The sequence below is a fragment of the Hylobates moloch genome, unplaced genomic scaffold (genome assembly GCF_009828535.3).
Source record: "Hylobates moloch isolate HMO894 unplaced genomic scaffold, HMol_V3 SCAFFOLD_6, whole genome shotgun sequence".
Classification (NCBI taxonomy): Eukaryota; Metazoa; Chordata; class Mammalia; order Primates; family Hylobatidae; genus Hylobates; species Hylobates moloch.
The window spans coordinates 21,090,287-21,162,375 of record NW_026652281.1 but is presented as its reverse complement, the minus strand read 5'-3'; the positions used below and the strand labels follow the sequence as shown (position 1 = coordinate 21,162,375).

Here is a 72,089-nt window from a genome sequence, read left to right as displayed (position 1 = left end):
TTGATTTTTAAGCTTCTCGTATGACTTTATGAAAATTAACTTATTCAGTGAAGTATACCTATAAAATACAGAATTAAAATCAATGTGGAGTGGAATTAGTGATGGTGCAAAAAGAAAATATAAAAAATTAGATTAATCCAATTGAGAATGAGAAAGAAGGAAAAAGAAGCAAAGAAAACTGGTAGAGATAAAAGCACAAAATAAGATTACAGAAATAAATCTAAAATAAAAAAATAATAAAATGAATTAAACTTTCCAGATAAAAGACAAAGAGTTTTATATTGTATAAAATAACAAAAACCAGCTCTGTGATATTTAAAAGATGTACTTAAAAGGGCCAGGTGCAACGGCTCACGACTGTAATCCCAGCACTTTGGGAGGCTGAGGCGGGCATATCACCTGAGGCCAGGAGTTTGAGACCAGCCTGGCCAACAAGGCGCAACCCTGTCTCTACTAAAAATACAAAAATTGTGTACCTAAAATTTAATAGAAAGGGAAATATAAATACATATGTTAGGAAAAAAAATTGCCTATATAGAGTAAGGATTTAATCTTTACTAAATGCCAGGAGGCAGAGGTTGCCGTGAGCTGAGATAGTGCCACTGCACTCCAGCCTGGGTGACAGAGCAAGACTCCATCAAAAAAAAAAAAAAAAAAAAAAACACATACTTAAAGCATAATGATGCAGAAAAATAGAAATTTCAAAGATGGAAAATCAAACACTAACCAAAAGAAGGTGGTTGTTATTACATTAATTTCAAACAAAATAGACTGTAAGGCAAAAGATTTATTAGGGACAACTGAATTCCAACATGTGGCTAAATAAACAATTTACCCGTAAGCCATAATTCTGAACCCATGTGAACAAGATAGCTTCAAACTATGTAAAGAAAATTTGAAGAATTTCGAGAAAAAGTAGAAGATGTCAAACGTTGGGAAAAGTATACACATTTAAAAAATAGAATTAACCATCTTGGGCTAACACATGTGTGTGTGTGTGTGTGTGTGTGTGTGTGTGTGTACATAGCATAGATATAGGAATAGATATGGATAAGAATGTGGCTATATTTGTTTGTATCCTTATACATGGTATATTGAACTATCAAGCTTGTTGCAAAGTGCAAGGAGAAACTAACTAATCTTTCAACTTTTAAAGACTTTGCTCCTGAATGAAATATTGATAAGTTTTACAGCTCTTCTAATCATTTTCATGTGATAAAATGCAGCATAGTCAAATATAAACCTTACATTCTCATCCAATTTTAGATGATTCTCCTTCCCCAGCTCAGCTCACATGGGTTCAAAAACTTACAAAGAGAAAGCAGGACGTGGTTGGCTTCTTTCCTCTTTCTTGGTACGGCCCCTTCTCACTTCCTGGATGTGCTTTTGGTCAATGGGAAGAGAAGGAAGGATATAAACGGGGCATTAAGGAGAAAACAATTTTTCAAGGCTCACAGGGTCACAATCTGATATGAAGCTTTGCTTTGTATTCTACACGCAGTGCTCTTTCTTTTAAAGGCAGTTTTGTAAAAAACTGTGAAAGATCCCGTAGTCTTGCTTATGCATACAGCTTACAAATCCTAAGCTTAGCTACTAGCTTCTAGCAGATCACCCTACTGTTGTGGCTACCTATTTTTCTAAGTAATACTCTTAGGCAGTATATTCCTCCCCAGTAGCCGTAAAATCTTGAGAGAAATGTACATTCACTTTTGCCCTAACAGACTATGAAAGTGCAGTCCATTTCTAGGCAGATCACTTTGGCTTTCACCTTTAGAATATATTTACTCATGAACCCCATACCAATTACTGTGTCCTCAGATTCTAGGCAGCATCTGTCTTGCTCTTTGATTGTTTCTGTCAATGTATGTCCCTGGCTGTGATTAAAATGAGAGTAGCATTAGCGCCACATCTAGATAGAGACGAGAAACATCATGATTCTCCAATTTTCTCTTTAAAGAAATACTGTACTTCTTTTCTTCATCTTTATCATCCCATAACCAACTCTCTAGCCTGGTTTCATACAGCATTTGAAGTGAAGGATGATTTAAGTTTTGTAAACCCAGTCTCACATTATCTTAGAATGCCCAGCAAACATGCACATTGACAAGCTGAGACTTTAGCTGAAACATCAAGATAACAAAAAAGTCACAGCTAAAATCTTGTCTCTTTCTCTCACACATGCGCGCACACACACACACACACACACACAAACCTACCTGCACCCAAAATTTGAACCTTAAAAAAAAACCCAACATAATGTAGACCCATTCTTGTATCTCAATGTAACAAAATTAGAAATCAAAAAATAAAGATAAAATCCTCAGACAATTGGAAAGTTTAAAACACAGTTTTAAATAAGTCATAAATCAAAGAAGATAATGAAAATTAAAAAATAATTAGAAGAGAATTACCAAAAAAATACCTATGGATCAAAAGTTGTGTACCTAAAATTTAATTTAAAGGAAAATATAAATACATGGGGGAAAATTGCCTATATAGAGTAAGGATTTAACCTTTACTAAATGCCAGTAAGATGTTGCTTATAGATTTTGTTGTATTAGATCATGTATATTCTTTGTGTCTTTTTAGAAAGCAATCCATTCCTTTCAAAAAATTTTAATTTATGAGGATCTCTAAAGTAATTTCTTATTCTTTGCATGGTTAAAATGAAAACAAACTATTCTCTAAATACTGCGATACTGCAATGACATGTTTATATTATTTAAGTAATTCATTAAAAGCAATTTATTCTCTTTTTATTCTCAGGTAGACACATTAGGGTAAATCTCTTGCATTTCAAATGATCTTTAAAGAAAATGAGGAAAATTCAGGGTCTTAAGAATAAAGTGCTAGCAATGACAAGTGCTGAAAGCAGAGAATGAAAAAAACATATATATTATTTTAAAAGCTTTGAGCTCCCTCTAATGGCCTCTGGTAAAATTCCCAGAAGCAATAAGACAACTTCACTTAAGTAATAAATCTCCAATAAAGATGTTTTAAGAACATCTTCAAAATGCTCAGATTGCTGTTTTAATTTAAGTAGAGCATTCATCGTGGGGAAAAACTGAGCATATCCAAATGTTGCTGTGGGAATGTCCTTTCCTGTCTACCTGTTATCCTGTTACTGATGAGAGACACATTTTCTCTCCCCCTAGTGGATGTTTACAAAAATGACACAAAGACACTTTCAAACTAAGAGATTAAATTATTGCAATCAGAGAATTTAGATAGCACTAGGTGAGGCTCTTGACATGATTCAGCCTAACCTGTCATTTTGTGCTAGAGGAAATACAACAAACTTATGATTGTGTCACGGTCCAGGGGCACAGGCTCATTAAAATACTGAAGCAAATTTTAGGACTGTGAACAATTTCCTTGACTCTACACCTTACCTGCTCCTTAATAGGGTTCCTGTACAACAACAGGAATTACAGTGGAAAGAACTGCAAACCTCAGGAATGATTTAAGAAGTGTCCAGGGAAATCCAAAGACAACAGAGGAGACAAAAACAAGGACGCCAGAGGAAACTTTAGCCTCTGACAGAGCTACTGCAAAGAGGAAACACAGTCAAACTCCTAGTCAAATAAAACCTCACACTAAAGACATAAAACTAAAGACATAAAACCTCACACTAAAGACATAAAATATATAAACCATAAAACCTCACACTAAGGACATGTTTATCTCAGTTTTTTTTTTACCCAGTACTTCATATTTAGCTTTCATCAAAAAATTACAAGGCATGAAAAAAGGTGAAACCAACAGTGTGAAGAGACAGAGCAGGCCTCACAGCCAGACTCATATATGGCAGAAATTTTAGAATTATCAGACTTGGAATTTGAAAGAATTGTGAGTGATATACTAAGGATTCTAATGGAAAAAGTGGACAACATGCAAGAATTGATAGGTAGTGTAAATACAAATATGAAAACTCTATGAAAAGACTCAAAAGTAAACACTATTACGCAAATTAAAAATCGCAATAGAAGGGAGGAATGCCTTCGATTACTTATCAGTAGACTGGACATGGCTGAGAAAAGAATCAGTGAAATTAAAAATATATCAGTAAAAACATCTCAAACTGAAAAGCAAAGAGAAAACAGAATGAATAAAAACAGAATAGAATACCCCAAAATTGTGGGACAATTACCAAAGGTATAAATACGTATAATGGGAATACCAGACGGAGAAGAAAGAGAAAGAAACAGAAGCAACATTTGAAGCAATAATGACAGAGAATTTTCTCCTAATTAATGAGACACCAGACCACAGATTCAGGCAGCTCAGAGACACAAAGCAGCATAAATATCCCCCCAAAATATATATGTAGGCAAATCACATTTAAATCACAGAAAAGCAAAGACAAAAATAATGCCTTAAAAGAAGCCAGAGGGAAAAGAAACCCACCTTACTTATAGAGGAGCAAAAATGATAATTACATCAGGCTTTTATGTAGAAACCATGTGGGGCCCGGCATGGTGGCTTACATCTGTAATCCCAGCATTTTGGGAGGCTAAGGTGGGAGGATCACTTGGGTTTAGGAGTTCGGCACCAGCCTGGCCAACATGGTGAAACCCCATTTCTACAGAAAATACCAAAATTAGCCAGATGTGGTGGCACACCCCTGTAATCCCAGGTACTGAGGTGCTGGGAAGTACAAGAATCACTTGAACTCAGGAGGCAGAGACTGCAGTGAGCTGAGATCATGCCACTGTACTCCAGCCTGGGCGACAGAGGGAGACCCTGTTTCAGAAAGAAAGAAAGAAGGAAGGAAGGAAGGAAGGAAGGAAGGAAGGAAGGAAGGAAGGAGGGAGGGAGGGAGGGAAGGAAGGAAAGAAAGAGAAAGAAAGAGAGAGTAAGAAAGAAGAGAAAAAGAGGAAGGACAGAAGGAAGGAAGGGAGGGAGAAGGGAAGGGAAGGAAAGGAAGGAAGGAAGAAGGAAGGAAGGAAGGAAAGAAGGAAGAAAGAAAGAAAGACAGAAAGGAAAGAAACCATATAAGTGAGAAGACAGTGGCGTATAATATTTAAAGTGTTGAAACAAGAAAAACTAACCTAGAATTCTGTACCCAGCAAAATCATCTTTCAAAAGTGAAGTAGAAATAAATAATTTCTCAACAAATTAAAAAATAGGGAATTTGTATCCAGTAGATCTGTTGAGCATGAGATATTCTGAAAGTCTTTCAAAACGAAGGAAAATCATATAGGTCAGTAACTCTGATTTACATAAAGAAAGGAAGAGCATTAGAGAATAAATAAATGAAAGCAAAAGAAAATATTTTATTTTTCTTAGTTGATTTAAAGGATAACAGTTTGTTCTAAAGAATAACAGCAATATTGTACTCAGTTTGGGGATAGGGAAAAGAATAATAGCAATATTGTAAGGGATGGTAGGAAAACATTGGAAATTTGCATTACTTGTGAAGTGGTATAGTGTTATTTGAAAGTGTACATGGGTTAGTTGTAATTGTAAATCGTTAACTCTAGGGCAACCACCAAAAAATAAAATATGAGAGCATAATTTATTTGCAAAGACAGGAGAGAAATGGAATTGTATAAAATGTTTATCTAAAATCACAGATGACAGAAAAAGAGTGGAAGACAAAAACAGGAAACAAAAAATAAGGGCAATAAATAGAAAAGAGTAACAATTATGGTATATATTAATCCAGTTATACCAATAACCATATGAAACATCATTGTCTAAATATATCACTTAGAAATAAGCTGGATAGAAAGACAAAAACCATTTTGTCCCACTTGTATGAGGAATCTAAAATAGTCCAACACGTAGACGCTAAGAGTAGAATGATGGTGGCCAGGGGCTGGTTTGGGGTGGGGGTAGGGGTTTGGTGAGGTAATACTTAAAGGATGCAAGTTTCAGTTACACAAGATGACTAAGTCCTAGAGATCTTCTGTATAGCATAGTGCCTATAGTTAATACTGTATTATGCTAAGTGTTCTTATTGCACACACACACACAAATAATAACAAATAAAACATGTGGGAGGAAAAATGAATCAATGAATAAATAAATAACCATTTAATTTACAGAGTATCACAATAGATTAAAAACAAGACCCAACTATATGTTGTCTACAAGAAACTTTAACTTAAAGACACAGATAGATTAAAAATAAAGAAATAGAGAAAGATACACCATGCTAGTACTAATCATAAGAAAGCTGAAGTAGCTATATTAGTGTCATTCAAAGCAGATTTTTAAGAGCAAGAAATGTTGTCAGGGATAAAGAGGCATATTACATAATGATAAAGGGGTCATATGTCCAAGAAGACATAACAATTCTTAATGTCTATGCACCTAACAATGCAACACCAAAATGTGTGAGCCAAAAACTGACAGAACTGCAAGGAGAAATAAATGAATCTACCATCGTAATTAGAGACTTCAACATCCCTCTAGTAGTAATTGGCAGATCTAGCAAGCAGAAAATCATTAAGGACATAGTTGAACGGAACAGCACTATCAATAAAGTGAATCTAAATTGACATTTATAGAATATTTCACCAACAGCAGAATACAGATTCTTCTCAAGCTCACATGGAATGTTTACGAAGAAAGCCCATATTCTGGGCCATAAAATACACCTTAACAAATTTAGAAGAATAGAAGTTATTTAAAGTGTACTCTCAGACCACAATGGAATTAAATTAGAAATTAATAACAGAAAGATGCCTGGAAAATCCCAAATCAATCATCAAGGCTTCCACCTTAAGAAAGTAGCAAAAGAAGAGCAAATTTAATCCAAATGAAGCAGAAGAAAAGAAATAATAAACATAAGAGCAGAAATCAATGTAATTTAAAAGGGGAAACTAATAAAGAAAAACAATGAAATTAAAAGCTTGCTTTTTGAAAAGATCAATAGCATGATAAAGCTCTAGCCAAGCTAACTAAGGAAAAATGAGAGAAGATACAAATTACTAATACAGAAATGAAAGACAGGCCATCACTCCTGATTTCATGGGTATTAAAAGGATAATAAAGGAATATTAGGAACAACTCCATGACCACAGATTTGATAACCTAGATGAAATGGACCAATTCCTTGAAAGACACAGTCTACCTCTTAAAAATGTAGCTCTTAGGATTCAACAATGAGAAAATACACAACCAAATTTAAAAATGGGCAAAAGGTCTGAGCAGACACATAATCAAAGAAGATATACAGATGGCAAATAAGCATCTGAAAAAATGCTCAACATCATATGTTATTGGGGAATTGCAAATTAAAACAATATTGAGATATCACTACCACCCATAGAATGGCTAAAATTCAAGACATTGACAACACCAAATGTCGACAAGGATGTGGGGCAACAGGAACCCTCATTCAAAGTTGGTGAGAATGCAAAATGGCACAACTGCTTTGGAAGACAGTTTGGTAGTTTCTGGCAAATCTAAACACGCTCTTACCTTGCAATCCAACAGTCGTGCTCTTTGATATTTGCCCAAATGAGTTGAATACTTATATATACACAAAAACTTGTAAATTAATGTTTATAGCAGCTTTATTCATAATTGTTAAAACTTGGAAGCAACCAAGATGTTCTTCAATAGGCTAATGCATAAGCAAACTGTTACAGAGTCATGCAATGGACTATTTTCCAGTGACAGAAAAAATGAGCCATCATGTCATGAAAAGACACAGAGGAACATGAAATGCATATTACCAAGTAAAGGAAACCAGCCTGAAAAGACTACATAGCATATAATGCCAAGTATATGACATTCTGGAAAAGGCGAAACTATGGAGACAATAAAAAGAGCAGTGGTTTCCAGGCATTCAAGGTGAGGGAAGGAGGAATGAATGGTTGGAATATAGGGAAATTTGGGGGCAGTGAAACTATTTTGTACCATATTATAATGGTGGATATATGAATCATACCTTTGCAAAAACCCATAGAACTGTAAAACACACAGAGTGAACCTTAATGTAAACTATGCATTTTAGTTAAAAATAATGCATCATTAGTTCATTAATTGTAACAAATTTACTACACTAATGCACAATGTTAATAATATGAGAAACTGTGATTGGGGTGATAAATAGAAACCCTCTGTATCTTCTGCTTATTTTTTCTGTAAACCTAAAACGGCTCTAAAAAATAAAGTTGATTAATTAAATAAGCAAGAGAAAGAGGGTTTTGGAGCCTAACAAAGATTCAAATCCTGGTTCTCTCACTTATAATTTGTGTGGGCTTCTGCCCTTACATTTTAGAAATTGATTTTTTTTTCTCATCAGAAAATGAAGATAAAAATATTTACCTCCTAGAATTATTTTGGATTTGAGTGAGCTAATACATGAGAAGCTCCAGAGAGAGCCTGTTACACAGTAGACATTCAGCATTTATTAACTCTTCTAGCTTTCCCTTTCTTTATGAACATTAGTACTTGATAGTTACTAAACAATGTAGGAGAAGATGGGCAAGAAATCGCCAGGAGCAGTAGCAGAAGCAAAAGTGTAGTCGAAGATGCCAGAGATGATCTAACAAGGAGACCAACTTTTGAGGCTGCATGACATAAAAAGCATTCCTGTGAATAAGAGAATATATTAAGCAAATGAGGCACTGAACTGGATTGACATTTATACACTATGTGGCATTTGAAAATGAACAGTAAGCTATCTTGTGAACTGACACTTCATCTTTGAATATTCCCCTCTCTGAGCATGCTTATGCAGTGCTGCCCAACAGAATGTTGTAAAATGGTGGAAAAGTTTTTGTCCACTGTCCAATATAGTAGGCATTCACCAAATGTAGCTAATTAGCACTTGAAGTGTGGCTAGTATGACTGAAGAACAAATTTATTTTATTTTATTATGTTTCAATTTAAATTTAAGTAGTTATATGGGGCTGGTTGCTGTCAAATTGGAAAGTTTAGACAGTCTTCAAAAAAATGATATGCATGTAGCAAGGAAAATTAGAAAATAATTTGACATGAATGAAAATGAAGACACAACATAATGAAACTCACAGGATGTAGCTAAAGCAGTGCTTAAAAGGAAATGTATAGCTGTAAATACCCATATTAAGAAAGAAGACAGACCTTAAATCAACAACTTAACATTTCACCTAAGACAGTAGAAAAGAAAACTAAATGCAATGTAAACAAGGAAGAAAATTAGAATTAGAGCAGAAATTAATGAAACAGGGCCTAGAAAAACCATGAAGAAAATCAACAAAACCAGAACTTTGTTTTTTGAAAGAATAGACAAAATTGACAAACCTTTGGCTCAACTGACCAAAGAAAAAAAGAGTAGACTTACCTTACTAAAATCAGAAATGAAACAGAGGACATTACCTTACATAAATGAAAAGGATTATGAAGGAATACTATGAACAGATAATAACAAGTGTTAACAAGGATTTGGAGTAATTGGAACTCTCATATTGCTGGTGGAAACCTAAAACGTTGCAGCCATTTATGAAAACAGACCGACAGTTGCTCAAAAGATTTAACATTGAGTTACTCTATGATCCAGCAATTAGACTCTGAAGTGTATACACAAGAGAAATGAAAACACATGTCCACATAAAAACTTGTACATGAATGTTCACAACACCCTTATTCATAATAACCAAAAAGTGGAAACAACCCAAATGCCCATCAATTGATGAATGGATGAATAAAATGTGTCTCATTCATACAGTAGGATATTTTTCATCATAATAAGAAATAAAGTACTGATACATGAATAAATTTTGAAAATATGTTAAGTGAAATACACCAGTCATAAAGGGCCCAATATTGTCTGATTCCATTCATTTCAAATAGGTAAATTGGAAAGGCAAATCTGTAGCAATGGAAGGCAGATTAATTGTTGCCTAGCACTAGGGATGAGGTCTGCTAGGGGTATGGGCAGGTGATGACTAAAGGGAATAGAGATTCCTTTTAGGGGTGGTGAGAATGTTCTAAAATTGATTACGGTGATGGATGCACAGCTCTGTGAACATACAAAAGCCATTGGATTGTATACTTTAAGTGGATGAGTTGTATGTCAACTATACCTCTTATAGCTGTAATTAAAAAAAAAAAAAAGCAAAGTGGAGGGAGCAATACTTCAGGCACTAACAATTTACAAAATTGTAGCTTCAGCAGTGGTTGTGCTTTGTTTCTGGGGTTCCTAGAAAACCCAACACCCTGTGTTCATAACAAAGTTTCCAGGTTTCCTTGGGCCAGCCCATCCCACCTTGTTAATTTCCTGCTAACCTTCAACTTAATCTCACCCTCAACAATACACGTATACAGGAATTGAACCTGTATATGGAGTCTCATGAAACAATAATTTTTTCATTTTGAGGGTAAAATTTTCTATTTTCTACTGCTGAAATTAAATTTACATTGCTTAATGTTTTGTCAAATTTGGATTTGATGATCATAATAACATGGTATTACAGTTGAAGTTTTGATTTGATCATTATTCTTCCAAAGATAACATGGATGCAAAATTTCATTTCTTAAATTTGTTTTGACTTTTAAAAATGCTTACACGGTCAAGGTTTTATGTTAGAATTTTGTACAAGTAGGATTTTTTACTGATTTTTAGTTGCTTCTTTAAGGAGAAATAAAATCTCATGACAAAATCAGACTATTGGAGTGTCTGGCAGTAGTTACAACAGTTGCCAAGATCTTTTTATGTCTGAAAACCAGAACAATTACCCTTAATATTGTAGTTTTATATTCTTACATCTTTGGCTCCTTGATTTGTTTTTCCAGCCAAAACCAGCGTTGGTGAGTAATGTAAGAAATTTGTTTTTTCCTTCCCACAAGCACTATTCCTCTCTGCAGTGGAATGGTAATCAGTCCTAACGCCTTATTCGTGTTTAATCTATATACGTTCCAGTGAGCATACCACTCGTCTACTGCTCTTTCTGATAGATGTTTCTAGTTATATAGGGCTTTGCTTTGCCTATATTCAGGTAGAAGTGTTCTGATATTCATAAATGAAGAAAGCCCACATTATCTCTTTTCTTTTCTTTTCTTTTTTATTTTTGAGATGAAGTCTCACTCTTGTCCCCCAAGCTGGAGTGCAATGGCACGATCTTAGCTCACTGCAACCTCCGCCTCCCAGGTTCAAGCGATTATCTTGCCTTAGCCTCCCGAGTAGCTGGGATTACAGGCGTTTGCAACCATGCCTGGCTAATTCTTGTATTTTTTAGTAGAGACGGGGTTTCACCATGTTGGCCAGGCTGGTCTCGAACTCCTGACCTCAGTTGATCCGCCCACCTCTGCCTCCCAAAGTACTGGAATTACAGGTGTGAGCCACCGTGCTGGCCCATATATTTAGTTTTACAAGAAGAAGCACCTGTCTTCATTAGATAGTGGCAGCAGAAATCCCACATTCAGAACATGAACTTCGCTTCACTGATTCCTTCATAGATTCCAACTTCACAAACTTCATATTCATTTCCAAGAGTATTCTTAAAAAGTCCATTTTATTTTGCTCCTCCAAATTTAATTGAAAATCATTGCTTCCTATAATGCTTCCTTGCTTCTCTTTGCCCAAATTTCTGAAAATATAGATCCCAGATTTGTCCACAGCTGCTAATTTTTATATTGCCCTGCTCAGATTGCTGCCACAGTGACTTAGTTTTAAGCTTGTCTAGACTCTGATTTTGACTCTCAGTTTAGATGTAAGAAGTTTAGATTGGAGATACAGACCAGAAGACTAGGAAGGGTCTTGGGAATCATATTAAGCCCATAAGTCAAGTAACACAAGTGTCTCATTTTAAAATTTAAAGGTAAATACTACCACCGAGAGTGATAGCTCACACCTGTAATCCCAGCACTTTGGAAGGATGAGGTGGGTAGACGGCTTGAGCCCAGGATTTTGAGACCAACATGGGCAACATAGTGAAACCCCCGTCTCTACGAAAAATACAAAGAAATTAACCAGGTGTAATGGGGTGCACCTGTAGTTCCAGCTACTTGGGAGCCTGAGGTGGGAGGATCACCTGAACCCAGAGAGGTTGAGACCACAGTGAGCCATGATTGCAACACTGCACTCCAGCCTGGGTGACAGAGTGAGACCCTGTCTCAAAAAAGAGAAAAGGTAGATACTACCAAAAATATGTAATCAACTGAAGTGAGATGGTAGCAGTCAGGAGAACCATGGGTGTATACTGATTTCATCTTTTCTCATAGTAGGGAATCAATAGATGCTAATACATAAAGTCAAATATGCAATATAAAGTAGTAGTTATAAATATAACCATTAGTACAAAAACATGAACTCTCCAAATTACCAGACAATACATACATATAGAAAATATTATAGATGATGTAACAAAAAATTATAAAAAGGAAAAAAATAACTGAAAACACAATATGAAATATATCAGATAAAAAGTAAACATATAGGCCATATAAATAAAGGTAAGTAGATTAACTCCTCATTTTAAAAAGTCTCAAATTAAATCATAAAGCAAAATGTAATTATATTTTCAAATTCAAGATATGTATCTAAGATAAAATAACTCAGGAAAAGAATGAAAACAAAAGAATGAGTAAAGGCCTATCAGACAAATGTAAAGAAAATAATAAAGGATACAATCCACTTCAACGATCTCATCATTATGTATATCTATGAATAAAGTAACCTCGTATCAACATACTTAAAGCAAAAATTACAGGAAACACAAGAGGAACTAGAAACACATTAGGTACAGGCAGTTTTAATGCCCATATCTCAGTTCATGACATAGCAAGTGAATAAAAAATAAGTCTGTAAATGGAACACATAAATAATGTAAGTAATAAGTTAAGTTTGCTAACTAATTGCTTTGCATGGAATTAAATTCTATGACTTCACATTCTTTTCATGTACCCACAAAGCACTGGAGTAAATTGACCATATTTTAGACCACAAATAAAACCTTAGTCAATTTTTCAAAATTAAAAGATGAAAATATGAATATAAGAAGTAAAAATATAACAGTAAATAAAAGCAAATCAATTCATAAGCTATTGGAAACAAGCCAGTTCAGTAAGGTGACTGGTTACAAAATTAATATTAAATAAATAGCCTTCCTATATGCAAGCAATAATCAATTAGAAAATGTAATAAAAGACTCTATCAATAATGGCAAGAAAAAAAGATTAAATACCTAAGAAAAGCTTATGAAAAATATTTGTATATATTTTTGCCAGGCACAATGGCATGTGCCAGTAGTTCCAGCTACTCAGGGGCTGAGGTGGGAGGATGACTTGAGTCCAAAAGTTCCAAGCCAGCCTACAAGTCAATGTAGTGAGACCCTATATATAAGACAATATAAATTAAAATGAATCTTTTTAATCTATATTTTAAAATATAGGATCCTCATAAAAATACCATCTGAGTTTTATTTTAATATAGATGAGCTTATTTTAAAGATATAATAAATTTTGCTCTAGAAAAAATTTATATATGGCAACATGCACGCACACACACACAAAGACAGAATTCATATCACAAAGAAGGCAAAATATTTGCAACATGCATTGCATATGTAGGTCTAATTTTCTTATGGTGTGAAGATCTCCCATAAACTAATTTTTAAAAATCAAGAAGATAATATAAGATGGAGATCACAGCAAAAGAAGCACAAATAACCTTAAACACATAAAATAATTTTACTCTTAATATGATAAACACACCTGTAAATTAGCAAAGATTCAAATCTTTGGTAACAAGCTGTAGTTGGAGAAGAAGTAGGGAAGCAGGCACTCATAGTTCACGGGTGAAAGTATAAACTGGTATGACATCAATGCAGAGCGATTTGGCGATATCCATTGAAATTCCAAAGACACATATCATTTGATCAAACAACTCTACTTTTGAGAACTTATTCTACAGATAATAGTTGCACATGTGTAAAATGAGACATATCTAAGTAGAATCAATATAGCATTGCTGGGATTAGCAAAAGATTAAAATTAACTAAATATTCAGAATTAATATAAGTTAAATAATTGGCAATCTACTCTATTCATGGAAGGTTTAGATAAGGAGGTAGAGTGGAAAGTTGAATGGGGCCATGTTAGTACAATCTGAAATCTAAGCTAAAGGATTTGGACTTTATACTGTAGTCAAGTGAGGGAAATCAAAGTTTTCAAGCAAGGATCATGTGGTCAGCCTGGTGGTGGTATGCAGAAATCTGAGTTGGGGTCAAGAGTTCCAGCATAGGCCTTAAATTTGCACCAGAGCTGTAGGGATGGTAAAGCCGTTGATGCAAAAGGCCATAGAAAGCTTTACAGTTTCGGAATTTTGATGACTATAGTTGGTGCAGGAGGGAGAGCTGTGGAGTATTATTTATAATTACTGCATAATAATGACAGTATTAATAAAATTAAAAAGGCAAAATCTGAAAATAGTTTCATGGATAAGGTAATTAATCTTTTAGCTGATTGCATTTGAGAAGATAGTGAGCTTTCTACATGGTTAGAAACTGGAACTGACATTCTTGAGAAAGATCAGAGAGAGAGATGTAGAATCAAGTGTTTCTGTTAAGGCTTTGAATGTAGATTCTTTCTCTTGTGTACAAGCAGGGAAGGTACAATTGGGTTTGCCATCTTGTAAAGAGCTATGCCAAGAGTCTGACCCTGATATGGTTTGGCTGTGTCCCCACCTAAATCTCATCTTGAATTGTAGCTCCCATAATTCCCTCGTGTTGTGTTGTGGGAGGGACCCAGTGGGAGATAATTGGACCATGGGGGGCAATTTCCCCCATACTGTTCTCGTGGTAGTGAAAAAGTCTCATGAGATCTAATGGTTTTATAAGCGGAAACCCTTTTTGCTTGGCTCTCATTCTCTTCTCTTGTCTGCCACCATGTGAGACTTGCCTTTTGCCTTCTGCCATGATTGTGAGGCCTCCCCAGGCACACGGAACTGTGAGTCCATTAAACCTCTTTCTTTTGTAAATTGCCCAGTCTCAGGTATGTCTTTATCAGCAGCATGAAAATGGACTAATACAGACCCTTTCTGTCTAATGTAGTGGTGGGGTGAAGGGAGATAGATGGGGGCACTGGGGCAGTGGCCGGTGCACATCTCTTGCAAGCCAAATGCTAAAAGTTAGTTGACTATGTACTGATTCCTGCCATTCTCGACTGGAGCAGAGGAACATGATTTAAGCCCTGGTGTCAGCTCTCATAAGTGTGCTTCTGGGGACAGCAGAAATAAAATGTGACAGAGTCAGCCCTTGTTAAATGATTCCAGTGCCTGATATTCACATGAAATAAGTATTTCTCAAATAAGAAGGTAGAGAGACCTAAAATAAAATAAATTTGGAAGAGATAAGCAGAAGTTAAAAGGAAGGTGGAGAACAGATTAATGCAGCATCATGAACCCAAAGAAAGAGAGAATCTTGAAAAGGAATGGCCTTTTTTTCCATAAAAGTAATAGTCAGGCCAGGTGTGGTGATTCACCCCTATAGTCCTAGCATTTTGGGAGGCCGAGGTGAGTGGATCACCTGAGGTCAGGAGTTCGAGGCCAGCCTGGCCAACATGGTGAAACCCCGTCTCTACTAAAAAGCAAAAAATTAGCCAGGCGTCGTGATGGGCACCTGTAATCCCAGCTACTCTGGAGGCTGAGGCAGGAGAATCCCTTGAACCCAGGAGGCAGAGGTTGCAGTGAGCCGAGATCATGCCACTGCACTCCAGCCTGAGTGACAGAGTGAGACTCTGTCTCAAAAAAAAAAAAAAAAGTAATAGTGTATGAAAAAATATAGAGAATAACAAAACCACCACGGATCTGTTTCCTGACTGCCAGCTGCAATGACTCTTCTCCCAATTACCCTTCTCTTTTCATACAGCACTGTGTAGTTACGCCATACAGTTTGTGTTCTCCCCATCATTTTCTGTGTACTTCTGTTATAGTATCTGGCATTTTTTATTCTTGCATTTTTTGTGCTTTGATACATATATTTCCTGCTGCCTGTAATCTCCTTTAGGGAAGGAATTAGTTCCTGTTATTTCTGGTATATGGCTTCCAGCGTAGTGCTTTACTTAATAAATGTTGGTCGTGTGAATATTTTGAAATATTTCCAGGAATTGTAGCTTCCAGAAATTTAAGCTGTGGGCAATGCCACATGCCTATGCATATAAATTATGGAAGGAATCTTAGCTCCCATCATAGATCAAATTCTGAGGCCAAGTTTAATTGACTCACATTAAGTAAAATGAATTTTATGTATGTGAAGGGAACGAAGAACTAAATTATCTCTGGAATATTTTTGATATGATGGGAGCAAAATTATGAGCCTTTTGGAAAAGAATGATAAGAGCACTCTGCAGCATCAGCAACTGCAGTGCACTGATGAAACTTTATGATCCTTGGTGCATTCATTTATTTATTCACTTAACGAAGATTGGCTGACTGCCTACTAAGTACTTGGGGCTAACATTGAGGATACAGTGGTGAATGAAACAGACAAACTTGCCCTTGAGTTCATAAGCTTCTATCTATGGAAGATGGACCGTAAACAAATAGATTTATATTGTAATATCAGGAAGTGCTCAGTGTTATGAAGAAAAATGAAGCAAGGTGTTCAGGGAAGGCCTCCCTGGGACAAATGATATGAGGAAACAGGACTCCATTCAGCAAGAGGGAGCAGCTGCAAAGAGCCCAAGGTGTGAGGGTGCTGGAAACAGCACTAGGCCAGGGCGATGGAACAGAGGGAGTGAGGGAAAGGGCGGTGGGAAGTGAGGGCTGAAGGCGGCGGGGGCAGGGATTGGGTCACGTGGGCCTTGCAGGCCATGGTAAAGCTCTGTGGAAAAGCACCATAGACAGGCAGACATGGAGCAAGTGGGCCGTTACAGTGCTAGTGAGATTTCCAAGTGACACTGGGTGAAGTCGGGGCTCAGGTGGCAGCAGGAGCGTTGAAGGGGCGTGGTCAAACACTGACTGTTTCCTCTGTGGAGCTGACAGAATTTGCTAAAGGACTGGATGTGGAGTGAGAGGGAAAGTTAGGAGTGAAGGAGGTCTCCAAGGTGTGTGTGTGTGTGTGTGTGTGTGTGTGTTTAAAATACACTTATTTTTAGAACAGCTTCAGATTCACAGAAAAGTTGAAAGGATAATACAGAGTTCCCATGTACCCCATACCCAATTTGCTTATTATTAATAACATCTTACATAAGTATGGCACGTTTGTTAGAAGTAATGAGCTAATATTGCTATATTTTTATTAACTAAAGCCCATACTTGTATTCAGTTTCCTTAGTTTTTACCTAATGCCTTTTTCTGTTCCAGGATCTCATGCAGGATACCACGGAGAGACCGAATACCCAGTGAGTAATGACAGACCCTATATAAAAACAGAGCTCTGACCCACAACCTGTAGCAACCAGTCCAGGAAGCTAAACAACAAGCCCTGTAGCAATTGGCCCCACATGGCCAGAACCTAATGACAGCTTCTGTAATTTTTGCCACAGCTTCCAACTTAGGACAAACTAAAGAAAGCCATTTAAGTCCCAAGTACTTAGGAGGCACTTGAGTGGTCGACCAAACTCTATTAAATGAATGACTGCACCCCTAACCCTGCTTCTGTTTGGCCCACCTACAGCTTCCCCATGATAAAAGCCTCCAATCTGAAGCTTCTCTTTTTCCCACTCTGAAGCTTTTCCAATGCTCTTGAGTCTCTGCCTTTGAGTTTCCACCAAATGCAAGTGATGGTGGCTACTCCACTGCTGTAGTAAGCTCTAAATAGCCTTTTCTTGCTCTAATTTAAGTTCTCTTTGTTTCTTTCCACAGCACAGTACATTTAGCTGTCATTGTCTCCTTAGGCTCCTCTTGGCTATGACAGTTTCTCAGGCTTCTCTTGTTTTTAATGACCATGACAGTTTTGAGGAATACTGGCCAGATATACTGTAGAATCTCTCTCTATTCTCATGATTACACTCGGATTATGGTTTTGAAGGAGGAAGACCACCGAGGAAAAGTGTCATTTTTATTACTTTATATCAAAAGTACATTCTCTCAACATGACTTATTGCTGGTGATGTTGGATTTGACCCAAGGTGTTTTTTGTCAGAGCAACTAGAAAAGCACTGTTGCCATTTACTGCGTAGGAAGAGTATAAGAGGGGCAGGATATTTTGGGGAAACACTGAGAGTTTTAATTAGTCTCCTGCTTAGACACCAAAGTGAAGCTGTTAAACAGTTGTAGAGTTTAGGAGAGAAGTTATGGTTGGACAGATAGAGATGGAAGTCATTAGCCTACAGATGTTGTTTAAGGCTGTGGACTGGCGAAGATCACTGGGAGCTTGAAAAGAAGTATAAGTACTACCTACTGGATCATTTCAACAGGAATTTTTACTACAAATAAGGATAGTTGTGTTTTTTCCATGTTAAAATTTTTTTTCTCTCTTTTTACATTGTTATTTTAAATGAAAAGGCTTCCATCTCACTACTTCAGTGTGCTGGCTATGTTACTTTGTACATGTCCTTTATCAGGTTAATGATTGCTTCTATTCCTAGTTTAACAAGAGTTACGAATAAGAGTTCAATTTTATCAAATGTTTTTAACTGCATCTACTGGTATTATCAGATTCCTTTTCTTTTTAAATTTGTTAAATCATCAATAAATTTTTCTGAAGTAGGACCACTCTTCTATTCCTGGGGAGAAAACAACCTTACTTTGTCACAATGTATATCATCAATCATCATCATCACTATCACCCAATTCAATTTTCTAACATTTCATCTAGAATTTTTTTTTCTTTTTCTTTTTCTTTTTTTGTTTGCAGGGCTAACTCCCAGGCAGTGTGCCCAGAGTCAGCCTTTTCATCTATGTTTATAAGGAAGAATGTCTTATTTTCTTTTGTCTAGTTAGGAAGCTAACCATAATGAAGGCTCACTGCAGAAGTCATTTAACTATCCCTCACTCATCAGCGGAGGAAATTAAAGCTCAGAGAAGGTAACCCTCAGACAAGAGTTGCTTTGTTAATTAGTGGCAGAAGCTGTGCTAGATTCCTAATCTAGTGTATTTTCCACCTAACCCTGCTGACCTGCTTAGAAGCAGTTCTATGAGATAGGAAGCCGAAGGACACCACATGGCTGTTCCCATGCAGCTGGTTTGATTGGGGAGTTACATAAATTGGACTCATTCACCTCACAGGCTCTGTTGTCAAAATTTCACTTCTAAGCATTAAAGAAATGCTGAATTGACAAAAGAAAAAGCACATGGCCCTGAGCTTTAAATATTGCTTGAAAATGAAGGTGCTTGTAGAAACAATTGTGTTATGTTTCCTTTTCTAAACTATCATAAAAATTAAAAGGGAAAAGTGGAATGTTCTGTGAATTAAAAGTCTTGAGAAACACTACTACAGATATAAATATTTAGGAGGTATCATGCATTGAGAGCTATTGCTTGAAGTTATGCAAACTTTTAACTTTGTAAAAACACAAAATTCTAGAAAACAATTAGAATACTTTGCAATATGTTATTGCATATTAACAGGGATTCCTTGGCCAGAGAACTAATTTTAGTGGCATGGTTTCTTATTCAAAGGAAAATTCCAAATTTTTCAAAAGAAACATTTGTTCTGTCTCCTACAAGAATATTCTTAGTGAACTCATATTTGGAGGAGAAAAAAGATGATTATGAAGACGTTTTGCAATGTGTGTGCTGCACATGAATCTTAATAGAAAATTCAACTAAATTCAAAACATGTTTGTAGCACTCACTCATGTAAAAATTTGAATGTAGTGGTATTCTAAACCCCAAGTTACTACCATCAAGGAGCTCATAAATAATAGAGAATATAAGCATGTACAGCCAACAATACTACAATGTAAAAAGATTTTATGGTAGAAGAAAACTTTGAGCAAGTCCTTGAAAAGTGAAGAAAACCTATTAGTAGAAGGTGGAAAGGGAAAAACATGCTTCAGGTAAAGGGATTGATAGGGGCAAAGGTGCACGGCTTCAGGCTTCAGTAGGGCAGATTCTTGCAGTGGGTGCCTGGGAAATATGGAGCAGGATGTAGGAAAAGGAGAAGAGTCTAGAAAGCAAGAGTAAGTGGAGTTTTTAAGATTTTACCATGTGAGCAAGAAGGAGTCATAGATGTTTTCATAAATATGTATTTGAGAAAAATAATTGAATTTGCTCTTCTTTTTTTTTTTTTTTTTTACAATTTAAGATTACTGTATCTCCTTGTAAGAGGAAGGTTTCAATAAATTTTACAGGTGTCAATCAACCCTTGTTCAAATTGGTCACATATCAAGTCTAGCATCATGGGTGTTTTATTTTTTTCCACGTGAATTTTAACTATCATTACAAATGTCAATATACTACGCAAAACATCCAGAGGAACTTTTTTCATCTTTTTTTGAATTGTACACAAACATTTCCTACATAATCCAACATACAACAGAGAAATGGCACATCTTTTTCTTTCAATTTGCATACAATGGAAAAACAAGTATATATATATATTTTATAAAGTTTAATAAGACATTAAAGTAAGTTGACAGTTTATAGGTGAGAAATTATCTAATAAAAATAATCAATTTTTTTCAGCATCAGTCACTTCCATAACCAAGTGTTATTCTGATTAATAAAACTTGCTGTCAATCAGAATTCTGGTATATACTCATACCATTACTCAATTTGTAGTACTGCTCCCCACTTTAGTTCTTCACAACCACTAACAGAGAAAATTGTTGAAAAGCAGGGGCAAGCATTTGCAAAAACAAACAAAAAATCCCCAGCTTATTATAAGCATGAATATGTATGATGGAATTTCTTCCCAGCAATAGGCTTTCAAACCATCAAGAAATCACCAGAACTAAGTTTGCAGAGTTATTTTGCCTGTGTCCAAGAAGAGATGCACTTATATATCCAACAGAGGAGCTGAAAATCAAACTTAGTGTTAGTTTGGGAGTGGAGAAATTCAGCCACCATTTTAAAATGACTGTCTTAAAAAAAATGACCACAAAAAATAGGTTCACTAAATTTATTTTAAAAATCATAAAATGTTTCTTTAAAAAGAGTATTACATTCTGCACACTGCTCTGAACAGATGCCAGGGACATGGGGACTATTGTTACTTTTCTTCCCTGTCCCATCCCCCAAATGTTACAGTGACCACAAAGCAAGGTGTTCACAATAATTACATGGGGGAAATTTTTTTTAAACCACCAACAATAACAAAAAATAAAATCCACTCACTCTGCTGCTGTTTCAAAATGACCTTCCCACAAACCTGTTTGTAAGGATTAAAAATTACATGTAATGAACACCAAATTAACTACACTTCAAACCAGAAACCCACGAACAGGGAATAGTTACTTGCGCAGTAATAATAGGTCCACCAAGATCACCATATGAGCCACCAACCCCTGCATAGGAATAATCATATCCGGAGCCACCCTGTGGTTCATAAGCCATCTGCCATTCTGATGGGCTCCACGTATCTATTGCAGAGTTCCAAGTTTCATCGGGACTGAAACCAACTATGCCATCATAACAGTCTCCAGGTCTCCCTCTTCTGTCATAGGCCATTAGGTCTCCCCCTCTAGGTGGTGGTGGTGAAGAGGAAGATTCCAAGCTCTGCTACCACCCCGGCCACCTCGTCCAGTAGTAGGAGGAGGTGGTCCTCGATGAGGGCTCATATCTCTTCTAGATGGAAGCATGGGACGCCCACCCCAACCAGGAGGCATTCTGTCAAAACCACCTCTTCCCCACATCGGAAATCCCACTGGGCTTCCAGGGCGGTCATCAAACATCATCGTAAAACCACCATAATCATAGGTTTCATTGTAAAAACCGGGATCATAAGGCTGTGCAGGTCCTTTGATGGGAGACTCAGATATAAGATCAAGGATGATCTTTATGCACTCTACAACCCTATTGGGTTTTCCTGCAATAAGAACAACTCTGTCAGTGGGATGAGAACAGCATTCCTAGAAAAGCTTGATGGTTGTTTGAGTGTTCTTTCAAAGTTCTTTGATTTTAGCACCTTTGACCCCAATATTCCTCCTGCTAGACTCTGACAAATCAACAGCTTCAACTTGCACTCAAAGTCTCTTCCTTTATAGCGTTGGTAATTTAAGCATTCCACAGCATCAGATTCCAGCAGGAGCTGGCTGGTTGCAGTGAGTAATGGCAACTGCAGGCCCTCTTCCAAGGTAGGGATGATTTTCTTTAGAATTTCTCCAATTGTTTCAATATCAGCACTGACACTCAGTATGCACTCGGGGCCACTGCTGTCTGGGACCAAAACACTGGCATTGTAGTCTACACAGGGAGCCTTAATATTCTTGCCTCCTTTTCCAATCACTGCCCCAGCATTCTTGTTCTGAAGCAGAATGTGTAATTCAACCATCTCATCAGTGTTTCTAGATCTTTTCAACGCTTGTTCCTCTTCCATATCTTCTGCAGGGCATTTACCAAATTCACCATTGGTTTCAGTGTTAGGGAAAGTTTCTTCTGGCTGTTCAGTTTCCACTTGTATTAAAGGGACACACCAAGCTATAGGCCACGAACAAGTGGGACACAGGCCGAGTTTGCTCTTCTTTAAGGAAAATTAAAATAGACTCTAGTGATGATTATGTGTGTGGGGGCAAAGGACAGGTATTGAAATTTTCACACTAAACTCGTATAAAAATGAGTGACTTCTTGATATCTCTGTAACAGGATAACCCATAAATTCTACTGTCCACATTGGAACATTTTTTAGAATAAGAGGTGGGTACTTTAAAAAAATCATGCTGGGACAACAACCCTAAAGCGGGAGTGTCCCAGACAAATTGAGAGGTAGGGTCCCACTATATCTTATTACATTTCCTTTAGTTGAAAGCAAACAAGCAAACAAACCTTGATTTGGAAGTTACAATTCAGACTCAACCAAATAAAGGTCCTTTTGGTTTAAAATAGTTATTAGGAGATGAAGATGAATATTTAGGCAATTTTAAACTCAAAGAATAAGAGCTAAAACTGTGAGTTAGGCACTGTGCTAAGCACTCCACACCTATTAAGTAATTTAATCTTCATACAAAAACCATGAGGTAGGTATTAATATGACTATTTGCTCCACTTTATAGGTGTAGAAATGGAGAGACTGTGTTTTAAGTGAAAGGTCCAAGGTTAGCTGGTGACCCAGCAGAGCCAAGATTCCAATCCAGGTTTTTTGGTGCCAGCTGATGTCCTAGTCCATGCTACATTGCCTCTCACACTCTAAGCTTCAGGTCACTTGCCTCCTAAATTTGAATTTCAAATGAACAATAATTTCTTTTTTTAGAACAAGTGTGTCCTATGCAACGTTTGAGACAAGGCTCCTCCTTCTTCCTGGTTGCCAAAGGAGCTTACTTATCCTCGGCATGGTTGAGTGCTGAGTGTGGGTGTGGGCTTCTGATCTCTATGTCTCAGTCAGTACCCTTGGCATTATTTGCTGAAGTGTTCTTTTTGGTTGTATAACTCACAGCCTGTTCTCACAGCCTGGTCTCCCAGCAGAGCCCATCATTTCTCAAGCCAGAATCAGCTCTGCCTCTACTCCTGGTTATGTTGCAGATACCTAGTCTCGGCCTCATCTCTTATCCGCCTGGAAATATTCATATGATTATTTTTGAATGTTTGCATATTCATATGAATATTATGAACATTAAGGACTATCTTAAGAATATTTAAGAATAGGCCGGGCATGATGGCTCAGCCTGTAATCCCAGCACTTTGGGAGGCCAAGGCAGGCGGATCACGAGGTCAAGAGATCGAGACCATCCTGGCCAACATGGTGAAACCCCATCTCTACTAAAAATACAAAAATTAGCTGGGTGTGGTGGCGGGAGCCTGTAGTCCCAGTTACTCTGGAGGCTGAGGCAGGAGAATCGCTTGAACCCGGGAGGCGGAGGTTGCAGTGAGCCAAGATTGCGCCACTGCACTCCAGCCTGGCAACAGAGTGAGACTCCATCTCAAAAACAAAACAAAACAAAACAAAAACAAAAAAACCAAGAATATTTAAGAATAGACCTAATAAACCTGATTTGGGCTAGAAAAAAAGCCTCAACTCAAATAGGAAAGTGTTTTTTTGTTTGCCTATGTTCGTGAGCAAGTAAAGCAAAATTCCACCATAGCACTTGCTCACTCATTACAGCTCACAAATGAATTCTATCATATATTAGAGAATTCCTACAAGGAAGAATTTGATGAGTTGTTAGCAATGACTGAAAAAATAACAAACTAAGCAGCTTTTCATTCTGCCATAATTTTCCATTGACTCTCTTCATTGTCTGCCACCTAAGAAGAAATCTTCTTACCTTACCACCCACAAAGCAGGCAAGCAGTTGAGGTACAGCCTAAGGATTCTACGTTCCAACTCCAGCTCTATGCACCATTTTCATAGCCTTAGTTTCCATGTTTCTAATACTGGAATAATAATACCTGCCACACAAAGTTCTTTTGAAGTTCAAATGAAAAGTGGTAAGTAAAACATAAAATATAGTAAATGTAAATCAAGGTTAACTTCAAAGCTCATCTTACCTCATTGTCCATGTAGTGGGTTGAATAGTGCCCACCCCCCAAAAAAGATATGCCCACCTGGAACTTGTTACTGTGAACTTATTTGGAAACAGGATCTTCATAAGACCTACAAATATATTGAGATGATATCATTCTGGATTTAGGGTGGGCCCTAGGCGGAATGAGTATGCACTTTTAAGGAAGTATGCTTATAAGAGAAAGGCAGAAGGAGATTTGAGACACGAAGACATGGCAGGGAATGCCATGTGGAGACAGAGGCAGAGATTGGAGGTGTGCTGGCACAGAGGCAGAGATTGCAGGTATGCTGGCACAGGCCAAAGAACACCTGGAGCCACCAGAAGCTAGAAGGGACAAGGAAGGATTCTCCACTCAAGCCTTTGGAGAGGCCCTGCTGACACCTTGATTTTGGACTTCTAGCCCCCAGAACTGTGAAGGAATCAATTTCTGTTGTTTTTAGCCAACGAAAACATTAGTTGCAGTAATTTGTTGTGATAATCTTAGGAAACGAATGCAGCTTACTGCCAACCCATCAGTAAATCATAACAGCTCCATCTTCAAAATACATCCAGACCGTGTGGGACACTAAGCCATCATCATCTCATTACTGGTCATCCTGCATTCGTCCTCACATGGCCTGCAGTCACACAGCAATCAGAGTGTGATCAGAAATTGATGTCAAATCTTGTCAGTTCTCTGCTCAAAACCCTCCACGTGCTTCTCATTTCTCTCAGAATGTGATCAAAGGCTTTCTCACGACCCACAAGGCTAGACACGATCTGACCCCACTCCCTGTCCTCTCTTCTTTACCACTCTCACAGTCCTGCTTCCCTGTTGTCTGCGCACATGTCAAGCACACTCCCTCCTTAAGTCCTTGCATGCTCTTCCTTCTGTCCGGATAAGCACACGCTTGCTGCATTACATGTCTCTGCTCACATCTCACCTATTCAGAGAAGCCTTGCCCATTCATCCTATCTGAAGTGGTCTACTCCAATTACTGTCAATATTACATCACTCTTTGTTGACTCCTCAAACTGCACATCACAAACAGTACTTACTTTATTTTCCTGTTCCTACCATCTCTCCTATTATAAAGGTCGCTCCCTAGGTATCAAGACCTTGTCTGTCTTGTTCATTACTGCATTTCCAGTACCAATGCTCAGCACATTGCAGCCACTAGTAAATATTTGCTGAAAGGATGGAGAAACCAACATACCTTATAGCTATTAAGGGTGTTGACCAGAAAGGATGAAGATGGTATCTGTCTTTAGCACCACCCCAAACAGCACGATCCGGACAGTAACCTGGATCTCAACCTACACACATTCTTAGAGGATAGGAGTCACCACCAAAGAAAACCACCCATGGTAGTTGCACAGTGAGATCTGAAGTCAGAGCATTGCTACATAGTATTAACTTTTCAGTGAGTTATTTTAGAATGCTTACAACTTTGAAGTTCAAGAGATAGATTAATGTTAAATCTCCAAATGAGTTCCTGAAAAAAAATTGAGAACAACAAAAACAATTTTTTATATCTTTAATGCTAAGCAATTTAAAAAATGTTTTCGGACAGGTGCGGTGGCTCACGCCTGTAATCCCAGCACTTTGGGAGGCCGAGGTCAGGAGTCTGAGACCAGCCTGGCCAAAATGGTGAAACCCTGTCTCTACAAAAAGTACAAAAATTAGCTGAGCGTGATGGCGTGTGCCTGTAATCCCAGCTACTCGGGAGGCTGAGGCAGGAGAATCGTTTGAACCCGAGAGGCAGAGGTTGCAGTGAGCCGAGATGGCGCCATTGCACTCAAGCCTGGGTGACAGGGCAAGACGCCGTCTAAAAAGAAAAAAGTTTAAAAAGTTTTCATATGCTCTATTTTATTTGAGTCTGTCACCTGCCTGAGTTAGGGATGGTGGATAGTATTATTCTCAGTTTGCAGGTAGAAATATGGAGACTTATGGAGACTAAGTGACCTGTACAAGGGCAGGCAACCGCACAACTGGCATTAGAATAGTCTCAAACTCAAATCAAGACTTCTGATTTGAAGTTCCTTATTTTCCTCTATCGCACTCTATTAATTTATTTAATGTACATTATTGAACACCAACTATTTCAGGTACTGTGTTAGGTGCAGCATATAATAAGAAAGTTGATAATCTGTCTACTATTTTACAATTAAAAAAAGAATGTGCAATACATGTACTTGGGGAAAAATTCAGTACAGTAACTGCTACTCTTCTCTCCTCTCCCTCTTCTCCTAATCCCTCTCTCCTGATATAATCACTGTTATCTGGAAATCTTTGACTATACAGGCTAAGTCCCCTGTATCTGCCGCGAGGTCCTTCCTGCAGGTGCTGACTGGACTAGCTGACGTTGGCTAGATGACCACCAACCAGATGACCTTGGCTAACTGATCGTTATCCCTTGGGCCGCTGTGGCATAGGATGAGTGAGCTACGCCTGGTAACAAGAGTGCCACTCTCGTGTAAGGGGGCTGCTAAGTAGAAAGGAGGCCAGCCCTTTGGAGAATGTTTCTAGAGGGTGTGGGCAGAACCAAGTCTCGGTGGTTAGGAAGATCTTGGCACCAAAGTTTAACTGGCAGCGTCCAGGCCGGGTTCACAGTGCATGGGACAGGCGGGGCGGGGCGATGCGGAGGCGGGGCGGGGCGGGGCGATGCGGGGCGGGGCGACGCGGCGCGGCGCGCGGCCGACGTGGCAGCCGCAGGAGCATGCGCCGCCAGTGGCCATCTTGTAGGCGGGGACGCGCCGAGGTGAGTTTCAGTGCGCGCCTTCGTTGTTTTCTCCAAGTTGTAGTTCTACGTCGCGACCTCCCTATCATACCACACTCTTCAGCGACCACGCAGGCACTTTCGCGGTCCCCAGGTGAGCGCCAGGTGGCTCCGACGCGCGTGTATGAGGGGGGTGGCATGGCATGGTTTGCAGGCGCCAGAGCCAGACCCCGAGGGACGGCGTCCCTGGAAGGTGGGAGGGCCGGCCGGCGCCGCTGGACGCCGATGTCGTTTGCGAGCCCCCTACTCCTGTGGTCCAGGCGCAGCTGTGGCGGCGTGCGGGGTGCAGCAGGCAGGAGTGCACATTGCAGGGTGAGCAGTTTCCGCTGGGGATGGCACGGTGGGCGCGGTTCGAGGGTCTCGCTCTGCGACACTTTGCTCCTGTCCAAGGACCAAAGCAGGAGCGCCCTGGCCCTCTGTCCCCACCTTCCAGTGCGCTGACTTTAGGAGAGACTGGCGGCAAGCGCCGGCGGACCTTAGCCCGGCCCTGTCTGGCCTGGCGACGTGGCAGAGCCTGAGGGGAAGCCGCTGTCTCCTGAAACAGGATTTCGGCCGCTGTGACCCTGGAGAGGCCCAGGAGGCTCGAGAGTCATCACACCAGGACCGGCAATGAAAGGAAGCTTATTTTCCCTGAGGTTACCCCATCGGTGCTTAGCGCCGCTTGGGAGAGTTTTTGCATTCTCTTGTTTCTTTGTTTGGTCTTGGGACCTGCTTCAGGCAAATTTGCAGGATAGCACATTTCCTAGATTGACAGAGTTTATAGCCAATAGTGTTTTTGTCATTCGAAGTAGTTATTTTGAGAGACAACGTGCATTTCTGGGATCGTGACGCATCTTGGCATTGAGTCTTTCTCCTTCCTGTGCAGCCACTGTTTAATTCAGTGAAAATTTATAAAATTTTATTTTGGGGTCAGATTAGGCTCTAGCTAGCGCTCACTGTCTGGTAGTAGAGACAATCTTGTGGCACGAGTAGGTCAGCAGTAATTGCTCTTAATGCTTTAAAGTTTATCAAAGCTTCACTATTCCATTTCTTGTAAACTTGTAAATAGCCATCCACTTTTTCTTTCTTTCTTTCTTTCTTTTTTTTAACAGAAAAACCAAAGCATAAGCAAATTGGAACAACAGGGTCTAGCTAGACTGAGAACTCAGTTTTCCAAACCGTTTTCTTCACTTTTTCTTTAGTGTTACTACATGAATAGTACTTTTCGTGACAAGACTTGAGCCCTAAAACAGTTACCAACTCTGACACTTCAGTGTTGTTTTATCATAATAGGTTTTTTTAGTAGAAGGCATTATGTTTATGCATGTAAAAAAAAATTTACCAGTATTGCCATTACGCCAGTTTTCATATAGTAAGACATTAAAGACAAAGAAATTGATTATTTATTCCACTTAATGGCTTTATATTCATTGTACAGTTTCTTTTGCAGACACATTTGTTAATATTAGGGATTCTCTTACAATAGGACTTCTATTAGTCATTGTAAGGATTGGGGAGCATCTGTAGTAGAAGGGTGAATGACCAATAAAAAAATGAAATGAAGAAAAGAGGTAGCCTTGGTTGAGGAGTGGTAAAATCTCCAAAGGGGCGTTTCTGTCTCAGGTTATTTACCTTCGATGTATAGGTACTGAATGAAAGGATTCAGCCTCCCTGGATCCCTGTTCTCTACTTAGTGCCATAGATCTTTCCTACGTTCACAGCCAAACTTTTTGAAAGTGTTATGCGTGTTAGTCTCGCCTGCCACTGCTCGATTCAGTTTACACTGGAATCTTTCTCCACTCTTTACATGAAAACCACTCTCCCTAAATTCATCTCCAGTTTGGCAGATCCGTTGAACTTCTCAGATAGTATCCTATTTGGCTTCTCTGCAGCATTAATACTGTTGCCCATTCATACTGCGCAACACTAGCTTTTGGACACCACAGTCTCCTGGTTTTCTTCCTTTCTTTTAGCTTATCTCTTATTCTCTGCAAACTTGTCTTCCATCTTACTATACCAATAATTGGTTTTACATCATATTCTCTTTTCTCTTGGTATTCTCTTACATAATCTCATCTGAAAACATGACGTTAGACTATCAGTACACTGATGACACCCACATTTATGTGGTTGCTAAGCTCCAGACCAAGTCAGTGTCTCTACTTAGATGTTCGTTTCAAGGAACTTAAACAGCATGTCAAAGACTACACGTTTTATGATTTCCCCCATCTGACTCCCCCAGAAAGAACATCAAATACATTGGCCTTCTGCAGTGTTTCCTATCTTTGTGCATGGCACCACCATCTATCTAGTTGTGCAAGTCATGCCTCCTTTCCCTTCCTCCATACCCAGTCAGTCACAGAATTTTGCCACCTAATCTTGTCTTGATCTTATTTACTTTTCTCCATCTCCACTGTCATCACTTGAGTCTAGGTCAGAGTTTTTCAACTTTGGCACTGTTGACATTTGGGGACACTTAATTCTTGCGTGTAGGCTGTGCATTGGAGGATTTTTAGTAGTATTCCTAACCTCTTCCTGCTATATACCAGTAGCAGCCTTCTAGTTGTGACAATAAAAAATGTCTTGGACATTGCCAAGTGACCCCTTGGGGGCAAAATCAGCCCCTCCCACTGTGAAAATCATTAGTCTAGGTTGTTACTAACTTCTGTTGGAACTACTTCTGTATCTTCCTTAATGGCCTGTCTGCATCTGCTCTGTCTGCCCCATGGCCCAGGCTGCATACTTTGTTCAGATCTTTTCAAAAAATAAATATGAATTGCTAATAACTGGAATCAGCCTAAATGTCCTTCAACAGATATATTTATACAATGGAATACTATTCAGCAATAAAAAGGAACCCACTTGATATATGCAGCAGCTTGGATGAATCTCAAGAACATTATTCTGAGTGGAAAAAAAGCCAGTTTCAAAAGGTTATATGCTGTATGATTCGATTTATGTAACATTCATAGAATGAGAAAATGATAGAAAACAGAGCAGTGTTTGCCAGGGCTTATGGTTGATGGGAAGGTAGATAAAGGAAGAGCATGAGGAAGTTTCTTTTTAGTGATGGAGTGGTTCTATACCTGGTTGAGGTGGTGGCTATACGAGATTGTGCATATGATGAAACTTCATAGAACTATGCACATACACACACACAGTAAATGTAAAAACGTGAAATACAAATAAGATCTATAGTTAATAGTATTGTACCAATGTCAATTTCATGGTTTTGATCATTGTAGTGTAGTGTAGTTACGTAAGATGCTGTTACTGAGAGAAGCTGGGTTTGGGGTACTCAAGAACTCTGCTGTTTTTACCTCTTTTTTTTTGAATCTAAAATTCCTTCAAAACAGGTAAAACAAAAGACAGTTATGCCACCCTCAGCTTGAATGCCTTACAATTGTAGGATATGATAAATTTCTCTTCATAGGTTTTAGCCTGTAAATTGTTAAGTACAATGAGTTCTGAGATCCTCTCCACAGAACCAATGTATCAGTATGTTCAGCTCCCCTGTTCTTTGTTATTCATTTTAAAGTGTAAATTCCTAGTTCTTTATTTCTCCTTGCCCCTAGTTTCAGTAAACAGCCCCCTTCTAACCTCTATCAACTGCTCTGACCTTAGTCACCCTTGGTCACCTGCTCTGTTCGTAGTCATTCTGGGTCACCTATTCTGTAACCATCCTTCCCGCCAAACTACTCAACCTGCTGCTCTGGCTCATACCCCTGCTCTCTTTAAAATAGCCAATTGGAATTAGCTTAGACCCTGTGGTCCAACCCTAGCCAGTGGGGGAAAGACACAGTAGTAGGGACTAACTGTGTTAGGATAAGAACCCCTTCCCCTCCCTTGTGCAGGTGTACTCTTGACATTGCTCCATCTGTGAGACACACCCTTCTATAGAAGTAAAATTGCTTTGCTGAGAAAATTAAATTTATGTTCGAGTGCTATTTCTTTTGTGGCACTGAAAATTTATTTCTAACACAATGACACTCTGTTCTTTAAAAACCCAAGTTTTTTAACCTGGTTTATGAGGCTGAACACCTTCTGGGCTTCTGTCTGTCCCTCCAGTCCTGATTCTTCTTTCTCGCCCTTCACATGGATTTTCTTGAATGTGTCTTGTTCTTCCCACTCAGTTGGTAGATATATTTGCTATATATTCACTTTTTCTGGACTCTGCCTTTCTTCCCTTGCCTAATTAAGTTCTTATCCTTCAAATCTCGGTTCATTTGAAGGATGACTTATTTGGGGAACCCTTTCCTTACCTCCAAGTCAAAATCATATTTCTGTCAAACAAAACTGTTCTTACCCTCAGAGCACATAATTCAGCTACCATTCAGTGTAAAGTGGTTTATTATTTTATTGTTTCCTGTACTAGGCTATAAGTATCCTATTTGTTTTTGCTAATCACTGTTATTTCCTGAGGCACCAATATAGTGCTTGTCAAGCAGTTGACCTTCACTAAAAACTTATTAAATGAATAAAAATATTAAAAACCAATATAGCATATTTAGAAGTTGGTTCTGTACTTGAGATACACTTCAGGATTTGTAATTTTAAAGAAAGTTTTCTCATATTTTATAATCCATTGTTGTCTATTAGGATCCTGCTATCTAATGGCATTTTTGCTGTAGTTAACTTTTCTAAAACCTCAGATATACAATTTATCTGTTACTGGATATGCTTTAAAATGTGAACTAGGAAAATTGTGAATTAATGCTTTTATCAAGTGAAGCACATTTTATTTTATTTTATTGAGACGAGTTCCTGCTTTGTTGCCCAGGCTGGAGTACAGTGGCATTCTCACTGCTCCCTGCAGCCTCAACGTCCTGGGATCAGGTGATCCTCTCACTTCAGCATCCTGAGTTGCTGGGACCATAGGCACATGTCACCCTGCCTGGCTAATGTTTTAATTTTTTGTAGAGATGGAGTCTTCCTATGGTGCCCAGGCTGGTCTCAAACTCCTGGTCTCAAGGGATCCTCCCACCTCTACCTCCCAAAGTGTAGGCTTACAGTGGTCAGCCACTGTGCCCGGCTTTATTTTTTTTTATGTTAATGGGGATATCTTATACACAGTACTTTATGAGAGAAGAGGAAGGGCTTCAAAAATACATTAAATATATTATTTATTTATTTTTAGAGATGAGAACTTACTCTGTCACGCAGGCTGCAGTGCAGTGGTGCAGTCATAGCTCACTGCAGCCTTGAACTCCTGGCTTCAAGCCATCTTCCCACCACAGCCTCCCAAAGTCCTGGGATTTCAGGCGTGAGCCACTGTGCCCAGCCTCATTTTTATTTTAAATTTAATAATGACTGAAATTTATATTTATTTACTTGTTTTTATTTTTTAGAAATGAGATCTTGCTGTGTTGCCCAGGCTTGTCTCCAACTCCTAACTAACCTCAAGTGCCTCCTGTCTTGGCCTCCCAGAATGCTGGGATTATAGGCATGAGACACCACACCTGGCCCAGACATAACTATCTCTAACATGCATTCATGTGGCAGAAATCAAATTAGTAATTTACTATTTGAAATGTAGTAGATAATTAGTTATATTGTTATTATAACATGAAATTATTTCCCACTTATAAAGTATCTACATGGGAATGTTACAGATTGTTTGATATTAAATATTCTCATAGATTGCTTTCTTAGAAATTTGGACAAACTCTTCATCTGCAAATAAGTTGCATTATAAATAGTAAAGGTGGACATCTATCTCTTGATGATTATTATTTTAGTCATTCTCTATTCAAGCTTTAAAAATATGCTTTTGGTTACTGTGTAATATTTGTTACATTTTTATGTTTTTATAGTATACCATAATTGAAGAAAAATGATGGAAGAGAGTGGAATAGAGACAACACCACCTGGGACTCCTCCACCAAATCCTGCAGGGCTGGCTGCTACTGCTCTGTCTTCTACCCCTGTTCCATTAGGTACACGTAGTTGTCTAACATCTCATGTGTTTTGAGAATAGTGAAGATACTATCATCTTTTCTCAGAGCCAATTAAGAAAAGAATGCATATATTAAAACTTCTCTATTATTTTTCAAGATGAAAGGAAATAGCCTTTTTAATTTAAAGAATAGAAAGAAAGTCTTTTGTATTTAAAGTAAGAAAACATCAGTGTTTTGCTTTAGGTAGACTTTTGTTGTGTTTATAATTTTACCATCATTTATATTATGACAGAAATATCCTAAAAAGCATGTGTTAGCTTTGTCTGCTGTTCTTTTTCTTTTTTCTGAGATGGAGTTTCACTTGTCGCCCAGGCTGGAGTGCAGTGGTGCGATCTTATCTCACTGCAACCCCCGCCTCCCGGGTTCAAGTGATTCTCCTGCCTCAGCCTCCCGAGTAGCTGCGATTACAAGTGCTCACCACCATGCTCAGCTAATTTTCGTATTTTTAGTAGAAACAGGATTTCACAATTTTGGCCAGGCTGATCTCAAACTCCTGACCTCAGGTGATCCACCTGCCTCAGCCTCCCAAAGTCCTGGGATTACAGGCGTGAGCCACTGCGCTCGGCCTACTGCTCTACGACTTTGTGGTGATTAACCTTTCTGAGCCTTCAGGGCATAGGTTTTCATGCTGAAACTAGGGATGAAGAATCACTTTATTTTATTAAAAATACACCAAAACAAACAAGCAAAAATGAACAATGCCATAGGTTCATACAGCTGCTTCTTTTACTTACGGGAGTTGAAAGTCATTTACACTCAATTATATTTGTTGTATATTTTAAATTACAGTTTTTAAAATAATTCTTGGGATATGCTTTGGTAAGTTTAAAAATTTTGCAAGAGGAAAGTAATTAGACAGTTGGGAAACTAAATAAAAAACATTTCTAATTCTGTGCTTTTATCCTCTCCACTTTTTTCTGGCAGCAACCAGTTCTTTTTCTTCTCCAAACGTATCCTCCATGGAGTCCTTCCCACCACTCGCATACTCTACTCCTCAGCCGCCCCTTCCTCCTGTGAGGCCTTCAGTGCCATTACCTTTTGTGCCTCCTCCTGCAGTTCCTTCTGTGCCACCACTTGTTACTTCTATGCCACCTCCTATTTCTCCATCACCTGCTGCTGCTTTTGGTAATCCTCCTGTATCTCACTTCCCACCTTCAACTTCTGCCCCAAACACTCTTTTACCTGCACCCCCTTCGGGTCCTCCTATATCAGGATTTTCTGTTGGTTCAACTTATGACATTACAAGGGGACATGCAGGGAGAGCTCCCCAGACACCCCTGATGCCATCATTTTCTGCACCTTCAGGAACAGGTAATTCTTTCTTATACTTTGAAATACGTGGCTATTAATTAATGTTTTATTCTTCTTTAAAATAATAGCTTTGTTGAGATATAATTTATGTACTCTTCAGTTCACCCAATTCAAAGCCTACAGTTCCATAGTTTACATACAGAATTGTGCATCCCTTTTCACAATTTTATAACCTTTTCATCACTTTAAGAAAGAAACCCTATTCTTTTTAGCAGTCAGCCCCTGCTGTCCCCCATATCCTCACAGCTCTAGGCAACTACTAGTCTACTTTCTGTGTATATGGATTTGCTTATCCTGGTCATTTCATATAGATGGAATCATATAATATGTGGCCTTTTGTGACTGGCAACTTTCACTTAACTATTTTCACTTAAATACTTCACTTACGTATTTTCAAGATTCATCCCTGTTGTAGCATTTGTCAGTACTTCATTCCTTTTCATGGCTGAATAATATTCCAGCTTATGAATATGTATACCACATTTCATTTATTCAATTAATCAGTTAATGTCGGGTTGTTTTCCACTTTTTGGCTGTTTAGATAATGCTGCTATAAATATTTGTTTACAAGTTTTTGTATGGACATGTTTTTATTTTTCTTGGGTGTCTACCTAGGCATGGAATTGCTGATTTACATGGTAATTCTACATCAAACTATTTTCTAAATCAGGTGTACCATTTTACCTTCTTATCAGCAGGCGGGGTCCCACTTCTCTGCATTAATGTTCTTCTCTTTATTCATTTCTTTGGTTTCCAGAGTTACCTATCTCATGTTTTTGCCATTTAAATTATTAAAATAAGGCTGTTAGTATAATTTAGCATATGATTTTTTTATGTGATATACAACTCAGTAGATGATTGGTATATGGGACGTCAGAAAATTCCAAAATTTTGTCTTAATATTTGTGCATTTATAGAGAAATTTAAAGGTGAAGTCTGAGTTTTTTTAAATTTTACTGAAAAAATTATCAGGACTGACTGTTCCAGGGAGTAGTGTTTTTTTAGCCAGGTAAAAATTCAGAAACAAATAAAACCTCATTTATGCCAAAAGTTTGTGATATTGGGTCATTTCCCTTCCTAGGTCAGTTACATCTACTTGTTTTGTTTCTTTGGAAAAATTGTTGCAAACGAGTTATCAAAACTTCGTCCTTGTCATTCTCTACCTGTTGTTTCTCATTTTAGGGAAAAGAAGTAACTTTGCTGTGATTTTTATTATCTATCTTTCCCTGTCTGCCTTTACAAATGAAACTTATTGCAGAGTACAAGTACTATATTCATGTCTGTGTATATGTGAATTTTCTTTTTGAGTTAACATGAAGTATATAGAGTGTGTTTAATAATTGTGTGCTTTTTTGTGAGGAACGTCAGTGCTCAATTAATTTTATGGATTAAAGAGACCTGAACTACAGCTGTTCATATCCAAGTGCTGAATAGGACAGACCTGAAGAACTTTTGTATATATGCTTTTTGTCCATTTTCAGGATACTTGGTTTAAGACTATATAAAGGGAAATAAATTTCTTTTGAAATTCTGTTTAATTTGCATTTTATAAAGGTTCGTGTTAATCTTTGAGTGTATAACTCAGTCTTCAAATGCCTGAATATTAATATTAAAGTTGCTTGAGCCACTCCTTTTTATAGGAAAAAGTTTATGGAATAAATTATACATATGAAAATTTTTGCCATTGACTAGGTCTTTTGCCAACTCCTATTACTCAGCAAGCCAGTTTGACATCTCTGGCACAGGGAACTGGAACCACATCAGCCATTACTTTCCCAGAGGAGCAAGAAGACCCTAGAATTGATAGAGGTCAGGATGAAGCATCTGCTGGTGGAATCTGGGGTTTTATTAAGGTAAGAGGTACTTAAAAATTATGTTTAATTTTCTAATTATAAAACTAATAGATATTTATTAGAGAAAATTTTGAAAATACAGGATGGCACAAGGAAAAATAAAATTCTTTTTTATTAGCAGTTTTCTGTAGCTGCTCTCAGTCTCTTGCCTATGCATATCTGTATAAATGTTCCTTTGAATTAAAATCAAATTGAAGTAGTGACAGGTCAAATGGATACTGTTTCATGTTTTCTGGTCTTTACTGAGCATATATCATGGACATCTTCCTGACCGTAAAATATTTTTTTCAGAAATGTATTTTGGTTTCTCTTATGGCTGCTTCACCATACATGCTGTTGGATTTATTTCGCATGTTTTATTTTGCTAATCTGCCTATTGGCATTTTCTAATTGTAATTATTTTTTTAAAATTAGTTAATTTATTTTAATTGACGAAAATTGTGTGTGTTTATTACGTACAACATGATGTATACATGAAGTGTGTATACATTCTGGAGTGGCTAAATTGAGCTGATTAACATATGCAGTACCTCACATATTTACCATTTTTTTGTGGTGAGAAAACTTGAAATTTTGAAATATAAAACCTTATATTTCAAGAATAGAATACATTGTTCCTAACTATAGTCACCCTATTGTACAAGAGATCTCTTCTAATTGTAATTCTTATCAATAAACATCATCATAATTAGGTCTGGCACGGGGACTCATGCCTGCAATCTTAACACTTTGGGAAGCCCAGGCAGGGGGATTGCTTGAGTTGAGGAGTTCTGTATGAGACCAGCCTGAGCAACATAATGAGATCCAGTCTCTACCAAAAACTTAAAAAAATTAGCCAGGCATTGTAGCGTGTGCCTGTGGTCCCATCTACTCTGAGGCTAAGGTGGTAGGCTTGTTTGAGCCCAGGAGGTCCAGGCTGCTTGAGCTGTGATCATGATACTGCATTCTAGTCTAAGTGACAGTGTGAGACACTATCTTAAAAAAAACAAAAACAAAAAACTATGAGGAGCACTGTTGTATGATGTAAATCTTTATGGACATCTTTTTTCCTCCGAATTAATTCCTGATGAACATTTGAGTGAAAATTTGAAAAAATACATATTCCACTTTAGGAAGTTTATACCAAAATACACTGGTATAGCATTTTTCACTTGCTGGCAGTAGTTATTAATTGGGACTAGGATATTTTCTGATTTGACAGGCAAAGAATAATACCACATTTTAAGTTGCTTTCCTTTGCTACTGAATTTGAACATTTTCTCGTATGATTTTTAGCCATTTGTATTTTTCTTTTGTGAAATGTCAGTTGTGTTCTTTGCCTAGTTTTAAATTCGGATGATTTTCTTTTCTCATGAATTTGTAAGAGCTCCTAATACAGTAAGAATACTTTTCTATATGCTCTCATATGTTGCAGTTTTCTCAATTTTTAGTTTACATTTTAATTTTAATACCCTTTTTGACAGAAAAGTTCAATTTCAGGAGTCAGTTCTGTCAATCTCTTTTCTTTTCTTTTCTTTCCCTTTCTTTTCTTTTCTTTTTCTTTTCTTTTCTCCTTTTTGAGACAAAGTCTCGCTCTTGTCGCCCAGGCTGGAGTGCAGTGGTGCAGTCTTGGCTTACTGCAACCTCTGCCTCCTGGGTTCAAGCAATTCTCTTGCCTCAGCCTCCCAAGTAGCTGGGATTACAGGTGCCTGCCGCCACACCTGGCTAATTTTTTTGTATTTTTAGTAGAGATGGGGGTTCACCATGTTGGCCAGGCTGGTCTCGAACCCCTGACCTCAGGCGATCTGCCCGCCTCGCCTCCCGAAGTGCTGGGATTACAGGTATGAGCCACCACAGGCGGCCTCTATTTTTCTTTACTTTTTTTTTTTTAAATGCTAAAAAAGACCTTTTCCCATTATGATACTATGATAAATGTTCTTCTGTGATCCCTTTCTAGTTCTCTTAATGTTTAATTTTTTAGACACTTAGCGTTTAATATAGTTGATATTTCTTTACTATATGAGGTAGAAATCAAACTTAATTTTCTTCCAGCTACTCAATGGAGTCTTTCAGTATCATATCCCCATTGATTTGGTATGATCCCTATATTATCTTCCTTAGGAAATTGTGTGTTAAAATCAGCTTCTGGCCTCTGTGTTCTAGTCGACTGCTATTTCCCTGTTCTTGTAGTAGAGCACACTGTTTTAATTACTTTTACCTTGTGTTCATTGTACTAATATGTACTAAGGTGGGGATGTGGAGCATTCAGTGATAAGTAAGATAGAAAGGACAGTTCAAGTCTGCATTTATAAATGTGTATCAGTATTTAGTTGTGTAAGTTGTATAAGCTGGCTGATTTTTCTTCTAAATTTTTCTTTACTCATCTTTCCCAGTTTTTTTTTTCCAGTGAATTTTGAAATCATTCTGCCAAGTTCCAATATTCTGCTAAGGGTTTGTTTGCAATTTTATTATTATATTAAAGATTTAAAATTGGTAGATGGTTGGCTGATTTGTAGTATTTGAGCTTCATGTTTCAGGAATGTGGCATTTTTCTAAGCTTGTTTATTTTTTAATACCTGTCTACTTTAGAAAAGTTTTTTTTGCATACAGACTACAACATTTTGTCCCTCGTTAAGAGCATGTGTCAGTGTGTTTGTCATGAGTTGTAATACCCAGTTCAACTCTATAGGTCTTGTAAATAGTAGTAAGTCATGATGTTTCAGCATATGGTTGGTTGGCAGTCTTAAATTTCAATTTTATGAACTCATCTTTTCCTGAGTCACCTTAGTTTAATGGCAGATTGGAAGACGGGGAATCATGGCGGGTTAGTCAGATGCCATCTCAGGAGGCACTGCTCCCTGGAGTGTCTTTTACCCTTTGTGAAGTATCGCACAAGAAGGAATACTCAAGACTTGGTTCCTTCTAGTAGTAACGGCTCTAAGAATCCAGAGGAATAGATCTGACTATAAATGGAGAGTTTGGGAATGTACAAAACAAGAAACAAGAAGTAGGCAAAAGAAGAAACCAGTAGAAGATAGCAAAATGTTGTACGTTAAGGTAATAAGTAACTGTTCTGCCCCCAGACGAGAGGTGTTTTTACTCTTTAATTTTTTTAATTAGGGAACAAGTATGGACTTCTAGACACCTGATTGGGACCTTTATTTGGGACCTTAAGGGACAAGTTTTGCCCAATCTTTTATATAAATAAGTAGAAGTGAAATTGTATATACATAATAAATATATGTATATACACACATATATATGTATATATGGTATGGCATCCTTTCCATACCCATGCTACTCAAAGCGTAGTCTGTAGATTGCTGCTGGTCTACACACTGTTATGAGTCAGGAAGAAAAATTGAGAGTATAATTTAGAAACTTAATAGCAATTTGATATTGTCATGACCTTATATATCTTACAAAAGTACTGGTTTAGGAAGCATTGGAAATTTTTAAAAAAGTTTTCTTCACAATCATGAAGATCATGGTGTTCCTCACTTAGAGTGAATACTTATATATTTATTTGTTTTATGCAGGGTGTGGCTGGGAATCCTATGGTGAAGTCTGTGCTTGATAAGACAAAACATTCAGTAGAAAGCATGATTACAACGCTGGACCCTGGCATGGCTCCCTATATCAGTATGTACATAAGTTAGACCAGTATCTGCCATTTTTTTTTAAAGTGTATGTCCATGTCAGCCACTATTTGTAATTCTCTGTTTGTTTCCACTGATTGTGTTATCAGTGGAAATTCCTATTATATTCTTGCATTAATTTGTCAGTCTTATTTTTTGGTGTTACTAATTCATCTTTTTTAAAAGTCATCATTAAATAAATTTTGAAAATCCCACAGAATAATCCTAGAAGGAGTAAAAACCATGAATTATTGGTATACTTGCTGATTTTAATTTTAAATATAGGTTAGCATTGCTTTATATGAATTTTACTTTATTCACTACTGACATTTGAAGTGATGTTTGTTTCATACTTTTTTTTTAACATTTCTCCTGTTATCTATTTTAATTAAATATATTTGTGTGTAATTGAGGGATAATATTTTTGGAGGAAGCAAATCTAGTTAATAATATCTAATGACTGGGTATATTGGGAAAGCTATTTTTAACCACCTCTGAACACTAATCATCCAGAATCTTCCAGACAGTTGATAGATACTGTCTGCTATTTAATTTTTATGTACATATCCAATATGTGAAAAAATATCACTTACAAGGCTCAGTGACCAATTATTAGTAATTCTGTAAAAGATAACTTTTAAGTCAAAATTGTGCAGCAGGTACCTGAACAGAGATTTCAGTGGCAGTAAAAAGCCAATAGCTTTCACAAGTCTTGACTATGTTGGTAGTTTACTGTCTAGTAAATATCAAAAGAGAAGGCCTAGCAATTGTTAAGTGTCTTTATTGAATGCTTCTGCTAGGCACTTTCTCATAAGAGCTCTGCAAGGTAGGTATTTTCCTCAAGCTTTGGATGAGGAACCTAGGTTTGTAGGGATGTAAGTTATCTCCCTAGATCACACAACTTGGTAGAGCTGTATTGAACTCATGCTCGATTTTTTTACACTTAGCCACTTGGCTTCCCTTGTAGTAGAAAATTGAATCAAGCATTAAATCAACTGAGTTGTTCTTTGTGTTTGTAACTGTCCAAAGAATTCAAAATTGGACTCTGCCATATATGTTCTTTTCGTTGCAAGTACATATTTGGAATGAAGGAAAAAAAGGAATTAATATTTTTGGAGCTTTTGCTGTTTTCATGGCTGTACTATGTTAGACTGTGAAAGCAATTACCTTATTTAATCCTTAGAGCAAACCCTATGAGGTGCCAGGTGTTTTTCTTCTTCTTCTTTTTTTTTTTTTTGAGACAGAGTCTCACTCTGTCACTCAGACTGGAGTGCAGTGGCATGATCTCAGCTCACTACAACCTCTGTCTCGTAGGTTCAAGTTATTCTCATGTCTCAGTCTTCTGAGTAGCTGAGACTACAGCCGTGTGCCACCACACCCAGCTAATTTTTGGTAGAGACGGGTGTTCTCCATGTTGGCCAGGCTGGATGGCAGGTATTTTTCTACAAAGAAACAAGCTCAGTGACTTCCACAAGGTAAAGAAGCTAGTAAATGATAAAGGCAGAGCTCATACCCAAGGAAGTTTCTCAAGCCACTAGTCTTCATGACATCAAGAAAAATATGTAACACCAAAGGGGAAAAAAGAAAGGTACAGAAATGAAATTTCTATCATTAGTAAATGTCATAACTTAATCAACTTTAAAAAGTAATAAAATTTAATTCAAGAAAGCTGACATCTTTATTGACAGCAAAGCATCACCATTCTGATCTAACAAAACAACTCAAAGTAAATCTTAAGGTTTTTTTTTTTTTTTTTTTTTTTGAGATGGAGTGTCACTCCATCACCAGGCTGGAGTGCAGTGGCGCCATCTCGGCTGACTGCAACCTCTGCCTCCTGGGTTCAAGCGATTCTCCTGCCTCAGCCTCTCGAGTAGCTGGAACTACAGGTGCACGCCACCATGGCCAGCTAATTTTTGTATTTGTAGTGGAGACGGGGTTTCACCATGTTGGCCAGGATGATCTCGATCTCTTGACTTTGTGATCCTCCCACCTCGGCCTCCCAGAGTGCTGGGATTACAGGCATGAACCACCGCGCCCGGCCATCTTAAGGTATTTTTACACAAATATTCTAGAAATCATTTGATGTAACAATTTTGTATGTATCAAGAAACTCAAAAAGTACTAGAAATGGCAGGACTACTCATCACAAGCTGAAAAGCCATTTTGAGCTGAAGTTTAATGGAGCAGTACTTAGCTAAGATCAAGAGATGTGTCCCATGTGGAGGAAAAAAGTGAAAAAAAGTATATTCTTCTTCTATGTTCTAGTAACTTCTGAAGTATCCAGTACAGATGTGATCTGTGAGACATTATGTCAGTCAGGAAAAAGGGATCCATTATTTTTAAAACCCAAATATTTGAAAATATCTTTCACTGTTCCACATGATATTTATTAGGGAAAAACAACCTTGTTTCTAGGGCAAAATGTTTTACTTTATAAACAATTTTCATGAAAAATCTCTTTTGCCAGTGATAACTATTAATGCCAAATATCAAAATGTGCTGTGTTTAGAACCAGGGCTTTGAATTCATTATATCACAGAAATGTTAGGTTAGGATTTTTAAAAATAATGAAACATTTGGTCAAATTGTTGTGTCTAGAAATAGTAGTACTTAGGTTTTTTAAGTAATTGAAAAATTAAAAATATTTGAAAATTTTTATTTCATATTCTTAATATTTTAAATTTCAAGTTTTATATGTTATTTCAACTTCATATATGCTTGTATATTTATATTAGAGCAGTAGTACATGTATAATTGATAAATATCTATTTGTGGCATATGCTCAGAACATTGTGGAGATATTTAATAAAAAGCTTCATGACCCCATATTTAAACTATTTTCTAGGTTAAAAAGTATATTTCATGGTAGTGCTTGTTTAGTACATAACTTCTCTGCAACTCATTGACAAATCACTTACTATATCAGTAAGTCTTTATTTTAATTTCCCGTAGAGTATACTAAATATGTAACTTACACTTCACAAGCCAGATATGTAATTTCTGGCTTGTGATATGTAATGTCGGTTTTGAGTCCTGACATTAGTGCTAATTAGATATGTTACCTTGGGCAAAACTTTGTTGGCCTCAGTTTCTCAAGCATGTAAAAAAGATAATGATCTATATCTTGCATGGTTTTATGAAACTGGTAATAATTATGTAAATTAGATGTTAGCACCTGGTATGGTAGTAATTATGAGAATTTCATTATTTTAATTTGAAATTTAAATTTTCCTCTGGTCTTTTTAGAATCTGGAGGTGAATTGGATATTGTAGTGACCTCAAATAAAGAAGTAAAAGTTGCTGCTGTCCGAGATGCCTTCCAGGAGGTCTTTGGCTTAGCTGTGGTTGTAGGGGAAGCTGGACAGTCCAATATTGCCCCACAGCCAGTGGGCTATGCAGCTGGATTAAAAGTGAGTAACAGAACAACATTTTCCGGACATGGAAACTGGCATTTAATTTTTTCACAATTCTGATAATCTGTTGTCCCTATGGAGCTAATAAGCTTTTACATACTGAAATAACAATGAACTTTGCTTTTAGTAGATAGCCCTATTGTATTAATGAAGATATAGTGGAGTTTTAATTTAAAGAAATTTAAGATAGGTTTTGATTATTGTGGGAAGGAAAAAAACATTGAGAGAGCACAGAAAGAATAGTTAGTCCTAGAAGAGATCTTCTTAATCTAGCATTAACATTCAAATCAATTACTGAGATGATAATATCCCTTGAATCCCATAAGCTTTTTACTATCCCTATTGATAATGCTTAAAAATGTGTAAGTTCCAGGAATTCCGTCCTCTCTTTCATACTTTATTTTCCTCTCTTTGTGTTATTACCAGCATACAGTCATGCAAGAACAAATTAACAGTTCATTGGCAGACAAACATCTTTCTCACCTTGAAAAAAAAAGAAAAAACCAAAGGAAACTCCAGCAAATTCTTTGACCTCCCTTCCTCTATAACTTAATGATCTATTTTGCTTCCTTTTGCTGCTAAACTCCAAAGAGTTGCCAGCACTTTTCTAGTATGCTTTTCACATTCAGTTAAGTCTAACTCAGTTAGGCTTTCATGTCCAGCACTCTACTGATAGTGCTTTCAGGCTCATGCTAATGTTCTCCATCTTATTTGACTTATCAGAGGCTTTTGAGACAGTTGATCATGTACTTCTTTTTAATGCTTTTTTCACTTGACTTCCAGGATACCACATTTTAGTTCTTCCCTCCTTCATTTATTGCTCGCTCCTTCTGTACTCCCTTTGCTGATTCCTCCTCTTCTCTCTAGTCTTCTGATGGTCACCTTCTCCTTGTCAATTCACTCTCAGACTATCCCATGGCTTTAAATACCGTCTCTGTGCTGACAGTTCCAAATTTATATCTCCACCTGAGACCTTCCTGTAGACTCTTGATTTAGATATAAGTTGCCTTTTTGACAAGTTTACTTGAATATCTCAAACTTAGTATGTCTAGAACGAAACTTCTTTCCTCCACACTTGCTCCCTCTAGCCTTCTTCACCTTAATTGATGGTAGTTCTATCCTTCCGTTTTCTCAGGCAAGAAACCTTGGAGTCAGCCCTGAATTCTCTCATTATCCACTTCTAATCCATCAAGAAATCTTATTTGTAAGACAGACCATTCTTGTTTTTCAACATAATTATGTTCTATAAGGTTGCTACAGACTGAATTCGTGAATACTGAGCCATTGCTCCCAGGGGAGATATGATGGTTAGGTTCCTGTGGGTCTCTGGTCACATTTTTGCCAACCTGTCAATACATAACTTTGTTCTATGCCTCTTTCTGTTTAAATACATTTTTATACACATACATGCACATATTTTTGATTCATTAATATTGAACTCTCACAGTCAACAGTAGTATAACTCATGCTTGAATGCAGCTTATTTAACACACTCGTTTTCTCAGTAAGGCACATCATAGTCTTCTTGTGCTTAGGAACACGACAGCACTCCAGCACTACACTTGGGGGCCATTTGAAAACAGCAGTTAACATCAACAAACACAAAGATGCAAAAAAGAGGTGCTAAATAGACCCCAAAAAGGATACCTGTTTACATTACGTCAGCTGAAAGAAGACGGGGCACTGCCTTGTTCAACCTCAGCTAGGAGTGTATGCATCAGGCAACTCAAATTTCTCATAGCTCTGTGCATGTCCAATTTTGAGATTATAAATAAATTTCATGTGTAGTCAAATTCATAATTATGTGGAATCCACAGAAATAACAGGATCAACTGTATTTATGTTTAAGGAGAAACTCATTTTCATTATGACATTCTGCTATTTTATTTAAAGGAGCTTATAATAGCCTGCATTTATTGATAACATCCCCTGAGCCAGGCACATAGACCCTTTACCTGCATTCATTTGATGTGTGTAAAGCATTAGAATGAGGTAATTGAGATAGCATATTTCATTGGGAAAAAAGTCTGTTGCATTAATTATAATTAGTCACAACACAAACCCACACTGACACTAGATTAATTTTAATTTTACTAGGTAGTGCTACATAAGTTTGAGGTGTTCTTTGAATTGTGTTTAGTACTTTATTTAAATAGAATATGAAGCCCTTTTCTTTTACACATATGCATACTCACATACCACAAAACCACTTTTCTATATTAGGGGCTATTAGGCAGTAGTTATACCGTATCTAAATGTAATGCGTTATATATAATATGAATTAAATTACATGTTTTCTGCCTTTTCACTTTTTACAGTGGTCTGTCCTTACACACAGAGCAGAGCTGCCAAAAGCACATGCACTTTGAAATACTTCTTCTCTCTAGTAGGTTTCTCTTGAATTTGAGCCCCAGAGTACGTTGCCAATAAGAGTTTCTTCGGTGGTAGGTGTTTGGACTTCATAAAATTTAGCAAAGCTAACTGACGGCTGGAGGGTTTGAATTTAATCTAGAAAGGAAAAAAAAATACAGTAAATGGGTAAAATAAGTATGTATACATAATAATTTTACATTAAACTAGTTATATATATATATAAGATAAACCGTAAGCATTCATATGGGCGAGTTTTACTTGAAAGACTAGAACAAGTCACATACTTAGATTGAGAATGTATTTGAAAGTTTCCCAAGAGGTTTTGCAAGTTGGAAAGAGTTTATAGGTCTGAGAAGGAAGACTTTTCAAGATTTAGTTGCAGAGAGTAAACTGAAAAAAATCCTGAGTAGAAATAGATTATTAGACAAAATGGTGAGTATATTTCACTGAAATTAGAGACTAAAACAAGGGTTTTCTGTAAATTGTGAAGCATTGTATAAATGTGATATGGAAGTTGGTAACCTTATTTGATGGAAATTATTGTAGTTGCATTTATCTTTTTATAATAGCATTTGACAGATTATTTTTGCTGCTGATTTTTATCCTTCAAATGTACACATATAAATTTTTTCCACAATTTTCAGTACAAGCTCAAAACTAAAATTCATGGAAACTAATATATAAGAAAGTGATTTGTAAATTTGTCAGCTTTTTATTTTTTTTTTTTCAGAAACAGTAGAGGGAGCTTAATGAGAAGAAAAATAATGTAGAATCTTAGAGTATAAAATGTTAACCTGTTTTTGTTCTCCCCAATCAGATTTTATTTGAAGTAAATGGGTTTTCTGAACTAACGTTGCCTTTTAAAAATAGGAAATTATTTAAGGAAGTAAATCTGTTCAGCCAAAATTAAAGTTAGGAAGCTTCTAGAACTTTTATGCCAGGTATTAACTTTATTGAAAAGCCAGTTGTAGTTATGACTACTGTTTTATATAGTTTTATATTCAACAAATATAATATCTATAAGCATTTATGAAAATATATAAAATTTTAACTGTTCACTGAACCAAGTTGCTTAGTATAAGCTCTTAGAGTACAATATTGTTCCTCAGTTCTGAAATGATTATTTTAATATGGTCTCTAAACTACCTAATTCTTGATCTCTTATATTGCTAAAAAACAAAATCTTATTCTCAAAACATTGGTAGGGACTAATATTAAAATGTCTGTATTTGTAACTCCAAAAGAGGCCACATTTAATTAATGTAGTGGTCAGAGGAAAAAGAAAGGCCAGATATAACCCCGTTTTCATTTTCTTATGGATTTTATAAACAAAAAAGAAACTTGTCTACCTAGCTTATTATCCTATTTCTTGCAGGAACTAATTAATTTTAATTAAATATTTTGTGAATCCTATGAAGTATAAAGCTCTGTGCTGTAGGATAGTGAAAAATGAACAAGCTTAGTCTCTGTTCCCTGGAAGCATAAAATCTAGGAATATTTTGTTGTGGTGCATAGCTGAGATATCACCTTCAAAGGGTTAGGGGATGAATCTCTATACATCTTACTAATCCCTTAATAGTTTTTACGGAATTAATGTTTACTTAAGCTTTTTTAAGATCAAACTTTAGCCATAACTGCCTCCTGGGAGGAGTGAATTAGGCAAATTTGTAACATCCGGTATAAATAATTAAGTTCATCTTATCTGTTAACATTGCTTTCAAAATCAACAGCTGCCTCTTTAAGTGTTACTAGATTTGGTGATGCCATATTTACACTATTTGTATTCTTAACATTGACCACATAGGCCTTCAGAGCATTTATTTTTTTCTTTGTTCAGTTTTTTATGTGGTAAGTTCTTATTGAACACCTGTTAAGTTAGGCACTGTGCCGGAAACTAGAGATAGAAGAGTGAGCAAAAATATACAATCTTGGTTTTATTGTACTTTAAATCCTATCATTATCTTTACAAGCTAGTATCTTTAATTGTCTTACACGTTGTCATACAGTTGTCACTTTTTCCTTTTTATTTCAGTTGTCTCTGAAATAGTTTTCTCGAGATGCGTCCTAGCCTTCTTAATTTTCATTTGCATAAGAATTGACCATTTAATCTGATATTCTCTGTTTACCTCTGCTGTCCTTATAAAAATTATCCATGGCTACTTTTGTTCAGACTTTTTATCTTAACACATGTTCATCACATTGTTCATGGTCACCTTTTATGAAGGGATTCAGATAAAAGCAATAAACAGAAACCTTTTCCCTCAGTAATCCAGCTTTTAGTTTTCTATTACATATAATCAGTTCATGTCTTTAATGGTAATTATTTTGTTGAATAAGCTGTGGTGTAATGTATACATTTGCAGCTTTTTATTTTAACTGGTCATTTTGGTGCATGTATATTTAAAAGGAATCAGAAGAAAGAGAAAAACATATTTATTATTGATATGATTGCCTACCTAAAAAATTCAAGCGAGAATTAACTGCAAAACTGCCAGAACTGGTAAAAACTTTGTATGTGGTAAGATGGTCTCTTGCCAGATCAACTTTAGAAAATGGTTTTCTTAAATTATTTAATAGTAATAATCAATGAGAAAATGTAATATAAAAATAATCCACAATAGCAACCAACATCATAATGCATATGGAATAATCTGGAAGGCGTACCCCAAACTGTTGATACTAAGGAAATGTAATTGTATTTGTCATTTTTTACTCTACATTTTTGTATTGTTTGAACGTTTCCAGTGAGTATATATATGTGTTTGTGTATACATGTATGCATGTATTACTTGTGTAATCATAAATTAGTATATTTAGTATTTAATAATTTGAAATGGTTTCTAACCTCTGCCATTGTTGTTTAGGGTGCTCAGGAACGGATAGATAGCTTGCGTCGAACCGGGGTGATCCATGAAAAACAGACAGCTGTGTCAGTAGAAAACTTCATTGCAGAATTGCTGCCTGACAAGTAAGAAGTGTATTATGTTTCTCTTGGAAGCAAAATCTAATTGGGTCTGGGAGTTGGCACTGAATACTTAGCAAAAAGTGTCTCCTGTTTTATAACCAGAGAGAAAAGTATATTTTGATGCTGGCTATATCACTTAACTAGCTGTGTGTCCTGCATGGCTTAGCTGGCATTTCTATCCTTGTGTCTCTTTTTTAATTATAAAATGGAGATGGTCATGCCTGCTTTCCGAGATCATGCTAATAATTAATAAAACGGCACTAAGTATAAGATGATAGATTTGTTGTGGATATAATTGACCATGAGTAGCAAACACAGTTATTCACATAGTTATTCAAAGTGGAATGTATGGGCAAGAAGGCCTGATGGCATTCTCTAGGTTTGAGTTTCTAGTGAGCACTATCTCTCCTGTACTCATAATAGTTTAGAAAAACCTCCAGACAGCATAATTTATCATTGTTTTTCAGGTGGCTTTTTATGGGAAAAATTTTTAATTTGCTTTATTGATTTATATTAAAATAACTTCCCTTTGTTGAAATCTACCTTCTTTTGTAATTGCATTGTGGTTTTGTTGTTTTTATTTTTTATTTGTTTGTTCAGTGTTGAATAACAATGGGCATAGCATTTTGTCGCTTGTAATATGCAAAATATATCCTCCAACTTTGAGGCATATTATAGGCCAGTGGGAGAGAAGATACATGTACACAGATGAGCAGTTTTAAGTAATTGTATAAAAGGAAACAATTTTTTGCGGACAGGAAATATATAAAATTTCAGTGGAGGTAATGCTGTGGAGATAGTGTCAGGTGAAATTCATGAATAATTAGGGCTTGAACTGGATTTTGAAGAAGAGGTGAAACTTGGCCAAATGAAACAAAGGAGGTAGGATGTTTTGGGTGGAGAAAAAGTTTGAAGGTAATTGAAATGTATTCTGGGGTCAGTGATGATATCAACTTGGCTGAAGGTTTGTTGGATGGGAAATCAAGAAGTGACATGGGGACAAATTGTGAAGAGCTCTGAATTCTAGGTTGATAAGTTTCAACTTTCTGTGTAAGCACTGAGAAACCATCCAGTGATTGTTGTCATTTTTTCTATTAACCTGTTACTGTTGATTTAATAATTAACATTAGAAATTACAATATGCCTTTTTGATATAAAAAAATTATAACTTGTGATAATACTAGTACTACTTTTAATACTATTCACTCCCTTTTCACGTTTTGCAGTATCATTAAGTATTTTAATTCTGCATGTATTTTAAGCTCTTAAGACAGAACTAGTAATGTTCTTTGCAGTCAGTATTTGTTTGTTTTTTCTCTGCTTTCTTGCATTTCTGTTTTTCTGTCTGGGGTCATTCTTCTTCGAAAGGAAGCCTAAAGTACTTCCTTTGATGATACATTATAGTTCAGAGCTGCTCACTACCAAATCTTTCAGCTTTTGTTTATCTGAAAGTGCTTTAATTCACCTTTATTTTTGCTGGATGTAGAAGTCTATGTCTATGTTGGCAGTTTCTTTTCTTTCAGAACTTTAGAAATGTCATGGTACTGTTTTCTGGCTTCTGTCATTTCTGTTAAAAAGTCATCTCTCCATCTTCTTGTATATTGTCCCTGTGAAGATAATATGTTGTTTTCTCTGGCTGCTTTTAGGATTTTCTCTGTCGTTTTATTTTTTTTGCGGTTTTAGTATGGTATGATTATATGTATCTGCTTGCTTGCTTGCTCTCATAATTATTTTTTGTGGATTCACTGAGCTTCTTGATTCTGTGGATTAGTATCTTCAGTTTTGGAAATTCTTTACAATTATGTCCTCAAAACTTGCTTCTGGCCCATTTCTCTCCCTTCTCTTTGTAGGACCTTAATTACATGCCCATTCACCTTTGACAGTGTCTCACATTGTCAGGTTTTTTCCCCCACTCTTTTTTTCCTCTCTGTTCTTTAGTTTTGACATTTTCTATTCACCTGTCTTCAGGTTCACTAATCCTGCCTTATGCTGTGTCCAGCCTGTTGTTAAACTCTTAAATAGAGTTCTTACCTTTTAAAATATAGGTTCAATGTATCTCTTGAATGCCTGTATCTTTAAATGTAGTTGAACTATCTTTACCTCTTTTTTCTTGAATATATGAACCATAGTTACTTTTAAATCCTCATCTACTGATTCCAATATCAGGGTCACTTGTGGTCTGTGTTAGTCTCCTTTTTCCTTTTGGTTTGAATATATGGTGCTGTCTCTGAATGCATAGTAATCTTTGAAAACCATTGTTTAGAAAACAAAACTCTAGAGTCTTTAAGTGATCTTGAGAAGGTTCATCCTTTCCTCTATAATAATAAACACAATTGTAGGCGTGTGAGGAAGGGGAGGGTAATGTAGTGTACTTCAGTCACAGTCTGAGCTGAGTCAAGGCTAGGTCAGTGTTCTAAGGTATATTCACTGGCATCATAGAAAAAACTCTCCTCATACCTTCAGTAACACTTTTTAGGATGTCCACACCTGAAAGCTTGGTTGGTTAGTATGTTATTCACCATAGACATTATTGTCTGCAAATTATGCAAAATAAAGCAAAATAAAATTTAGCTAAGCTTGACTTTATGGAGGCTTCACAAATACATTATCTCGATTGAGAAAGTTGTTGTAGTAAAATACAAAATATCTATTAGTCTACCAAATAAAATAAATGTCATTATTTAATGTTTTTAATTTTAAACAGTTTTAGGATATGAACACTGTAGACATTATAAAGTGCCATTTCAGTATTCAGCAAAGTTACTTATGTTACTGTATATTTTACTTTGTTGTTTTTTTGAATGTGTAAATAAGTCTCCTAATCCATTTTATATTTCATTGCATTTTATTAGATTTACATTAAAAAATAGGCATTAAACATTTTCCTGCTTCATATCCTTTTACTGTTTAAATTCATGTTGTGAGGGTATCTGGTTGTTTCATGATTTGGGTTAGCTAAAATTTGGGTAGTACTACAGTTGTTTTCACTTTTAAGTCATTTTTAAAATATATCATTTTGTATAATATATAAGTCTCTTTAAATGAAGAGAAGTTTCCTGGATTTCATGAGGCTGTTTTCAAAGATTGATTCATTGTGAATAATTCAGAAATTGTGATTAGAAGGATTTATTATTAATGAAGAGAGTATTTGTTATTATTTCCTCAGAGTGAGCTTATTTTTTAATTCGTTAGTAACTTAGTTGAGTACATATTCATGATAGAGTTTGTATTATAAAATTTCCCATATTTTAGCAAGTGACAATTGAAAAATATTACTCATTATAAGCTGTTTGCATATTCAATGTATGTAAATTTACGTGTTGCATATTTGAGTACCCTTACTTTCATTATTCTCTCTTCCCATGGAAAGGAAGCTTTCCATGATAAGTATTTTTAAATTATTTTTTGTTTGTGGTTATTGTCTATTTTTTCCTCTTAGAATTAATAGAGTAATTTTATCTGTTTTTTTTTTCTTTTTTTTTTTTTTTTTTTTTTTGAGACCGAGTCTCACTCTGCCACCCAGGCTGGAGTACAGTGGCGCGATCTCGGCTCACTGCAAGCTCCGCCTCCTGGGTTCATGCCATTCTCCTGCCTCAGCCTCTTCGAGTAGCTGGGACTACAGGCGCCCGCCACCACGCCCGGCTAATTTTTTGTATTTTTAGTAGAGACAGGGTTTCACCATGGTCTCGATCTCCTGACCTCGTGATCCACCCGCCTCGGCCTCCCAAAGTGCTGGGATTACAAGCGTGAGCCACTGCGCCCGGCCTGTCTGTTGTTTTTATGAATTGTCCTTTTGCAAATTGGTAAGTTCCTTTTTGAAATCTGTTCTATCTGAATAATAGTACTTGTTTTTTGTTTTTGTTTGTTCATGATTTTTATTTGGCATATAAACCATTTGAAACTCGTAATTCTGTTGCAGATGGTTTGACATTGGTTGTTTGGTGGTTGAAGATCCTGTTCATGGCATTCATCTAGAAACATTTACACAAGCCACACCAGTGCCTTTGGAATTTGTACAGCAGGTTGGTTTTCTCCTTTGCTTTTTCATTATGCTGCAGAGAAACTTACAATATTGTTTTCAGAATAAAAATTTGTGTTCGATTTTTTGTTAGAAATATGTTCTTGATTTTATTTCAGTCATTTTTCTTATAGTATTTTTCCTTGTTTTTAATTTCCTGATCCTTCCATATTGTTTTAGTACCTTCCTCCTTTTGTTTTCCAGGTGTCTTTGAAAGGTAATACATTACATGGTTAATCATTATTTCTCTCCTTTTTTTCTTTGTTTTTACTCTGAGTTCTGGAAAAGATTTACCTTTTCTAGTTGTTTTATATCCACCTTTCGTTTGCTTTCCCTTTTACTCACATTTCACTTCCGCTGTTATCTCCATTTCCCTTTTCCTTGATTTGATTGTCCTCCTGTTCATCTTTAGTGAAGTCAACATTAGAAACCTTATAGGCACGTGTCTTTAGGTTTTTGGCTGAAAAATGGACCTAATAGTGTACCTATCCACACAGTTTCCAGGAGAATGTAAGTATAAATGATAATCCTTATTCCTTTTTTTTTTTTTTTTGGTATGTTTTCTCTAATCCTTTCATGAACAAAATGGAATATAAATATATACTTGCATTGGAATCTCTGTGCTCTTAAGTGGGATTCTATTGACTTTTTTCTGTCATTAATTTCATAAAATTTTTGTTACAGTTGTACTTTGTACAGTGTTAAATATCATTTCAAAACTGCCTTTCAAACTTACTTGGGACATGAAGGCATTTGAGAATCTAAGAAAACTACTGGGCTGTCTCCCAAGAAAAATGCTGTATGTGTACTTTCGTAGAACTTTGGCATATGTATTCACATAATCCCTAAAAGTAGCCTCTGGCCTACTTATTACAGTTTAGAAAGGGGGCTAAGAATTGATGCTTGGAATTTGAAATTTTACTGAAACTTTTATTTATACCATAATTTCTTTTCAGAACTTGAAGAAAACCTTTTTATAGATACTAAAACATTACACTCATTTCAATATGAAGGTGATTAAAAGACTGTAAGTGAATACTATGCATACTGTTATGCCAATAAATTAGAAAAATTAGGTGAAAGGGTGGATTTTCTAGGAAAATAGAAGTTTTGCCATAGTTGAGTATTAGGTTGAACCAAATGACATTGTTGCCTTTGATGGTCAGAAATAGTTATATATTGTCAGTTTCATGAGATTCAGCTTAATTGAAGCATTAAAGTGGAAGAACTTTATGTAACTAAAAAAAAAAAAAATCACTGAGTACCAATGGTGTTATAAGTGAGTTCTACAAAATGTTCAGAGATGATTCTCTTGCTGTATGAGGTATCAAAAATAGAGGTAGAGAGGTTTCCAGTTCATTCTGTGAGACTAGCCTCTTTTAACTTTAAATGAAATTATAGTGCAAAGAACTAAATGTCAAAACCATTGGGAAAATTAATAAAATTCAGAAATGTATTAGAAGAACATTGTATCCTGACCATGAAAGATTTGTCCCAAGAACAGCAGAATGGTTCAACAATAGTAAATTTATGTAATTCAGAGAGGGTGGAGCCAAGATGGCCGAATAGGAACGGCTCCAGTCTACAGCTCCCAGCCTGAGTGACACAGAAGACGGGTGATTTCTGCATTTCTGATTGAGGTACCAGGTTCATCTCACTAGGGAGTGCCAAACAGTGGGTGCAGGACAGTCGGTGCAGCGCACTGCGCGCGAGCCGAAGCAGGGCGAGGCATTGCCTCACTCGGGAAGTGCAAAGCATCAGGGAGTTCCCTTTCCTAGTCAAAGAAAGGGATAACAGATGGCACCTGGAAAATCGGGTCAGTCCCACCCTAATACTGTGCTTTTCCAATGGGCCTGGAAAACGGCACACCAGGAGATTGTGTCCTGCACCTGGCTCAGAGGGTCCTATGCCCACGGAGTCTCACTGATTACTAGCACAGCAGTCTGAGATCAAACTGCAAGGCGGCAGCGAGGCTGGGGGAGGGGTGCCCACCATTGCCCAGGCTTGTTTAGGTAAACAAAGCAGCCAGGAAGCTCGAACTGGGTGGAGCCCACCACAGCTCAAGGAGGCCTGCCTGCCTCTGTAGGTTCCACCTCTGGGGGCAGGGCACAGACAAACAAAAAGTCAGCAGGAACCTCTGCAGACTTAAATGTCCCTGTCTGACTGACAGGTTTGAAGAGAGTAGTGGTCTCCCAGCACGCAGCTGGAGATCTGAGAATGGACAGACTGCCTCCTAAAGTGGGTCCCTGACCCCCGAGCAGCCTAACTGGAAGGCACCCCCCAGTAGGGACAGACTGACACCTCACTTGGCCCGGTACTCCTCTGAGACAAAACTTCCAGAGGAACTATAAGACAGCTGAATTGGTGGTCTCACGAAAATCCGCTGTTCTGCAGCCACTGCTGCTGACACCCAGCCAAACAGGGTCTGGAGTAGACCTCTAGCAAACTCCAACAGACCTGCAGCTGAGGGTCCTGTCTGGTAGAAGGAAAACTAACAGAAAGGACATCCACACCAAAAACCCATCTGTACATCACCATCATCAAAGACAAAAAGCAGATAAAACCACAAAGATGGGGAAAAAACAGAGCAGAAAAACTGGAAACTCTAAAAAGCAGAGCACCTCTCCTCCTCCAAAGGAATGCAGTTCCTCACCAGCACGGAACAAAGCTGGACAGAGGATGACTTTGACGAGCTGAGAGAAGAAGGCTTCAGACGATCAAACTACTCCTAGCTATGGGCAGAAGTTCAAAACAATAGCAAAGAAGTTAAAAACTTTGAAAAAAAAAATGAGACGGATGGATAACTAGAATAACCAGTGGAGAGAAGGGCTTAAAGGAGCTGATGGAGCTGAAAGCCAAGTATCGAGAACTAGGCGAAGATTGCAGATGCCTCGGTAGCTGATGCAATCAACTGGAAGAAAGGGTATCAGTGATGGAAGATGAAATGAATGAAATGAAGCGAGAAGGGAAGTTTAGAGAAAAAAGAATAAAAAGAAACAAAGCCTCCAAGAAATTTGGGACTATGTGAAAAGACCAAACCTACGTCTGATTGGTATACCTGAAAATGATGGGGAGAATGGAACCAAGTTGGAAAACACTCTGCAAGATATTATCCAGGAGAACTTCCCCAATCTAGCAAGGCAAGCCAACATTCAGATTCAGGAAATATAGAGAATGCCACAAAGATACTCCTCCAGAAGAGCAACTGCAAGACACAAAATTGTCAGATTCACCAAAGTTGAAATGAAGGAAAAAATGTTAAGGGCAGCCAGAGAGAAAGGTCGGGTTACCCACAAAGGGAAGCCCATCAGACTAACAGCTGATCTCTTGGCAGAAACTCTACAAGCCAGAAGTGAGTGGGGGCTGATATTCAACATTTTTAAAGAAAAGAATTTTCAACCCAGAATTTCATATCCAGCCAAACTAAGCTTCATAAGTGAAGGAGAAATAAAATACTTTACAGACAAGCAAATGCTGAGTGATTTTGTCACCACCAGGCCTGCCCTAAAAGAGCTCCTGAAGGAAGCACTAAACATGGAAAGGAACAACCAGTGCCAGCCCCTGCAAAAACATGCCAAATTGTAAAGACCATCGAGGCTAGGAAGAAACTACATCAACTAACGAGCAAAATAACCAACTAACATCATAATGACAGGATCAGATTCACACATAACAATATTAATTTTAAATGTAAATGGGCTAAATGGTCCAATTAAAAGACACAGACAAACTGGATAAGGAGTCAAGACCCATCAGTTTGCTGTATTCAGGAAGCCCATCTCACGTGCAGAGACACACATAGACTCAAAATAAAGGGATGGAGGAAGAGCTATCAAGCAAATGGAAAACAAAAAAAGGCAGGGGTTGCAATCCTAGTCTCTGATAAAATAGACTTTAAACCAACAAAGATCAAAAGAGACAAAGAAGGCCATTACATAATGGTAAAGGGATCAATTCAACAAGAAGAGCTAACTATCCTAAATATATATGCACCCAACACAAGAGCACCCAGATTCATAAAGCAAGTCCTGAGTGACCTACAAAGGGACTTAAACTCCCATACAATAATAATGGGAGATTTTAACACCCCACTGTCAACATTAGACAGATCAACGAGACAGAAAGTTAACAAGGATATCCAGGAATTGAACTCAGCTCTGCAGCAAGTTGACCTAATAGACATCTACAGAACTCTCCACCCCAAATCAACAGAATAAACATATTTTTCAGCACCACACCACACCTATTCCAAAATTGACCACATAGTTGGAAGTAAAGCTCTCCTCAGCAAATATAAAAGAACAGAAATTATAACAAACTGTCTCTCAGACCACAGTGCAATCAGACTAGAACTCAGGATTAAGAAACTCACTCAAAACTGCTCAACTACATGGAAACTGAACAACCTTCTCCTGAATGACTATTGGGTACATAATGAAATGAAGGCAGAAATAAAGATGTTCTTTGAAACCAACGAGAACAAAGACACAACATACCAGAATCTCTGGGACACATTCAAAACAGTGTGTAGAGGGAAATTTATAGCACTAAATGCCCACAAGAGAAAGCAGGAAAGATCCAAAATTGACACCCTAACATCACAATTAAAAGAACTAGAAAAGCAAGAGCAAACACATTCAAAAGCTAGCAGAAGGCTAGAAATAACTAAAATCAGAGCAGAACTGAAGGAAATAGAGACACAAAAAACCCTTCAAAAAATTAATGAATCCAGGAGCTGGTTTTTTGAAAAGATCAACAAAATTGATGGACCGCTAGCAAGACTAATAAAGAAGAAAAGAGAGAAGAATCAAATAGATGCAATAAAAAACGAAAAAGGGGATATCACCACCGATCCCACAGAAATACAATCTACCATCAGAGAATACTACAAACACCTCTATGCAAATAAGCTAGAAAATCTAGAAGAAATGGATAAATTCCTCGACAAATACACCCTCCCAAGACTAAACCAGGAAGAAGTTGAATCTCTGAATAGACCAATAACAGGCTCTGAAATTGTGGCAATAATCAATAGCTTACCAACCAAAAAGAGTCCAGGACCTGATGGATTCACAGCTGAATTCTACCAGAGGTACAAGGAGGAACTGGTACCATTCCTTCTGAAACTATTCCAATCGATAGAAAAAGAGGGAATCCTCCCTAACACATTTTATGAAGCCAGCATCATCCTGATACCAAAGCCTGGCAGAGACATAAGCAAAAAAGAGAATTTCAGACCAATACCCTTGATGAACATTGATGCAAAAATCCTCAATAAAATACTGGCAAACCAAATGCAGCAGCACATCAAAAAGCTTATCCACCATGATCAAGTGGGCTTCATCCCTGGGATGCAAGGCTGGTTCAACATATGCAAATCAATAAATGTAACCCAGCATATAAACCGAACCAAAGACAAAAACCACATGATTATCTCAATAGATGAAGAAAAGGCCTTTGACAAAATTCAACAACCCTTCATGCTAAAAACTCTCAATAAATTAGGTACTGATGAGACGTATCTCAAAATAATAAGCTATCTATGACAAACCCACAGCCAATATCACACTGAATGGGCAAAAACTGGAAGCATTCCCTTTGAAAACTGGCACAAGACAGGGATGCCCTCTCTCACCACTCCTATTCAACATAGTGCTGGAAGTTCTGGCCAGGGCAGTCAGGCAGGAGAAGGAAATAAAGGGTATTCAATTAGGAAAAGAGGAAGTCAAATTGTCCCTGTTTGCAGATGACATGATTGTATATCTAGAAGACCCCATCATTTCAGCCCAAAATCACCTTAAGCTGATTAGCAACTTCAGCAAAGTCTCAGGATACAAAATCAATGTACAAAAATCACAAGCATTCTTGTACACCAATCACAAACAGCCAAATCATGAGTGAACTCCCATTCACAATTGCTTCAAAGAGAATAAAATACCTAGGAATCAAACTTACAAGGGATGTGAAGGACCTCTTCAAGGAGAACTACAAACCACTGCTCAATGAAATCAAAGAGGATACAAACAAATGGAAGAACATTCCATGCTCATGGGTTGGAAGAATGAATATCATGAAAATGGCCATACTGCCCAAGGTAATTTATAGATTCAATGCCATCCCCATCAAGCTACCAATGACTTTCTTCACAGAATTGGAAGAAACTAAAGTTCATATGGAACCAAAAAAGAGCCCACATTGCCAAGTCAATCCTAAGCCAAAAGAACAAAGCTGGAGGCATCATGCTACCTGACTTCAAACTATACTACAAGGCTACAGTAACCAAAACAGCATGGTACTGGTACCACAACAGAGACATAGATCAATGGAACAGACCAGAGCCCTCAGAAATAATGCTGCATATCTACAACTATCTGATCTTTGACAAACCTGACAAAAACAAGAAATGGGGAAAAGATTCCCTATTTAATAAATGGTGCTGGGAAAACTGGCTAGCCATATGTAGAAAGCTGAAACTGGATCCCTTCCTTACACCTTATAGAAAAATTAATTCAAGATGGTTTAAAGACTTAAATGTTAGACCTAAAACCATTAAAATCCTACAAGAAAACCTAGGCAATACCATTCAGGACATAGGCATGGGCAAGGACTTCATGTCTAAAACACCAAAAGCAATGGCAACAAAAGCCAAAATTGACAAATGGGATCTCATTAAACTAAAGAGCTTCTGCACAGCAAAAGAAACTACCATCAGAGTCAACAGGCAACCTACAGAATGTGAGAAAATTTTTGCAACTTACTCATCTGACAAAGGGCTAATATCCAGAATCTACAATGAACTCCAAGAAATTTACAAGAAAAAACCCCATCAAAAAGTGGGCAAAGGACATGAACAGACACTTCTCAAAAGAAAACATTTATGCAGCCAAAAAACACATGAAAAAATGCTCATCATCACTGGCCATCAGAGAAATGCAAATCAAAACCACAGTGAGATACCATCTTACACCAGTTAGAATGGCCATCATTAAAATGTCAGGAAACAGGTGCTGGAGGGGATGTGGATAAATAGGAACACTTTTACACTGTTGGTGGGACTGTAAACTAGTTCAACCATTGTGGAAGTCAGTGTGGTGATTCCTCAGGGATCTAGAACTAGAAATACCATTTGACCCAGCCATCCCATTACTGGGTATATACCCAAAGGACTGTAAATCATGCTGCTATAAAGACACATGCACACGTATGTTTATTGCAGTACTATTCACAATAGCAAAGACTTGGAACCAACCCAAATGTCCAACAACGATAGACTGGATTAAGAAAATGTGGCATATATACACCATGGAATACTATGCAGCCATAAAAAATGATGAGTTCGTGTCCTTTGTAGGGACATGGATGAAACTGGAAACCATCATTCTCAGTAAACTATCACAAGGACAAAAAACCAAACACTGCATGTTCTCACTCATAGGTGGGAATTGAACAATGAGAACTCATGGACACAGGAAGGGGAACATCACACTCCGGGGACTGTTGTGGGTTGGGGGGAGTGGGGAGGGACAGCATTAGAAGATACACCTAATGCTAAATGACGAGTTAATGGGTGCAGCAAAACAACATGGCACATGGATACATATGTAACAAACCTGCACATTGTGCATATGTACCCTAAAACCTAAAGTATAATAATAATAAAAAAAATTTATGTAATTCAGTACATGAACATCTGCAGTGCAAGGAGAAAAAAGATTTTGATAAGAGTTGAAGGTATTTGCTAGAAATAATCATACTAATAGCTCTTAGCTAACTAGTATTAGACGGGTATGTGTGTACTACAAAATCAAAGCAAACTTCAGATCTAATAAATAAAACACTGGAAACGTTATAATTATGAGGATGCTCCTGTCACTGCCACTGTTAACGATGCTGTAGATCTGGGGTCAGCGAACAGTGGCTCATAGCCAAATCTGGCCTGTCATCTGTTTTTGTAATTAAGTTTATTGGAACACACCCATGCCAGTTTGCTTACTTATTGTTTATAGCTGCTTTTGTACTATAGCAGCAGAACTGAGTAATTGCAACAGAGGATGTCTGGCCCACAAAGCCTAAAATATTTACCATCTGGCTCTTTTCAGAAAAAGTTTGCTGACCCGTGTTAGATGTCTGACCATTGCAAAGGACAATTTTTATGTTGTTTTTAGGAATATATACTAGAAAGAAGTAGACGTGAAAGAATGGAGTGGAGTCGTGTGTACCAGTACCAAAAGATAGCTATTACATATTGCTGAGTAAAAGTCAAAAACAGCACATCTAGTATGATCCCATTTACTAGCAGGCGTGTGTATGTATGTGCTTTAAAATTTTAATAAAAATAGAGAAAAAGGCCTGGAAAGATACACAGCAAACTGTTAATAGTGGTTAATTCTGAATAATGGTATTTAAAGGGTGTTATTTGCTTTTTACTTTGCTTTTTATTCTGTTTTATTTTGTGTCATTTGGTTTTAAAATTTAGAAGATACAAAACTGTGTGCATTGAAATGTCTTTTTATCCTCAGCTATTCAGCTCTCCTCCCTGTTTCTTTTTATTCATTCTGAAATGTTTTACGCTTTTTTATTGTTGGAATTTTTTAATTTAAGGGAATGGAAATCAGCCCTCGAGGTAATTAGAATTACCAGTATATATTAGTAAAAATCTGGAAATAAATTTCATACAATTTGTACTTGTTAAATATAAATGATTCCCCACCCCCATAAAAAACCCCAGCTGTTGTGGATTTTTGCCAATAATATAGAATACCTTGTTTCTAAAAAGTGTGGTCCTTGGCCTAACATCATAAGCAGCACCTAGGAATTTGTTAAAATGCAGATTCTGGGGTCCTAACACAGGACTAGTGAATCAGGAGCTGCATTTTAACAAGATATTCAGGGGATTCATAGGCATGCCATAATTTGAGAAGCACAGTGTTACTGGTGTCTCCGAGGACCTTAGTAGTATATCTGCTGTTTCTCTTCTTTGAAATAAGTGAAATACTGATACTGTAGTATACACATCGCAAGAGAGTACTTAGAGCAGGGGTTCCCAAGTGCCGGACTGTTTGCATCAGATTTACTTGGAAGCTATTTTACGTATGTAATACTGTACTGTTTGTTTTGGAACCAGCTGTAGAGTTTCCAATTCAGTTATCTTGGTGTCTCAGTTATCTGAGTGGGATGTAAAAAACTGGATATTGTTAAAAAAAAAAAAAAGAAACGAGCTCTTCAGGTGATTGTAATACATGGCACATTTGGTAGTCGTATATAACTGTATAGATCCATTCTAGATGTGGCTATACTCCTCTGGACTATACCTAACAACCTGAAACAGAAAAACCACATCATTCTTGGATATCAAACAATGGGTTTATTCTTCTCTCATTCCTTTGTAGATGAATAAATGATTTGAATAGGAGCAAATATGAGTTGGGTCAATTAGGAATGTTACATCAGTGGTTGATGTTGTCCTGGCCTTGATATTATTTGATACATATTAACATGTGAATCACATTTCCAGAGATAATTTCCATAATTGAGCAAGTCTTTTCTGAATGGATTTAAGCCTTAATTTTCAGTTTTCCTCTTTCTGGTTGAAATTTTACTACTATAAAAGATAACTTTGGCACTGATTTTAGTACCAATCTTAGTATTAACCTGGAGTGACACTTAATTTAGAACTAGAACTCAAATCTTCCGACTGTTAGCCCCGTTAATGGGGATATTTTTTTAAAAAGTAGATGTGCATAATGTTATATTGATTGTGTTCTAGCCTTGTAACTTGATATAGTTGGCAGCCTAGCTGTATTTCTCAGAGTTTGTCATAATCTATATTTAAAATAACATGAAACACTTTGAAATGTCACTTATAGCTAGTTCCAATGATATTTTTAAATGTATTGTAAGTAATATCAATTTCATCTTTCCATAGGCTCAAAGTCTAACTCCCCAGGACTACAATCTGAGGTGGTCAGGCCTTTTGGTGACAGTGGGTGAAGTCCTGGAAAAGAGTTTACTGAATGTCAGCCGGACTGATTGGCACATGGCATTTACTGGGATGTCTCGTCGGCAGATGATCTACAGTGCAGCCAGAGCAATAGCAGGCATGTATAAACAGCGCCTGCCACCCAGGACACTGTGAGAGGAGACTTACCTAGGAGACTGAGACTTTCCCCCACTTTTAGCTTGATGTTAAAGAAGTGGTTGTACCTTCCTAAATCGAATAGTCTAAATGAATCCCGTAGTTTTTATCATTTTCCTGTAGGCTGCAATTTTTCTTTTTCTAGAAAGGCATCGTGTCATTCCAGTAGACAAAAAGAAACAAATCCTTCTTATAGTCGTACCATTTCACCTATCATAGTACTCAAAAAAGAAAATATACAAATATATTTACAGCACAATTTAATATACCAGATTTATAAGGTGGAAATTCATGTGCAGAGACATTTAACTTAATGCCATGTACTTGATTATTTTGTTCTTTAGAGAAGACATTATTAAAGAACATGTTGGTTGAATGTTTATAAAAGCATGATTTGCTTTGGTTTCATCTCTTTTCTGTCAGTCTTTGCCTCCTTTTATATGTGCACACGATCTCAGGGCTGGTGCTGAGCAGCCTGCTCAACAGTCACTATAAGACACCTACTTGTCGGGAGATGTTCCACATTTCTGTGCATGTTTTCAGTAATATGGGCCAAAATAATGGAATTGATCATTTTCTTTTTTGGCCATCATGTACACATATAATCTGGAAAACATACCTTTGTCAATTTTAAACATAACTTTTGGCATTTCCCAGATTTATACTATGAACATTGGGATAATACATTTTATTTTTTCATTGCTATATGACAGCTAAGGGGCAAATGATTCAAGTATATTTTAAATCAGAAGTATTCAAGTTATTTTTGTATAATACTGTTCAGTACTTCCAAGAATAAGCTCTGACAACAGCCATTGTTTCTGCTTCCACTCATATTCTCTACACATTTTAATAGAGAAATTTTTGAGAGGGGGTTACTTTATTGCTTGTGGGATAGTATGTCTCTTCAATTAAGGTTACTTATTTGGTTTGCCTTAAGCATTACTTTTTTTAACTTTGTGCCATTTGGTCTTTACTTTTTATGGATGTTTTCAAAGAAACTATTTTATATTCAATCTAGTTTGTTTAGTCTATTGTATTTCTATTTAGTGGAAGCCTTTTCCCCTCAAATAATATATTTTATCATTTTTGGACTTATATAAATCATAATGAAATAAATTTTTTTCTTAATACTGTTGAACTTTGTATATACAAGTTCAAATAATTTTTTTGAAGATAATTTCTTATATAAATGTAATTTAATTTTTTTACTCTTCTATACGGTTCTTTAGATGTAAAAGAATTAGCACAATCTCTGGCAGTTTTATAAAAGCTGTTGAAGCTCTTGTCCTGCACTGTCTTTAGGTATCACAGGTATCAGGTTTGCTTTGTGTTAATGCCACTTCAAGTCATTATTTGGTTTCTGCTATTTTTTTTTTACCTGAGGATAAGAAGAGTGAATATTAAATATGTTACTTTCCAAGCACTGTATAATGACTGTTCAATGAATATCAGAATTCCATGTCATTAAAAGTCATGAGAGACAGCAGAGAGAGGTTACAGGTTGCCTTGGTGTACTTCTGTCCAGGAGTAACAGGGACAGAATACTTTCTTTCCTTCCTTCAAGTACAAGAAGGCTTTCTCTACCATTTGCTTCTACACTTTATTTTAAAAGCTATCCTTTTCTGGTAGTATTTTATCATGGCAATGGCATGATGACAAAAACAGTCTTTCATTACAGACTGAAGGAAAGCATGTCCTTACTTAAAATAGTTCTGCTACTTTCCCTCCTATTATAAGGAAATTTTACAGATTCTAAAAATATCTTAATTTTTCTTTGATTTTTATTTTACCAAGTCACAGTTGTCTTTTTGATGTTTTGAGAATTGTTCTCATAGAATCACAAATACTGACATTTCATTAGATGATTATTTTCCTGGAATCCCCAAAGTGGCAGAGTTATTCCATGGCTTGGTTGAAGCTAGAAATTTTCCTGCCCCTGGTGACCTGGTAAGCCTTCTGCTCGGAACAGTGTGAGTGGGTGAGGAAGATGAGAGACGGTCAGATGGAAGAGAGAAATACATGAACTGGTCTGGCCTCTCTGGTTCTGTTTTTGGCCCAGAGTTTTTGAAAAGCAGCAGAGCATGACTGACTTCACATGCTCAGCTTTCTCAGCCTTTTGATTATTTTGTTGTCCTTAGATTTCCCTGTTGTAAAAGGGGCAAGAAAAGTAACTCATCGTCTCTAGGCACACCATGGCAGCTTAGCCAGGTAGTCTTAGCGGTGGTGTTTAGGCATAAGATCTGCTGATCATCAGTCTCAGGCCACATTTTCCTTCACTAATCATCCAGCTTGAGTGTTCTGTTCTCTTCCTGCCCATTTCCTTGAAACTCCTGCCCTAGCCTTGGCAGAGGGAGAGTGCTATTTGCTTTTGTTCTGCCTCTGTCTTAGGAAAAGCCATCTTTAATACAGTTCTTCACCACTGTTGGGGTTGTTTTGTGATTTTTTTTTTTTCTTCCGAAGAACTCCTGGTTATTTTGTATTTTAATCCAAATTACTGAATTTTATAAGCTTGTACACATAATATTTAATTAGTGTGAAAGGAAACAAAGAATGCAGGAAAAATAATTTAATATCAACCTCAGTTGACAAGGTGCTCAGATTATTCAATTCGGGATCCTCCTTTTGTTAGGTTTTTGAGACAACCCTAGACCTAAACTGTGTCACAGACTTCTGAATGTTTAGGCAGTGCTAGTAATTTCCTCTTACGATTGTGTTGTTATTACTTTCCCATTCTTTGTTCCTCTTTCTTCTGAAGATTAATGAAGTTGAAAATTGAGGTGGATAAATACAGACAAAAAGACAGTGTGATTGATAGTATAAGTATCTAAAGAGTGCAGATGAAAGTGTGTTATATACATCCATTCAAAATTATGCAAGTTAGTAATTACTCAGGGTTAACTCAATCACTGTTGAATCTACTCTGTTCCTTGGCTAGAAGAAATTATAAACAGGACTTTGTAGTTTGGGAAGTCAAATTGATAATATTCTATGTTCTAAAAGTTGGGCTATACATAAATTATTAAGAAATACGGATTTTTATTCCCAGGATATGGTGTTCATTTTATGATATTACGCAGGATGATGTATTGGGTAAAATCAGTTTTGTAAGTATGTAAATATGTCATAAATAAACAATGCTTTGACTTATTTCCAAAGTTGTATAGTGATTTTTTTTTTTTTAATGCTAGTTTATAGTGAAAGGACGCATATTTCTTTTTACCTAAATTTGTTTCTGGCTGCCAAGAATTCTTGTACAACAGCAACTTAACCACCATCTTTCTGGTGGAACTGTAACATTCACATATACCAGAGTTGCTAACTTCAGGGTGCAAGAACTCAAAATATTTAGAGGAGAGGATACATTGGAGATAAAGGTAATAGGCAAGAATTTAAGGCCTATGGTCATGAGGACACTTCTTGAGTATTGGGTTTTCAAGTAGTTTTATTTCTTAGAGTAGTTTCGCTTCACAGCGGAATTAATTAAAAGGAGGGAAAGTACAGAGATTTCCCATATATCCCCTTCCCCTACATATGCATAGCTTCTTCCCTCTTTATCAACACTCCTCACCACAGTGGTCCATAATCAATGAATAATAATCAGTGAACCTGCATTGACCTACCATCTCCCATAGCCCATAGTTTACCTTAGTTATTCTTAGTGTTGTACATTCTTATGGGTTTAGGCAAATGTATAATGACATGTATCCATCATTATAATATCGTAGGAGATTTTCACTGTCCTAAAAACTCTCCTTGTTTTTCTATCCCCCCATCCCCTGGCAACCACTAATCTTAACTGTCTCTATAGTGTTGCCTTTTCCAGAATGTTATGTAGTCTGAATAATACAGTATGTAGCCTTTTCATATTGGCTTCTTTCATTTAATAATACATATTTAAGATTCTTCCATGTCTTTTCATGGCTTGGTAATTTATTTCTTTTTAGTGCTGAATAATATTCTATCGTCTGGATGTTCCACAGATTACTTATCTGTTTGCCTACTGAAGGACATCTTGGTTGTGTCAAGTTTTGACAGTTTTGAGTAAAGCTGCTATAAACGTCTGTGTGCAGGTGTTTGTATGGACTATTTTTAGCTTATTTGGTTAGTAAATACCAAGGAGTGCCATTGCTGGATGTATGATAAGAGAATGCTTAGTTTTTTAAGAAGCCACCATGTATAGTGGCTGTATTCTTTTCTTTTCTCCCTGCTTTATTTTGTACTATATTTGGTATTTTTAATTTATGATCTCAGGACAAGAGATTTTTTGTCTTGATTTGGCCAGATTTGGGGCAGGGGAGGAGGAGATACCAGAAAACAACAGAATACTGATTGGGGGAAGGGGCTGCTGGGTGGGGTTTCTTGGTTGGCTGTCAGAAGACAATAATATTGTTTTAAAGAGACCAGAAAAATACCAGTTCAGGACCTGGGAAAGGCCCTGTTTCTTTGTATTTAATTTCAGAATTAACTGGAGGAGAAAAAAATATGTTGGCAATAGAAACAAAATTGGCAAAACAATATCAAGGAGGTTTAAAAATTTACAGGGGAAGGAAATCTTATAAATTATACTAAAGTGAGCTTATTTTAAGAAAAAGCTTACACTTTCTTAAGAATAGTGATAACACTTTTTAAATAAATTTTTAAAAAATTTTTCTTAAAAAAAAGCTGTAAGGAGTGAGGAACAAACATTTATATGTTTCTATTAGGCACTGGAGTAGAAACTTAAACCAACATTATGTTATTGAGCCCACAGATTTTATTACTCCTATTTTTATAGATAAGGTAACTGAAACTTAGATTAAACTGCTTGCCCAGTATCACAAAACAGATGAATCACAGAGAATTCAAACAGTATGTGACTTGCTGAACCAGTCTCTTCCCCACCATCCTGAATGTTTACTTCAGGAAGTTATGGGTACCTAATTAATCCTATGAATATTTGTTGAATGTAAGTGAATTCAAATAATGGCATGAGGACTTTTCATTAGTATACTTTTAATCTTACACTATTATGTTTAGTGAAAACCATTTTTACTCCGTATTTTTCTTTTGAGTTTGAAAGGGCTGTTTTGGGCTTTCCTGCTGGTATGAAACTATGTTCTTGACATTTGGATATCCTCCCCAATTTGAGAAACCATTAACTGGTTTGAGTGTCATTTTTAGGATAAAAGCCACAAATGTTCTCTAGTGACATCAGGAAGGTATTTGAAGAAAATTTCTTGTTAAACTAGTCTTCAGGCAAGGTACTGACCACGTGCCTTTTAAAGTATTTAAAAATTACTTTTGTTATTGACATGTACATGTAGGAAACTACATAAATCACAAATGAATTAGCACAACATGGATACACTCAGGTAACCACTGCTCTGATAATAAAATAGACCAGCCTCCCAGAGCACTATTAGGCCTCCTGAAATCTTCCCTGCTAAGATAACCAATACCTTAAATTCTAACAGAGATAGTCTTGCTGGTTGTTGAATTCAATATAAACGGAATCCTAAGATATTCTTTTACCCCTGACTTCTTCAACATTACGTTTGCGTAAATCATTTGTGTTGTACATAGCAGTATTTGCTTGTTTGTCTTGCATAGTGTTATGCAAGTTACAGTGTTCTGTTGTCTGAATATACCACAATGTGTTTTTGTTGCTGAACAACTGGGTTGTTTCCAGTTTTTTTGGTTTTAATGAATACAGCCCTGGTTATCTTGTACAATTTTTTTGATCCACATATGTGACATTTGTGTTGGAAATATAGATAAGATGAATTGCTGGGGCATAAAGTATGCATATGTCAATTTTAGTAGGTATGGCCAAAATATTTTCTAACTATGCCTAAATTTACCCTCCCATCATTACTGTGTTATTTCTACTTGCTGTATATCCTTGTCAAAAGACTCAAAGTCTCTTAAAATTAATTATATTGTGGTTTTAATATTGTGGTTTTAATTTGCTTTTCTCTGACATTAAGGAGAAAGTTGAGCAACTTTTCATGCATTTGCCATTTGGATGTCCTTTGTGAGGCATCAAGTTTCCTACCCATTTTTTCCTTGAGTTTTCTGTATTTCTTAACTGATTTTTAGAAGTTCTTTGTATACTCTAGGTACTATGAGTTGCAGATATCTCCACTTTTTATTTCTGTAGTGGTATCTTTCAGTGAGCAAAAGTTTAAAATCATAACATACAGGTGGTATCGCTCTCTTTTTTTATGGTTAGTGCAATTTGTCCTGTTTTAAAAACATCTTTTCTTACCCCAAGTTCTTAAAGACATTCTATGTTGACTTACAAAAATTTTTATTATGTTTTAGTTTTCACAGGTGAGATGGGAAAGTCTCTTGGAATTATTTTGTATGCCTGCGAGTGGTGTGAAATAAGGGTTAAATTAAGTGTTCCCCTCCAAAGTGGATATCCTGTTGTCTTGACATCATTTATTGAAAGGACTATCCTTAGATTTATTGGGCACTTTAACTGAGTTGACAATCTTCTACCATGTGTGTTCCCTCCTCACCCTTCTCTAAACAATTCTAAATGTATTTAAAGGTCTCAGTGTACATTATTGGTTTTGTTTAGAGTCAGCATTGATTTATATTTCCCTACATTTTACCCTTCCCATTGCTCTCTATTCCCTCCTGTATTTCTCAGCTTCCTTCTGTGATCACTTTCCCTTTACCCTGAAGAAAACCTCTTTATAATGTCCTTTACTGTAGATCTTATGGTGATGAACATCCTCGCTTTCTTGTTTCGTTTGAAAATGTTTTTATTTCATACTCATTTTTGAATGATATTTTCACTGGATATAGAATTCTAGTTCATTATTGCCTATCAGTATCTGTTTTTGTTTTTGAGATGGAGTTTTGCTTTTGTTGCCCAGGGTGGAGTGCAGTGGTGGGATCTCAGCTCACTGCAACTTCCGCCTCCCATGTTCAGGTGATTCTACTGCCTCAGCCTCCCACATAGCTGGAATTACAGGTGCCCGCCACCACGCCTCGCTAACTTTTTGTATTTTTAGTAGAGACAGGGTTTCACCATGTTGGCCAAGCTGATCTGGAACTCCTGACCTCAAGTGATCTGCCCGCCTTGGCTTCCCAAAGTTCTGAGATTACAGGCGCGAGCCACCGTGCCTGGCCACCTATCAATATCTGTCTTCTATTGTTTCTCTTCGTGAACCAATGATCAGTCTTACTGTTGCTTCGAAGGTGATACACCCTTTTTCTCTGGCTGCTTTTCAGGTTTTCTGTCTATGCCTTTGGATTTCATCAGTAGTGCTGTGACGTGATTAGAATGTTCAACTGCCAAATTCTGTATCACTTCTCTTTTGAGACTGTAATTATACATATGCTAGACATTTTCCCTTTTCCCATCTGCCTCTTTTCTTTTTCGATCCTTTTGATTCTGAACTTCAGTCTGAGTATTTTCTGTTTCTCCTCTGCTTCACCTGTGTCTACTTTCCTATTAAATTCATCTGTTGAGTTCTTGGTCTGTTTTTCAGTTCTAGAATTTATTTCCTTTGGATTTTTTAATAGTTTCCACGCTTTGATGAAATTCTCCATTTTTGTTTCTTAATTCCTTGAAAATATTAAATTCTAGTTATTGTAAAGCCCCTGTTTGATAACTGTATCTTCCGAATCTCCTGTGGCCCAGTTTCTATTACCTGTTCTCATCTCTTGGTTTGTGGCGAAAACTTAGGTCTTCCTGTAATGGTAATGGCTGAGGATTTTGGGGTTTTTTGTTTGTGTTTAGAGACAGGATCTCACTCTATTGCCCACCCAGGCTAGAATGCAGTGGCACAATCGTAGCTCACCGCAGCCTAAAACTCCTGGGCCCAAGCGATCCTCCCGCCTCAGCCTCCCGAGTAGGTAGGACTCCAGATGCATACTACCATGCCAGCTAATTTTAAAAGATGTTTTTGTAGAGACAGGGTCTCCCTATGTTGCCCAGGCTGGACTGGTTATTTTTTATTGAGGGCCAGACATTGTATATGAACAGCGGTTGAGGTAATTTGAGGCTCTGATATCTTTCTTCAGTGGGCATGCATTTTTGCCTCTGGCAATCAACTAGTTTAGGGGTGTATCAGTTTAATCTCATTAGACATCAAAATAATTTAAGGTGTTTCTAGTCTTTTTGAGGACTGGACTAGTCTGTTTTTGGTGTACTCTTACTCTTGGTTTGTACCTGAAACCTTGAAACCTGGGGCAGGCCCTGCACTCTAGTTTCTATCTCCATAGTCCTATGAATCTGCCAAAATCTCTTCTCAATTCCTTACCATCTCAGCCGCTGTTTTCATATCTCACAATATTCCTAGGGGGGCAGAATGGTGCCATGCTTACGCCCTTCATTGTCTCTCTTCTCCTTGATGTTGGTACCACAAATTCTCATTTATTTGGTAGCTTTTTGATGATTTTAAACAGACGTTTTTTTATATGATATTGACCTGGCTTTTTTGTTTGTTTCTGATGGGAGAGTTGGATCAAAAAAACCTAGTTGGCCCTTGCTAGAAGTGAAACTTTCTTTGTTTTTTAAAGGGTGGCTTTTGGGCCTTTAAGCATACCAGGGGCTGGGGGAGCGGGAGGTATAGGGTTTATGATTTAATAGAACTTTTGAAATGAGTAGTTCTTTGTAGAAATCTGTTACGTTCCAAGTAAGTTCATTTACAATGTAATGTGTCAGAATAAGTGGGACTGTAGAGGAATTAGCTTTTATATACAGCCAGGTCACACCTCAGCCTGTATACCTGCACACCTCTGAGGCTTTCACTGGGGACGAGGGAGTCACAGGTGCATGAATAATTGTTGACTGCTAATGGTGGCTTTTGTGCTGGAGCAGCTACTTATCCTAAAATCTCCTTGCCTCTTCTGCTTCTGTGTAATTAGTATTATTGTATCAATTCAATAACAACTGCTGACAGTCAAATGGTTTCTATGTGTGACGCCTTACCATATATGTAGTTCCAAATTTATTTTTGCAGTCCTTTAAAATAGGTAATAGTATTTTTGTTTCACACATTTAACAAAAGATTGTACCACTAGAATATAAGCCCACTGAGCACCGGCACCATGTGGTCATGTCTACCCCTACACCTCAATGCCTCGCACAATGATAAATATTAATACATTAAAAATTAATATTTTTAAATAAAGGAACTCAAGTCTGTTTGACCCCATAGGCCATATTCTTCATATACTATGCAATGTAACTGTTAATAAATGTTTTAATTTTTTTAATAAAAAC

At 37.0% G+C, this 72,089-nt stretch overlaps 1 protein-coding gene and 1 pseudogene across 1 annotated transcript; one reads left to right on the top strand and one right to left on the bottom strand.

The window, feature by feature from the left end:
• Positions 1–21,235: 21,235 nt before the first annotated feature.
• On the bottom strand, positions 21,236–25,382 carry LOC116470515 (heterogeneous nuclear ribonucleoprotein K-like; annotated as a pseudogene).
• A 1,833-nt stretch (positions 25,383–27,215) lies between these two features.
• PRRC1 (proline rich coiled-coil 1) lies at positions 27,216–66,013 on the top strand. Its single transcript, XM_032156536.2, has 9 exons — positions 27,216–27,336; positions 33,035–33,157; positions 34,103–34,489; positions 36,182–36,342; positions 39,861–39,963; positions 43,206–43,369; positions 48,610–48,713; positions 52,630–52,732; positions 62,654–66,013. Exons 2-9 carry the CDS (start codon positions 33,055–33,057, stop codon positions 62,861–62,863), a joined length of 1,335 nt encoding a protein of 444 aa, XP_032012427.1. The 5' UTR covers positions 27,216–27,336; positions 33,035–33,054; the 3' UTR covers positions 62,864–66,013.
• The last annotated feature ends 6,076 nt before the right edge of the window (positions 66,014–72,089 follow it).

Coding starts and splice junctions, on each gene's coding strand:
- PRRC1 (XM_032156536.2), top strand. CDS start 33,055: ATGATGGAAGAGAGTGGAATAGAGACAACACCACCTGGGACTCCTCCA. Junction 39,964..43,205: donor TGGCATGGCTCCCTATATCA/GTATGTACATAA, acceptor TGGTCTTTTTAG/AATCTGGAGGTGAATTGGAT. Junction 48,714..52,629: donor GCAGAATTGCTGCCTGACAA/GTAAGAAGTGTA, acceptor ATTCTGTTGCAG/ATGGTTTGACATTGGTTGTT.